We start from the raw sequence: 71,815 nt of genomic DNA on the forward strand, positions 1-71,815 counted from the left end.
GGACCGCGAATTATTCAGCACTTCCTCGGCATGACGCTCAAAGAGATGTACAAATTGTTCTTCGGACCACAAATAAGGTGTCCGGACACCACCGAGGATGCGGGTCTGAGCTGCAATCGCCCAGATACCCAAGTAAGTAAGCCCGTGGCCGAACACGCTGTCTTTTTTATTTGTCATAACATCATTCTGAAAAGTCGCTCTTTGACTAGGACTGGGTAACAAAGGCGAAGATGATCAAGTGTTCGGCCCCCCTTCCCGAAGGTTCAGCAAATCTAGTACTAGCCAGAATGCTCGAGCCGGCGCCTTATCAGACGCCCTCAGGGGAAGATAAAGGGGAGAATAAAGAGGCTGAAAGCGGGCCTCGCTCATTATTCATCCAAACCGGGGGAATTAGCGCCTCCGCGAAGGAGGATAACCAGGAAGAAGAATCTGAAATTCCCTTTCCTTCACCTCTGAAGACCCGGAAACAAAGGTTTCCAAACGGGGGAAGAAATCTTCGCCAGAGGGTCCTGCCTTGGAGGGTACTCTGGCCGCACAGTGTCCGCAAGGGGATCAGCCCTCTACCGAGCTGTAAGTAAACAAAAAGTACTTAATAGTAAAAATATCCTACATTACTTCTGAAGATAATAACCGAAGCATATATCTTGCAGTTCGGATCGTAGCCCTTCTCGACAGAGTTCGTCTTCGGGGGATCTTCTTCCAGAGATGACGGAGAGCAAAACACCTCCCCCTGCCACCCCGCCTCATGAGGTGGGCGACCCTGAAGTGTCGTCGCGGAGGGTTTCTCCTGGTCCGCCAAGGCCAGAGGGTAATACTTTGGCCACCCGAAGTCCTCAGTATTTGACTCCTAAAGAGAGCAACAAAAAGAATCTGGAACCGTATAGTGTGCGGTTGAACGCACTGAAGGATCTTCTGGAGCAAGCGGCCATCTCAGAAGCGCATCGTACGCTAATGGGTACGGTGATTGAAAGGATTTCATCCGCCGAAGGCGGGTTGCATGAAGCTTATAAGAGTCTGCTGAAAGGCTTTGAGGTACGTGAAATAGTGTATGTTTTTGACAGTACCGCACATGTTAGGTGTGCCATATGCAGATAGTAGCCCCTGAGACTCTGGTTGCCGTCTAGAACGGCGGCAAACAGAGGATCATAGTCCCAGGTAATAATCAGGCTGCCTTCATGTGCAGGTGGCTGAAGGTCCGGTGGCTAGCCGGACTGATGAGTTTGCCGAGCTGAAGTGACAATTTGATGCGGCAGATGCCGACATCGTGCTTGTCAACAACTGGCTCGACGAGGCACAGGGTATGTGATTTCTCCGGTAATCAACACATAGTAAGAGGAGCATGATGCCAGTACCTTTAATATGTTGTGACTGCAGATGGAGCTGCCGTTGTGGAGACCCTTCGGGCGGAACTTGCCCGAGCCAAGGAACAAGCCAGGAATAGTGATGCGGCCGCTCTGAAGGCGGTCGAAGAGCTGAGGGCCGAGCAGGCTGCGCATTGCCAAAGCAAGGAAAGAATAGACAAGATGGCCGTTGAGTTGAAAGATGCCGCCAACCGTTACCAGCTTCTTGAAAAAGAAAGCCGAGTGAAGGTGACGGACCTGGAGAAGGCCATGGTAGCAGCCAAGGAAGCCCGCTCCAAAATCAGAGCGGCGAAGGAGGAGCTGCGCCAAGCTGGGGATATCGTGGCTGGGAAGCCCTTTTTGTTGCGGACCAAGTTCGGAGATCCGAAGTATGCCCCTCTTGATCAACTATGGAGTTCTGCAGACGCATACGTGGATTTGGCAGCAAGTGCCACTGATGCGGCCGAGTACTTCAAGGATCAAAAAGATCATGAAGTGGAAAAGCTGTTCTGGTCACAGTTCCATGCTCCAGAGCATCCGCTGTTGTTGAATGAGCGAATGGCCGAGTGGGCCGAGCTCCATAGGTTGTCCGGACTTGCCATGAGGTCTGTTGTGGATCATCTGTGGCCGGAAGGGCCAAGTCCGAATAGTTACTTTAGTTTAGTGCAACAATTCCTTGGTGCTGTGCCGCACATCGACGCTATGAAGAGGTCGGCATGCATAGAGGGTGCGCGAATGGCACTTGCCCGTGTCAAGACATACTGGGCATAGATGGAGGCCACCACTATTGCAACACAGGGTTCGGCCATAGGCCGAGTAGCTGTCGAGCACTACTTTGAAGAAGTCCTTGAAGGCGCTCGTAGAAGCTCAGTGCTTGAAGAATATTATGTTCTAGTGACATGTATTCCCATTGTAAAAACAATGTTTTATTGAATTATGAAGGCTATGTTTATACTTGTTCCTGAAAGTATTATGATGCCTCCTGTGCATCCGTTTATGTATATATGAATATAACCTAAAAGTTTGCAGTCGTCAGCTTCAGCCCCCACGCATATAATGCGGGGGTGTTCGCAAAAAACGCGTATTCACACTTGATCCAACGTCTTGGTCTATAAAGGAGGTGGTAGCGCAGCGAACGAGGCAATCGGACTATATTGCTTTAACACTTTCACTTAGCCATAGGAGTTTGACGGTGGGACTACTATATAGCCCCTGGTACTTTCGCGCTCGTCCGAATACGGGGCGCGTACGTACATGACCGGGAAATGACCCTTCGTTAATGTGGAGGAATCCCGAAGATTCCGCTAAGTCTTTGAGTGGTTGACCAGTCTCGCGCTTTATCATGGCAGTCAGTTTTCGGCTTTCTCTACTAAGGTGCTCATCCGGATGAACCAGGGCACAATCACAGTAGTTCTCCCAGTGCCGCCTTAGCCGATAGAGCGGAACGTAAGGTAGCAAAACACGGGAGCCAGGAAAACCCAACATTTGACCAAAGACATGATTCGGAGCTGATGCATATAAGGCCAAACTCGCGACGTCGAACACTCCCTAAGGTATTCGGTCTTTATAGCATATGCCGGGCTGAACAATGCCCTTAATAATAAACCCCGAGTGTCCAGGTACGTGCAATATCCCAACGTGGCCACATGCCAATAACGTCAGCATCCTTCTCGGTTGTATTGAGTATCCGGAGGATGTGAATCAACAAGAGACAGTAAAAAAGGTTTACGCAGGGTCTTAATCTGAAAAGAAACCTTTGAGCAGGTCCCTGCTGCACGTCTGCGCATGTATCTCCGTTGTGCCGTGTCCTGGACGGGTGTAGCACGATTGTCATATGTAAAAGAGAAGAACTTAGGTGAAAGTTGACGTGCCAGAAAATTGGTTATTATCAATAAGCCATTAAAATTCAAGATAAGTCAAGTTGAGCCGAACTAGCCCTGATTACATGCGGGAAGCCCCTGGTACCGTCTATGGGTGTTGAACCATCGAACAAATCTCATGTATATGTAGTGATGCGCCGGACTCGTCTAACCATGTCTGTGGTCTTGACGACCTGTCATTTATTCTGGTTGGTGAGGCCGTCTAGTGCTCGGCTGTTAAAGCCGCCGCACGTTCTTCCGCGCGTAGAGAACGCTCAATATTTCCACTAACTGTGATGGTGCCGCGTGGACCGGGCATCTTAAGCTTGAGAGAAGCGTAATGCGGTACTGCATTAAAACGAGCGAAAGCCGCTCTTCCGAGTAGTGCTTGATAGCCACTTCCGAATGGAGCGATGTAGAAAGTTAACTTTTCACTTCGAAAGTTGTCGGAAGAACCGAATGCAACCTCTAGTAATAGAGAGCCCGTGCAGCGGGCCTCTGGGCCTGGTATTACTCCCTTGAAGATAGTATTGCTGTGGCTGATTTTTGTCGGGTCCATCCCCATTTTGCGGACTGTGTCCGGATATATCAGATTTAGACCACTGCCGCTGTATCCATTTATTATTGGGTCTAACACCAAGGCAGCCAATCCTTCATGCCGGATGCTTGTCGGGTGATCCCTGTGATCGACAGTGATCGGGCAGGCCAACCAGGGGGTGAACTTGAGGGTGACGGGCTCTACGGCGCGTATGTCTCGGAGTGAATGTTTGCTTCTCCTCTTCGTCACATGGATCATGTTTACTGTTTTAACCTCTAGTGGGAATTTTTTCTGTTCTCCAGTGCTTTGCTGGCGAGGTTCATCCTTATCTCGCTTGGTGTCTCCCCTCCCCCTTGTGTTCGGCATTTAGCTTACCGGCCTGCTTGAAGACCCAGCATTCTCTGTGGGTGTGATTTGCAGGTTTATCGGGGGTGCCATGAATCTAACATAGTTTGTCTAGAATCTTATTTAGGCTAGACGGTCCATCTCTGCTGCCTTTGAAAGGCTTTTTCCGCTGACCTGGTCGAGAGCCCCTGAATCTGGCGTTTACCGTCGTATTATCTGGGTTGTCTTCTTTATTGGGACGCTTGCTTTTACTGCGTTGTGGTTTTCCATTGCCATCCCTGACTTCGGATGTGCTTGGGTCGCTGGTGCTACTGCGGGCTAACCAGCTATCTTCGCCCGTGCAAAAGCGGGTCATGAGGCTTGTCAGGGCTGCCATTGTTCTCGGTTTTTCTTGGTCGAGGTGTCTGGTGAGCCATTCGTCTTGGACGCTGTGTTTGAAAGCTGCTAAGGCTTCGGTGTCCGAACAGTCGACGATTTGGTTCTTCTTAGTGAGAAACCTATTCCAAAGCTTTCGGGCTGACTCTCCGGGCTATTGAATTATATGACTTAAATCGTCTGCATCCGGAGGTCGGACATAGGTCCCTTGAAAATTAGCCCGAAAAGCATCCTCGATCTCCTCCCAACTTCCAATTGAGTTTTCGAGGAGGCTTTTCAGCCAGTGCCGAGCTGGTCCTTTAAGCTTGAGGGGTAAGTACTTGATGGCATGGAGATTGTCTCCACGAGCCATATGGATATGGAGGATAAAGTCCTCAATCCAAACCCCAGGGTATGTGGTCCCGTCGTACGCCTCTATGTTCACTAGTTTGAATCCTTCTGGGAATTCGTGGTCCAGCACCTCATCGGTGAAACATAGGGGGTGTGCGGCACCCCTGTATCTGGATGTATCATGGCGTTCAGACGGTTGTAGTATTCGGTTTTGATTTTGTGCCGCAGCGCGCTTCCTAGATCCATAGATGGATCTGGTCATACTGGATTTTTGGCGCAAGTCCTCACGTAGATCATGTGTTGACTTATGTGCGACTTTGTTAGCCGCTCTATCGCGGTCACAAGGTGGTTTATCCGGCCGATTGGCCATTTTATTTTTCAGCTGTTCGGGCTCTAAGCCCTCATCGTCGAATTCGGGTAATAGCTTGCGCTTTGGATAGCTTTTTGTGTGGTAACTTCTACCATACTTTTCTTCGTTGTCGAGCACTTTGTTGCACCTTCTGTTGAGCATATTTTGTGCGGCCTTAAGCCTTTGCTTCTTCTTCTTCAGACTCCTCGTTGTGGCAATAAGCCTGCTGTGGAGGTTCTCTTGTTCCAAGTGCCTTTCCGGGATGATGTGTGCATCTTCGTCTGGACTGTTTTCCTCCCCAGAGGGGGTTTGATGAGGTTTATCCTCGGCGTCGTCGTGTTCGGACGTCAGATCCGTACTATGTTCTCCATTTGCAGCTTCATCGTGCTCGGCCGTCGGGGCAATGTGGTCGTCGTTTCCTCTGGAGTCGACTGGAGTGTTATTTTCTCTTACGCTGTTATTGCTATTTTTGCCGAGGCGGGATTTGGAGCGGTGCCTACGCCGACGCTTTGTATGCTTCTTGGAGGGGTCATCCTCCGTTGTCTCCTCCCATTCCTCGCCATCGTTTTTTTGGGTGTATCCACCATGTATATGTCATGTGATGAAGTGGCTGTCCAGTGCCCTGTGGGCACTAGTTCCTGTTCCTCTCCTGGATCGTCGACCATGCCGTTGATGTTTGCGGAGTCGAAATCGAGCATGTTGGTTAAATCGTCGACAGAGGCTACTAAGTGGGTGGTGGGTGGGCAGCGAATTTCTTCGTCGTCCATATCCCATTCTAGCCGGACATAGTTCGGCCGAGGATCTCCTGACAGGGAGAGAGACCTTAATGAATTTAGCACGTCACCGAAAGGTGAGTGCTGAAAGATATCCACGGAGGTGAACTCCATGATCGGCGCCCAATCTGATTTGATAGCCACGGACGCAGGCGGCTCGGAGCCCGTGGCCGGAGATGAATCCAGTGGTTCGGCAACACGGCTCTCGTAAGGGGTGAAGTCAGTATCCGGCTCCATCGCCACTGAGAGTGCGGCCTCCATGGCGGGGTCTATCCCCCCGTCCTCGGATGGCGTGATTTGCTCCGGATTGAGGGCCGGAGTAGTTGCAGGTGTGATCTCCCGAACACTATCCGATGGCAAAGTTACGTCATGCTCGTCGTGATTGTGCGGTGCACCTGACGTGGGCTCGATGTTGGGGAACGTAGTAATTTCAAAAAAAAATCCTACGCACACGCAAGATCATGGTGATGCATAGCAACGAGAGGGGAGAGTGTGATCTACGTACCCTTGTAGATCAACAACGGAAGCGTTAACTTGGTTGATGTAGTCGTACGTCTCCACGGCCCGACCGATCAAGCACCGAAACCACGGCACCTCCGAGTTCTAGCACACGTTCAGCTTGATGACGATCCCCTGACTCCGATCCAGCAAAGTGTCGGGGAAGAGTTCCGTCAGCACGACGGCGTGGTGACGATCTTGATGTACTACCGTCGCAGGGCTTCGCGTAAGCACCGCTACAATATTATCGAGGACTATGGTGGAAGGGGGCGCCGCACACGGCTAAGAATATGATCACGTGGATCAACTTGTGTGTCTAGGGGTGCCCCCTGCCCCCGTATATAAAGGAGCAAGGGGAGGAGGCCGGCCGGCCCTATAGGCGCGCCAAGGAGGAGTCCTCCTCCTAGTAGGAGTAGGACTCCTACTAGGAGGGGGAAGGAAGTGGGGAGGGAGAGGGAAAGGGGGGCGCCGCCCCCCCCCCCTCTCCTAGTCCAACTCGGACCAGGGGGAGGAGGCGCGCGGCCCACCTTTGGCTGCCCCTCTCTCTCTCCACTAAGGCCCATATGGCCCATTACTTCTCCCGGGGGGTTCCGGTAACCCTCCGGCTCTCCGGTTTTCTCCGAAATCACCCGGAACACTTCCGGTGTCCGAATATAGCCGTCCAATATATCAATCTTTATGTCTCGACCATTTCGAGACTCCTCGTCATGTCCGTGATCACATCCGGGACTCCGAACTAACTTCGGTACATCAAAACTCATAAACTCATAATATAACTGTCATCGAAACCTTAAGCGTGCGGACCCTACGGGTTCGAGAACAATGTAGACATGACCGAGACACGTCTCTGGTCAATAACCAATAGCGGAACCTGGATGCTCATATTGGCTCCTACATACTCTACGAAGATCTTTATCGGTCAGACCGCATAACAACATACGTCATTCCCTTTGTCATCGGTATGTTACTTGCCCGAGATTCGATCGTCGGTATCTCAATACCTAGTTCAATCTCGTTACCGGCAAGTCTCTTTACTCGTTCTGTAATACATCATCCCGCAACTAACTCATTGGTTGCAATGCTTGCAAGGCTTAAGTGATGTGCATTACCGAGAGGGCCCAGAGATACCTCTCCGACAATCGGAGTGACAAATCCTAATCTCGAAATACGCCAACCCAACATGTACCTTTGGAGACACCTGTAGAGCTCCTTTATAATCACCCAGTTACATTGTGATGTTTGGTAGCACACAAAGTGTTCCTCTGGCAAACGAGAGTTGCATAATCTCATAGTCATAGGAACATGTATAAGTCATGAAGAAAGCAATAGCAACATACTAAACGATCGGGTGCTAAGCTAATGGAATGGGTCATGTCAATCAGATCATTCAACTAATGATGTGATCCCGTTAATCAAATAACAACTCTTTGTCCATGGTTAGGAAACATAACCATCTTTGATTAACGAGCTAGTCAAGTAGAGGCATACTAGTGACACTCTGTTTGTCTATGTATTCACACATGTATTATGTTTCCGGTTAATACAATTCTAGCATGAATAATAAACTTTTATCATGATATAAGGAAATAAATGATAACTTTATTATTGCCTCTAGGGCATATTTCCTTCAGTCTCCCACTTGCACTAGAGTCAATAATCTAGATTACACAGCAATGATTCTAACACCCATGGAGCCTTGGTGTTGATCATGTTTTGCTCGTGGAAGAGGCTTAGTCAACGGGTCTGCAACATTCAGATCCGTATGTATCTTGCAAATCTCTATGTCTCCCACCTGGACTAGATCCCGGATGGAATTGAAGCGTCTCTTGATGTGCTTGGTTCTCATGTGAAATCTGGATTCCTTCGCTAAGGAAATTGCACCAGTATTGTCACAAAAGATTTTCATTGGACCCGATGCACTAGGTATGACACCTAGATCGGATATGAACTCCTTCATCCAGACTCCTTCATTTGCTGCTTCCGAAGCAGCTATGTATTCCGCTTCACACATAGATCCCGCCACGACGCTTTGTTTAGAACTGCACCACCTGACAGCTCCACCGTTTAATGTAAACACGTATCCGGTTTGCGATTTAGAATCGTCCGGATCAGTGTCAAAGCTTGCATCAACATAACCGTTTACGATGAGCTCTTTGTCACCTCCATATACGAGAAACATATCCTTAGTCCTTTTCAGATACTTCAGGATGTTCTTGACCGCTGTCCAGTGATCCACTCCTGGATTACTTTGGTACCTCCCTGCTAGACTTATAGCAAGGCACACATCAGGTCTGGTACATAGCATTGCATACATGATAGAGCCTATGGCTGAAGCATAGGGAACATCTTTCATTTTCTCTCTATCTTCTGCAGTGGTCGGGCATTGAGTCTGACTCAACTTCACACCTTGTAACACAGGCAAGAACCCTTTCTTTGCTTGATCCATTTTGAACTTCTTCAAAATCTTGTCAAGGTATGTGCTTTGTGAAAGTCCAATTAAACGTCTTGATCTATCTCTATAGATCTTTATGCCTAATATGTAAGCAGCTTCACCGAGGTCTTTCATTGAAAAACTCTTATTCAAGTATCCCTTTATGCTATCCAGAAATTCTATATCATTTCCGATCAATAATATGTCATCCACATATAATATCAGAAATGCTACAGAGCTCCCACTCACTTTCTTGTAAATACAGGCTTCTCCAAAAGTCTGTGTAAAACCAAATGCTTTGATCACACTATCAAAGCATTTATTCCAACTCCGAGAGGCTTGCACCAGTCCATAAATGGATCGCTGGAGCTTGCACACTTTGTTAGCTCCCTTTGGATCGACAAAACCTTCCGGTTGTATCATATACAACTCTTCTTCCAGAAATCCATTCAGGAATGCAGTTTTGACATCCATCTGCCAAATTTCATAATCATAAAATGTGGCAATTGCTAACATGATTCGGACAGACTTAAGCATCGCTACGGGTGAGAAGGTCTCATCGTAGTCAACCCCTTGAACTTGCCGAAACCCTTTTGCGACAAGTCGAGCTTTGTAGACAGTAATATTACCGTCGGCGTCAGTCTTCTTCTTGAAGATCCATTTATTCTCAATTGCTTGCCGATCATTGGGCAAGTCAACCAAAGTCCACACTTTGTTCTCATACATGGATCCCATCTCAGATTTCATGGCTTCAAGCCATTTTGCGGAATCTGGGCTCACCATCGCTTCTTCATAGTTTGTAGGTTCATCATGATCTAGTAGCATGACTTTCAGAACTGGATTACCGTACCACTCTGGCGCGGATCTCACTCTGGTTGATCTACGAGGTTCAGTAGTATCTTGTTCTAAAGTTTCATGATCATTATCATTAGCTTCCTCACTAATTGGTGTAGGTGTCACAGAAACAGTTTTCTGTGATGCACTACATTCCAATAAGGGAGCAGGTACAGTTACCTCGTCAAGTTCTACTTTCCTCCCACTCACTTCTTTCGAGAGAAACTCCTTCTCTAGAAAGTTTCCGAACTTAGCAACAAAAGTCTTGCCTTCGGATCTGTGATAGAAGGTGTATCCAATAGTCTCCTTTGGATATCCTATGAAGACACATTTCTACGATTTGGGTTCGAGCTTATCAGGTTGAAGCTTTTTCACATAAGCATCGCAGCCCCAAACTTTCAGAAACGACAACTTTGGTTTCTTGCCAAACCATAGTTCATAAGGCGTCGTCTCAACGGATTTTGATGGTGCCCTATTTAACGTGAATGCGGCCGTCTCCAAAGCATAACCCCAAAACGATAGCGGTAAATCAGTAAGAGACATCATAGATCGCACCATATCTAGTAAAGTACGATTACAACGTTCGGACACACCATTACGCTGTGGTGTTCCGGGTGGCGTGAGTTGCGAAACTATTCCACATTGTTTCAAATGTACACCAAACTCGTAACTCAAATATTCTCCTCCACGATCAGATCGTAGAAACTTTATTTTCTTGTTACGATGATTTTCAACTTCACTCTGAAATTCTTTGAACTTTTCAAACGTTTCAGACTTATGTTTCATTAAGTAGATATACCCATATCTGCTTAAGTCATCTGTGAAGGTGAGAAAATAACGATATCCACCACGAGCCTCAATATTCATCGGACCACATACATCTGTATGTATGATTTCCAACAAATCTGTTGCTCTCTCCATAGTACCGGAGAACGGCGTTTTAGTCATCTTTCCCATGAGGCACGGTTCGCAAGTACCAAGTGATTCATAATCAAGTGGTTCCAAAAGTCCATCAATATGGAGTTTCTTCATGCGCTTTATACCGATATGACCTAAACGGCAGTGCCACAAATAAGTTGCACTATCATTATCAACTCTGCATCTTTTGGCTTCAACATTATGAATATGTGTGTTACTACTATCGAGATTCAATAAGAATAGAACACTCTTCAATGGTGCATGACCATAAAAGATATTACTCATATAAATAGAACAACCATTATTCTATGATTTAAATGAATAACCGTCTCGCATCAAACAAGATCCAGATATAATGTTCATGCTTAACGCTGGCACCAAATAACAATTATTTAGGTCTAATATTAATCCCGAAGGTAGATGTAGAGGTAGCGTGCCGACCGTGATCACATCGACTTTGGAACCGTTTCCCACGCGCATCGTCACCTCGTCCTTAGCCAATCTTCGCTTAATTCGTAGTCCCTGTTTCGAGTTGCAAATATTAGCAACAGAACCAGTATCAAATACCCAGGTGCTACTGCGAGCATTAGTAAGGTACACATCAATAACATGTATATCACATATACCTTTGTTCACCTTGCCATCCTTCTTATCCGCCAAATACTTGGGGCAGTTCCGCTTCCAGTGACCAGTCTGCTTGCAGTAGAAGCACTCAGTTTCAGGCTTAGGTCCAGACTTGGGTTTCTTCTCTTGAGCAGCAACTTGCTTGCTGTTCTTCTTGAAGTTCCCCTTCTTCTTCCCTTTGCCCTTTTTCTTGAAACTAGTGGTCTTGTTGACCATCAACACTTGATGCTCCTTTTTGATTTCTACCTCCGCAGCTTTCAGCATTGCGAAGAGCTCGGGAATAGTCTTATTCATCCCTTGCATATTATAGTTCATCACGAAGCTCTTGTAGCTTGGTGGCAGTGATTGGAGAATTCTGTCAATGACGCAATCATCTAGAAGATTAACTCCCATTTGAATCAAGTGATTATTATACCCAGACATTTTGAGTATATGCTCACTGACAGAACTGTTCTCCTCCATCTTGCAGTTATAGAACTTATTGGAGACTTCATATCTCTCAATCCGGGCATTTGCTTGAAATATTAACTTCAACTCCTGGAACATCTCATATGCTCCATGACGTTCAAAACGTCGTTGAAGTCTCGGTTCTAAGCCGTAAAGCATGGCACACTGAACTATCGAGTACTCATCAGCTTTGCTCTGCCAGACGTTCACAACATCTGGTGTTGCTCCAGCAGCAGGCCTAGCACCCAGCGGTGCTTCCAGGACGTAATTCTTCTGTGCATCAATAAGGATAATCCTCAAGTTACGGACCCAGTCCGTGTAATTGCTACCATCATCTTTCAACTTTGCTTTCTCAAGGAACGCATTAAAATTCAACGGAACAACAGCACGGGCCATTTATCTACAATCATACATAAACAAGCAAGATACTATCAGGTACTAAGTTCATGATAAATTTAGGTTCATTTAATCATATTACTTAAAGAACTCCCACTTAGATAGACATCCCTCTAATCCTCTAAGTGATTACGTGATCCAAATCAACTAAACCATGTCCGATCATCATGTGAGATGGAGTAGTTTCATTGGTGAACATCACTATGTTGATCATATCTACTATATGATTCACGCTCGACCTTTCGGTCTCCGTGTTCCGAGGCCATATCTGTATATGCTTGGCTCGTCAAGTATAACCTGAGTATTCCGCGTGTGCAACTGTTTTGCACCCGTTGTATTTGAACGTAGAGCCTATCACACCTGATCATCACGTGGTGTCTCAGCACGAAGAACTTTCGCAACAGTGCATACTCAGGGAGAACACTTCTTGATAATTTAGTGAGAGATCATCTTATAATGCTACCGTCAATCAAAGCAAGATAAGATGCATAAAAGGATAAACATCACATGCAATCAATATAAGTGATATGATATGGCCATCATCATCTTGTGCTTGTGATCTCCATCTCTGAAGCACCGTCGTGATCACCATCGTCACCGGCGCGACACCTTGATCTCCATCGTAGCATCGTTGTCGTCTCGCCAATCTTATGCTTCCACGACTATCGCTACCGCTTAGTGATAAAGTAAAGCATTACAGCGCGATTGCATTGCATACAATAAAGCGACAACCATATGGCTCCTGCCAGTTGCCGATAACTCGGTTACAAAACATGATCATCTCATACAATAAAATTTAGCATCATGTCTTGACCATATCACATCACAACATGCCCTGCAAAAACAAGTTAGACGTCCTCTACTTTGTTGTTGCAAGTTTTACGTGGCTGCTACAGGCTTAAGCAAGAACCAATCTTACCTACGCATCAAAACCACAACGATAGTTTGTCAAGTTGGTGATGTTTTAACCTTCGCAAGGACCGGGCGTAGCCACACTCGGTTCAACTAAAGTTGGAGAAACTGTCACCCGCAAGCCACCTATGTGCAAAGCACGTCGGGAGAACCAGTCTCGCGTAAGCGTACGCGTAATGTCGGTCCGGGCCGCTTCGTCCAACAATACCGCCGAACCAAAGTATGACATGCTGGTAAGCAGTATGACTTATATTGCCCACAACTCACTTGTGTTCTACTCGTGCATATAACATCAACATATAAAACCTAGGCTCGGATGCCACTGTTGGGGAACGTAGTAATTTCAAAAAAAATTCCTACGCACACGCAAGATCATGGTGATGCATAGCAACGAGAGGGGAGAGTGTGATCTACGTACCCTTGTAGATCAACAACGGAAGCGTTAACTTGGTTGATGTAGTCGTACGTCTCCACGGCCCGACCGATCAAGCACCGAAACCACGGCACCTTCGAGTTCTAGCACACGTTCAGCTCGATGACGATCCCCGGACTCCGATCCAGCAAAGTGTCGGGGAAGAGTTCCGTCAGCACGACGGCGTGGTGACGATCTTGATGTACTACCGTCGCAGGGCTTCGCCTAAGCACCGCTACAATATTATCGAGGACTATGGTGGAAGGGGGCACCGCACACGGCTAAGAATATGATCACGTGGATCAACTTGTGTGTCTAGGGGTGCCCCCTGCCCCCGTATATAAAGGAGCAAGGGGAGGAGGCCGGTCGGCCCTATAGGCGCGCCAAGGAGGAGTCCTCCTAGTAGGAGTAGGACTCCTACTAGGAGGGGGAAGGAAGTGGGGAGGGAGAGGGAAAGGGGGGCGCCGCCCCCCCTCTCCTAGTCCAATTCGGACCAAGGGGGAGGAGGCGCGCGGCCCACCTTTGGCTGCCCCTCTCTCTCTCCACTAAGGCCCATATGGCCCATTACTTCTCCCGGGGGGGTCCGGTAACCCTCCGGCTCTCCGGTTTTCTCCAAAATCACCCGGAACACTTCCGGTGTCCGAATATAGCCGTCCAATATATCAATCTTTATGTCTCGACCATTTCGAGACTCCTCATCATGTCCGTGATCACATCCGGGACTCCGAACTAACTTCGGTACATCAAAACTCATAAACTCATAATATAACTGTCATCGAAACCTTAAGCATGCGGACCCTACGGGTTTGAGAACAATGTAGACATGACCGAGACACGTCTCCGGTCAATAACCAATAGCGGAACCTGGATGCTCATATTGGCTCCAACATACTCTACGAAGATCTTTATCGGTCAGACCGCATAACAACATACGTCGTTCCCTTTGTCATCGGTATGTTACTTGCCCGAGATTCGATCATCGGTATCTCAATACCTAGTTCAATCTCGTTACCGGCAAGTCTCTTTACTCGTTCTGTAATACATCGTCCCGCAACTAACTCATTGGTTGCAATGCTTGCAAGGCTTAAGTGATGTGCATTACCGAGAGGGCCCAGAGATACCTCTCCGACAATCGGAGTGACAAATCCTAATCTCGAAATACGCCAACCCAACATGTACCTTTGGAGACACCTGTAGAGCTCCTTTATAATCACCCAGTTACGTTGTGATGTTTGGTAGCACACAAAGTGTTCCTCTGGCAAACGGGAGTTGCATAATCTCATAGTCATAGGAACATGTATAAGTCATGAAGAAAGCAATAGCAACATACTAAACGATCGGGTGCTAAGCTAATGGAATGGGTCATGTCAATCAGATCATTCAACTAATGATGTGATCCCGTTAATCAAATAACAACTCTTTGTCCATGGTTAGGAAACATAACCATCTTTGATTAACGAGCTAGTCAAGTAGAGGCATACTAGTGACACTCTGTTTGTCTATGTATTCACACATGTATTATGCTTCCGGTTAATACAATTCTAGCATGAATAATAAACTTTTATCGTGATATAAGGAAATAAATAATAACTTTATTATTGCCTCTAGGGCATATTTCCTTCACTCGAATCCGTCGAAGATCAAGTCTCCGCGGATGTCGGCAGTGTAGTTTAAGTTTCCGAACCTGACCTGATGGCCAGGGGCGTAGCTCTCGATCTGCTCCAGATGGCCAAGCGAATTGGCCCGCAGTGCGAAGCCGCCGAATACGAAGATCTGTCTGGGGAGGAAAACCTCACCCTGGACCGCATCGTTACCGATGATCGAAGGGGCCATCGAGCCTTACGGTGACGGCACAGTGGAACTCTCAATGAAAGCACCAATGTCGGTGTCAAAATCGGCAGATCTCGGGTAGGGGGTCCCGAACTGTGCGTCTAAGGCGGATGGTAACAGGAGGCAGGGGACACGATGTTTACCCAGGTTCGGGCCCTCTCGATGGAGTTAATACCCTACGTCCTACTTGATTGATCTTGATGATATGAGTATTACAAGAGTTGATCTACCACGAGATCGTAGAGGCTAAACCCTAGAAGCTAGCCTATGTTATGATTGTTGTTGTCCTACGGACTAAACCCTCTGGTTTATATAGACACCGGAGGGGGCTAGGGTTACACAGAGTCGGTTACAAGGGAGGAGATCCACATATCCGTATTGCCAAGCTTGCCTTCCACGCCAAGGAAAATCCCATCCGGACATGGGACGAAGTCTTCAATATTGTATCTTCATAGTCCAATAGTCCGGCCAAAGGATATAGTCTGGCTGTCCGGAGACCCCCTAATCCAGGACTCCCTCAATGAGTTTGGCTACATATTTGAGGATCCCGGAGACTCGATCATCCTTTTACGATGGTGAGCCTATGCCTTGGAAGATGGACAACATACATCATCAACAACTCCATCATCACCACCCCCGAGGAAAGAGATATAAACACATGGGTATGGGCACTCCCCTTGGCAACTGCCAAGCTTGGGGGAGTGCCCCGGTATCGTATCACCATCACACTTTTATCTTTACCATTTTTCTTAGTTCAATCCTTTTGATAATATCTTGATCTAGTAGAATAAAGTGTTAGTATGATCTAGTTTTGAGTTTTGCTTTATGATCCTTCTATGTAATCGAGTCCGTGAGCTATATATATAATAAAGATTAGTGTTGAGTCAAGGGCCTGATTATCTTGCTATGATCTTGAGGGAATATAAAGAAAAGATAAAGAATAAAAAGAAATAAAGAGATCATATGGATCTTATGGAGAGTAATGACTTCACATATAAAGAGTATGATGAAAAAAATTATTGGGAGTTGACAAGTATAGTTTTGGTCATCATTGCAATTAATAGGAAGTAATAAAGAAAGAGAAGTTTTCACATATAAATATACTATCTTGGACATCTTTTATGATTGTGAGCACTCATTAAAATATGACATGCTAAAGAGTTGACGTTGGACAAGGAAGACAACGTAATGGGTTATGTTTTCTTACATCTAAAATAAATTATATTATCATGGATCATCCAACATGTTGAGCTTGCCTTTCTCTCTCATGCTAGCCAAATTCTTTGCACCAAGTAGAGATACTACTTGTGCTTCCAAATATCCTTAAACCCAGTTTTGCCATGAGAGTCCACCATATCTACCTATGGATTGAGTAAGATCCTTCAAGTAAGTTGTCATCATTGCAAGCAATAAAAATTGCTATCTAAATATGTACGATTTATTAGTGTGGAGAAAATAAGCTTTATACGATCTTGTGATGTGGAAGAAATAAAAGCGGCGGACTGCATAATAAAGGTCCATATCACAAGTGGCAATATAAAGTGACGTTCTTTCGCATTAAGATTTTGTGCATCCAACCATAAAAGCACATGGCAACCTCTGTTTCCCTCTGCGAAGGGCCTATCTTTTATTCTTGTCTTTTACTTTATACAAGAGTCATGGTGATCTTCACCTTTCCTTTTTACATTTTATCCTTTAGCAAGCACAATGTATTGCAAAGATCCTGATATATATAGCTAATTGGATGTGAGTTTTCATGAACTATTATTGTTGACATTACCCTTGAGGTAAAAGGTTGGGAGGCAAAACTATAAGCCCCTATCTTTCTTTGTGTCCGACTAAAACTTCATACCCATAAATATTGCGTGAGTATTAGCAATCGTGAAAGACTAAATGATAGTTGAGTATGTGGACTTGCTGAAAAGCTCTTATATTGACTCTTTCTGATGTTATGATAAATTGCAATTGCTTCAATGACTGAGATTATAGTTTGTTAGTTTTCAATGAAGTTTTTGATTCATACTTGAACTTGTGAATGAATTGTTACTTTAGCAAAAGAAATCATATGACAATATATATATGTTGTTGTTATAAGAATGATCATGATGCCCTCGTGTCCGTATTTTATTTTATCGACACCTCTATCTCTAAACATGTGGACATATTTTTCAATATCGGCTTCCGCTTGAGGACAAGCGAGGTCTAAGCTTGGGGGAGTTGATACGTCCATTTTGCATCATGCTTTTATATCGATATTTATTGCATTATGGGTTGTTATTGCACATTATGTCACAATACTTATGCATATTCTCTCTTATTTTACAAGGTTTACATGAAGAGGGAGAATGCCGGTAGCTGGAATTCTGGGCTGGAAAAGGAGCAAATATTAGAGACCTATTTTGCACAGCTCCAAAAGTCCTCAAACTCCACGGGAGTCATTTTCAAAATATATAAAAAATATTAGGCAAAGGAAGCACCAGAGGGGGCAACCCACCATCCACGAGGGTGGGGGTGATAACCCACAAGTATAGGGGATCAATTGCAGCCTCTTTCGATAAGTAAGAGTGCCGAACCCGACGAGGAGCTAAAGGTAGAACAAATATTCCCTCAAGTTTTATCGACCACTGATACAACTCTACGAACGCTTGATGTTCGCTTTACCTAGAACAAGTATAAAACTAGAAGTACTTTGTAGGTGTAACGAGATAGGTTTGCAAGAATATAAAGAGCACATAAATAAAAATTAGGGGCTGCTTTAGGTAAAGAAGCAATAAAGTTAGTATAGCGAGTGTGGAAAAGTGGTGGCAGGAGTTGCGAAATTGTCCCTAAGCAATTGACTAATTTACTAGACCGATAGCAAGTTTTATGTGGGAGAGGCCACTGCTAGCATGTCATCCCTGACTTCGAATTCTATGCACTTATGATTGGAACTATTAGCAAGCATCCGCAACTACTAACATTCATTAAGGTAAAACCCAACCATAGCATTAAGATATATTGGTCCCCCTTCAATCCCGTATGCATCAATTTCTATGCTGGGTTGAAGCTTCTGTCACTCTTGCCCTCCAATACATAGTCCTATCAACATACAACTAACCCTATGGTGTGATCCACGTGCGCGCTCATATGATGGGAACCAAAGGACAACAACATAACCACAAGAAAATTAAATCAATCATAGCAATTCACCAATTACCGATAGGACAACAAAAATCTACTCGGACATCATAGGATGGCAACACATCATTGGATAAAAATATGAAGCATAAAGCACCATGTTAAAGTAGATGGTACAGCGAGTTGCGGGAGAGTGGACCGCTGTAGATGGATGGGGGAAGGTGATGAAGATGTTGGTGAAGATGACGGAGGTGCTGGTGTAAATCGCCGTCACACGATGATGGCCCGGGCGGTGTTTCGGCGCCACCGGGGGAGAGGGGGGAGAGCCCCCCTTCTTCTTCTTCTTCTTCCTTGACCTTCTCCCTAGGTGGGAGAAGGGTTTCCCCTCTGGTCCATGGCCTCCATGGCGGCAGAGGGGCGAGAGCCCCTTCGAGATTGGATCTGTCTCTCTGTCTCTCTCCGTTTCTGCGTTCTGGGATTTTACCCTTTCACTGTTTCTTATATATCCGAAGATCCGTAACTCTGATTGGATTCAAACCTTCGCCCAGATTTTTCTCCGAAAATTAGCTTTCTTGCAGCCAAAGAAGAGAAGCAACCGCCTTACGGGGTGCCCACGAGGGTCAGGGGCGTGCCCAGGGGGCAGGCGCGCCCCCTTGCCTCGTGGCCCCCTCGGGCACCGTCTCGCGTTAATTCTTCTTCCCATATTTCACAAACATTCCAAAAATATTCTCCATCCGTTTTATCCCATTTGGACTCCGTTTGATATGGATTTTCTGCGAAACAAAAACATGCAACAAACAGGAACTGGCACTGGGCACTGGATCAATATGTTAGTCCCAAAAATAGTATAAAAAGTTGCCAAGAGTATATGAAAGTTGTAGAATATTGGCATGGAACAATCAAAAATTATAGATACGGCGGAGACGTATCAGCATCCCCAAGCTTAATTCCTGCTCGTCCTCGAGTAGGTAAATGATTAAAAAAGATAATTTTTGATGTGGAATGCTACCTAGCATAATCTTGATCACATAATCTAATCATGGCATGAATATTAAGACACAAGTGACTCAAAGCAATAGTCTATCATTTGACATTAAGATAATAATACTTCAAGCATACTAATAAAGCAATCTTTTCAAAATAACATGGCCAAAGAAAGTTATCCCTACAAAATCATATAGTATGGCTATGCTCCATCTTCACCACACAAAGTATTCAAATCATGCTCAACCCCGATGACAAGCCAAACAATTGCTTCATACTTTTGATGTTCTCAAACCTTTTCAACTTTCACGCAATACATGAGCGTGAGCCATGGACACAGCACTATGGGTGGAATAGAATATGATGGTGGAGTTTGTGTGGAGAACACAAAAAAGGAGAAAGTCTCACATCGACGCGGCTAATCAACGGGCTATGGAGATGCCCATCAATTGATGTCAATGTGAGAAGTAAGGATTGCCATGCAACGGATGCACTACGAGCTATAAGTGTATGAAAGCTCAAACTGGAAACTAAGTGGGTGTGCATCCAACTTGCTTGCTCATGAAGACCTCGGGCATTTGAGGAAGCCCATCATCGGAATATACAAGCCAAGTTCTATAATGAAAATTCCCACTAGTATATGAAAGTGATAACTCAAGAGACTCTCTATATTAAGATGGTGTTACTCTGAAGCACAAGTGTGGTAAAAGGATAGTAACATTGCCCCTTCTTTCTTTTCTCTCATTTTTTTCTAATTTTTTTGTTTTTTTGGTGGGATTCTTTGGCCTCTTTTATTTTTTTTGGGCTTCTTTGGCCTCTTTTTTTTGTAAAGTCCGGAGACTCATCCCAACTTGTGAGGGAATCATAGCTTCCATCATCCTTTCCTCACATGGGACAATGCTCTAATAATGATGATCATCACACTTTTATTTACTTACAACTCAAATTACAACTCGATACTAGAACAAAGATATGAATCTATATGAATGCCTCCGGTGGTGTACCGGGATGTGCAATGATCTAGCGTAGCAATGACATCAAAAAACGAACAAGCCATGAAAACATCATGCTAGCTGTCTTATGATCATGCCAAGCAATATGACAATAAATGCTCAAGTCATGTATATGATGATGATGGAAGTTGCATGGCAATATATCTCGGAATGGCTATGGAAATGCCATAATAGGTAGGTATGGTGGCTGTTTTGAGGAAGATATAAGGAGGCTTATGTGTGATAGAGCGTATCGTATCACGGGGTTTGGATGCACCGGCGAAGTTTGCACCAACTCTCGAGGTGATAGAGGGCAATGCACGGTACCGAAGAGGCTAGCAATGATGGAAGGGTGAGAGTGCGTATAATCCATGGACTCAACATTAGTCATAAAGAACTCACATACTTATTGTAAAAATCTATTAGTCATCGAAACAAAGTACTACGTGCATGCTCCTAGGGGGATAGATTTGTAGGAAAAGACCATCGCTCGTCCCCGACCGTCACTCATAAGGAAGACAATCAATAAATAAATCATGCTCCGACTTCATCACATAACGGTTCACCATACGTGCATGCTACAGGAATCACAAACTTCAACACAAGTATTTCTACAATCCACAACTACCCACTAGCATGACTCTAATATCACCATCATTATATCGCAAAACTATTGCAAGGAATCAAACATATCATATTCAGTGATCTACAATTTTTATGTAGGATTTTATGACTAACCATGTGAATGACCAACTCCTGTCATCTCTCTAAATAGATATAAGTGAAGCAAGAGAGTTTATTTCTTTCTACAAAAGATATGTGTAGCGACCTGACCCGAATGGATCACGTCTACTGTGCTACGGTGTCATCCCTGGATCAGTAATGCTGACACCACACAGTACATCGAGGTTTTATAGCAGAGTTGCAATCACACACTTATTACATCGATGGCTCAAAAAGAACTTATTACAATAAATATGGCTAAAGGCCATCTAATAAAGATAACAGCGGAAGACTCGGAAGATAAATGGGTCCATCAACTCCAGCGGCATCACTGAGTATAGGGCCACGACCTAAACACCTCAATCGACGTCTGAAAAGTCTGCAACATTAACGTTGCAGCCCGAAAACGGGTCAGCACATGGAATATGCTGGCAAAGTAACACATAGAGAGTAATGGAATGAGACAGCTATACTATATGCACATATGGCTGGTGGAAAGCTCTATGGTTACAGTTTTGCGTAAAGCCAATTTTTCCCTACTGCAAAGGAATAAATTTATTTAACTATCATGGTGGTTGTGAAACATTGAGAATGGTTGACAGCATTCTCAATCCCAATTAAAAATACAATTAAAACCCAACAACATTAATTAGAAGTAACATGTTGAGATTCACAATGATATTCAAGTACTAGATACTCAAGTTGTCCATAACCGGGGACACGGCTAATCATGATTAGTTTGTACACTCTGCAGAGGTTTGCGCACGTTTCCCCACAAGACTCGATCGCCTCCGTTTGGTTTCTCGCACTACATGGTGTTTGAGAAGACGGATGACCGAGACACAGTCTTTTAGAAGCGCTAGCACCTTACATGTGGGGTAGACCGTACCACCTACAAACCCTACATCTGCTAGTCCACCCCGTAAGAGTTCGCACAACTTAGTCAACTATGCCAGAGCCCATAATGGCTTGTGGCTGCACACGGAAGTTTCTAGCATGAAAGATCTTATGATCCCTTTGAGCCTGGGTGGCGGTCCAAAAAACAAACAGGCAAGTCCTGATAGACATCAGGTGCCTCAATCCACCCAGATGTGTGTTTAAGTTGCCACCTTAGATAAACCATTAAAATTATCAACTCACATCTGTCATGGATATCACTCACCCAATCCACGTCTACTAGCATAGCATGGCATAATAATAAGCAAACGTAGAAGTAACTCCCAAAGGTTTCAGGTAATAGGTACTACCTCATCTACTTCCCATCCCACAATTTAATTTGATCCTAATCATGCAATGTGAGAGGATTGATCTAATGCAATAAAACATGGGTTGTAGAAAAGGTATGATCAAAGTGTTACTTGCCTTGCTGATGATCCGCGAGTCCTAAGGTTTCGAAGTAACAAGCGGCGCAATCCGGGTAATCTATCGCAGACAAACAACAAGCATACAATAAGTACTCATCTAATGCACAGGTAAAACTCGAACAAGAGAATGAACCAGAAAGTTCAACTTAAGAACTCCGGTTGCAAAGAAAGAACGAACCGAACAAAGAAACGGAAAACAAACGGCGGAAGAAAACAACTCGGTTCTAGCAAGTTGAAACTAGGTCAATTTTTTTTATCGGGGCAAAAGCTTGTTCAAGTTGATTAGACGGAACGGCGGTTTCGAGACGAAACTCCAGGCGCTTGAATCACCTGATTCCGATAAACGAGCGAAAAGAAAAACTAGAAAGAAGATCGGATCTGAGATCGCGATCGCGGAGTAAATCCGACGAAAAGAAAAAGAAGAACGGTTAAACGAACGGACGTCGTTAACCTAGAAAAAAATCCGGTGATCACGTTCGTTAGGACGAACGGTCCGGCGAACGGTCCAAAGACAACTAAATCGGAGAAGAAAACGAATCCGATCTAGGGTTTCGGAGAAGAAAAACCGAACGAAAAACCGATCTAGAAAACCGGAACGGTTTAGAGAAGAAAAGAATCGGAACGATTAGAAGAAAACGATCCGAGAAAAAGAGACGCGGGGCAACCTCGGCGAGGTCTCCGGTGAGGGGCTCCGGCGGCGTGGGTGTGGGGCGGCGGCGGCGCGGGTGATGCGGCGGCGCGGCGTGGGGTGATGCGGCGGCAAGGTGCGGTGTGGAGGAGAGGGGCTTTGATTTGATGTTTAGAGGGGGGGTGCTTGGGTATTTATATTGGGGAGGGGAGGGGTTTACTTGGGGTAGAGGGCAAGGAATTAGATTAGGAATAGGAATAGAAAAGAGGAAAGGAAAGGATCTAGAAATAGAAAAGGAATATACGGAAGTAGGACAAAAGTCCTACTAGGATTCGGTACAGGAGAGAGGCGGCGGCGGCCGGCTCCCTGGCGCCTGGCGCTAGGCGCGCGGTGGCCTTCGGCCCGGCTGGGCCTTGGCCTGGCCGGCCTGCTCCAGTTTTTTTTTGTTTTTTTTAAATAGTTTCCGCGCGCAGAAAAAAAATAAAAAGAGATCTAAACGAACTCCGAAAAATCTAAAGTAAATTTTCCCCGACTCCTAAAAATGAGCCGAACAAAATGAACTTTTCTCCGGACCTAAAATGCAATTTTCGAAAACGCGCATTTTTTTCCCTATCCAAATAAAATGCAAAATAAAACTCCGACAAACAAAAATTGATCTATTTATTAAATCTTCATTTTCCTAAATTTTGGAAAAGTCATATTATTCCCTCTCTCATATTTTGACACCGGAAAATTTATTGAAGATAAAACAAATAAATCAAACGATCCTCTTTTCAAAATTTGAGAAACTCTCAAATATGAAAATAACGAAATCCCCAACTCTCTCCGGAGGTCCTTGAGTTGCGTGAAATTTCTAGGATCGACCAAAATGTAAGAAAATATGTTATGCATGATGATCTAGTGTATAACATTCCAAATTGAAAATTTGGGATGTTACAATATGGCTGCACTCTAACAAATATAAGTGAAGCAAAAGAGCAATTCTACAAATGGCGGTTTTCTATGTGAAGAGAAACAGGCAATCCAAACTTCAAATGATATAAGCGAAGCACATGAAGCATTATATAAAGCCATACTCAAAAGATTTAAGTGAAGTGAAAAGAGCATTCTATAAATCAATCAAGGACTATCTCATACCAGCATGGTGCATAAAAGAAAAGTGAAAGCTAAATGCAAAAGACGCTCCAAGATTTGCACATATTGCATGAACAAAACGAATCTGAAAACATACTAATACTTGTTGAAGAAAGATGGGATGCCTTCCGGGGCATCCCCAAGCTTAGATGCTTGAGTCTCCTTGAATATTTACTTGGGGTTCCTTGGGAATCCCCAAGCTTGAGCTCTTGCCTCTCCTCCTTCTCCTCACATCGAGACCTCCTCGATCTTCGAACACTTCATCCACACAAAACTCAACAGAAAACTAGGTAAGATCCGTTAGTATAATAAAGCAAATCACTACTCTAAGTACTGTTGAAAACCAATTCATATTTCTTTTGCATTATAGCTACTGTAATATAACTTTTCCACGGCTTAATCCATAGATAGGAATTGATAGTTTCATCAAAACAAACAAACTATGCATCAAAAACAGAATCTGTCTAAAACAGAACAGTCTGTAACAATCTGAACATTCACCATACTTCTGCCCATGCGGAGTTCCGCGTCCAAGTCCAGTAGTAGCGGGTAGCGGTCTGAGACCAAAGAGCCGACCGAACGCCGCAAGGTGACATGTCGGATATAGCTCCTCCCAAGGCTTGGGACATCAATCTCATTCGTCAACAGTGTGTGCCATGTACTATGATTGCTTTCTTCTTATTATTAAATCCCGGTTTATCTGTCACCGAGCTTCCTTCTCTGGTGCAAATACAAATACCATTCCACTGCATTTGCCCAAAAGCAGTAACAATAGCAATAGCAGTAGGAGTAGCATTAGGAGTTAAGACCGTCGGGCCTCATTCTAGCAGTTTTTATATAGGTCGAAAAAAAGCCCTGATTCCCCGCAACAAGAGCCCAGATTACCCGCAACAAGCTGGAAAGGAAGAAAACATGAAGCGAGGAGTTTCACCTTTTTACTCCGCACTTTTCAGGCCTTGTACAAGGCAAGGTACTTAGGGGGTGGGGTTGCTTGGTAAATAAAACCATTTTTTCTTAAGCTTGAGTGCTTATCTTTATAGGATTTAAGCATTTACCGTCTATAAATTAGCACCGATGTTTCAGAAAAACTGAGTTTTTTTAAGCACCTCCCCTAAGCATGAATTGCGTTGTGTGGGCCTTAGAGCGCTTGCTATGTCCCCCAAACTTGTCCAAGCATTGCTTCTTTTCTGCTTGATAAAGTTCGGCCTACGAACCGGGATCGGCTCATGGTAGAATTAATTTTCATATTTTCAACTAAAATCCACCAAGAATTTTATCAGGGAAGACCTCATTTGGAACCCAGTTCCCTTTGGTCTTGTTCGTTTGGCATGAAATTCTGCCTTGCCAACTAGAAGCAGAGATATACGTATAACCTAAAAGAATGTAGAACCAGAGATGCTACTAAATTTATTCGGATTCTGCCATAGTGGTCACAGCAACACCATCAAACTCCAATGAAAAATCGAATCACACTTCTGAACTAGGAACTAGGAAGCATCGGCAGGGGAGGGACAAACACAAAATTTACACGCGTAGAATAGATAAGAGGAATCTTCAGATCTTGGTGGCGAAATCAAGGCCTTCCTTGCCGAGCGCCTCCACGTCGGCCACCGGCGGCTGGGCCCTGGCGACCTTGGCGATGGCCTGATTCTCGTCGGCGGAGCCACCCTCTAGGAACACACCGATGACCTTGCCGTCCTTGACCCAGTAGGTGCCGAACTTGGGCTTAGCCGCCGCTGGGTCGTTGTCCCCGAACAGCACCGTCTCGCCAACGTTGTCGCCGTAGAACTGCCACGCGACGTCGAACGACCTCGAGTAGAAGTAGGGCAGGTAGTCGTACTCCGCCACGGACTCGCCGGACTCCTTGGCCTTGATCGCCTACATATAAATTGAAAAACGCTTGTGTTACATGTCATGTGGACTTTCACTGGAAAACAAACAGTTGAATGAATCCTACCGGGTTTGTGAATGGGGCCTAACGAGGATTGCTCACCTTTACTGCCTGCTCGGCTGATTTCCGAGCATGGTCGACGTGCTCCACTCTCCTCAGCTCGTCGTACAGCTTCATGGGGAAAGTCGCCACATCACCGATGGCATATACACCAGCGACGCTTGTTTCGAAGAATGTGTCAGTCTGGGTGAAAACACAAGATAGAAGATAATGTCAAACCTTAAGGCAGCGGCAAGGACAAGATGCACAAAGTGATGTGTACAGTTGCTAATTAGGTTGAGCCAATCAGTTGGATAATATTTTGTCCAAGTGTCAGTTGGATGCATTCATCAGCACAAGAGTGAAACTAACCTTGAGTCCACCCTTCTCCTCTTCAACTTGGCCTTTGAAGAGGCCTGTCAGCGGCCTGCCACCGACTCCGACGATGACAATGTCCGCATCCAGTACTCTTCCATCCTTCAGCTTCACCACACTAACCTGCCAAGCAAAGAGAGAAAAACAGATTCAAGTCCTTCACTTCAAACACCACTATCAAACTGAAATTGTAGAGTATACTCAGAACTCACATCTCCATTGGCATCAGCATCAAAACCACTGGCCACAGTACCCTTCACGATATTGATTCCTTTGCTAGCGTAGTAACCCTCGTAGAAATGAGCAATGCCGGCAGTGAAGAGACGGGGCACTGCAAAAGATGGCATTCCCCATGTGAGATTGCATCAACGTTATCGTCCATGTGTGTAAGTATCGAGACCTTGGTGTTTCTTTGCTGCTAAATATTCAAAAAAATAAGCTTAACAGACAAGAACAGTCAGACTTACTGCACCACGGCTCTGGGTACACCATAGTGACATCGAAATTGTTGATCTTCAGTGCTGCGCTGAGCTCAAGTCCTATGTAGCCACCTCCAACAACGACGGCCTTCCCATCCTTCTTTGCTTGCATAGCTGCGACCAACTTGTCGGCGTCATCAATTTCCCTTAGATACAATATGTTGTTTGATTCTGCTCCTTGAACGCCAAAGTCAATGAGCTTTATGGTCTGAGCAAGCAGAGAAATACAGATACAATGAGTGCACATATTTATGAAGAGAAGACTGACTCGGCAAAAGTAAGATTAACAAGTTCAGTACCAATAGCGCAAGCTGCAGGTTATTTATTTTGCAATGAGAAATTAACAGTTGGGAACTCACCGAGGAGCCAGTGGCAATGAGCAAGGTCTCATAGGTGAAGGTTGCTCCAGCTGCACTGGTCAATGTCTTGGAGGCAAGATCAGCCTTGACAATTTCGGTGCTCAGGATCAGCTCAATGCCTGCAGACAGACACTTGCTCAGAAGTGCAAAAATCTTACAGAGAACACACTAGATGCTCTTTTCTGGTGCCTAAGCTGTCAGATAATAGTAACATAAACTCGAGACATGCTGTTCTGTTGGTGTTGGTCAATCCGATGCGTTGGTTCACTAAAATGGATGGCCCATATATCTTAGATGTACCGTAAAAGGTCTCTAAAGTAACATAAACTCCAAGAAAACTCCTCAGTTATGTTTTGACTAATCATCACGTAGTTTGCTCTGGTTAATCTTAAAGAATGGGTAACCAACCACTCTCCGCAATGGGGACAGGACATATTCCTCACCTTTTTCCGTGTACCATTCGGGCAAGAGCTTCTCCCCGCCGCCCCCGACGCAGGTGTGGAATCCTGGAAGCCTGGCGGCATCTGCTTGCACGGAAGGAAGACACGTTTAGAGTGGAGCGACAAGCGCTGCGGCGGGTAACAAAAATTCAGTCAGCTGTTGTGTCTGCACTGCAGGCGGGGGGGGGGGGGGGGGGGGGGGGGGGCGGGCGGGCATGTTTCTTACTCTGGGGAAAGAGGTAGCCCTTGCTGAGCGCAGGGCGCTCATACGGAGCCACCTGAAAACGCAAACACAAGAGCAACAACAACATCAGGTTGACCGTTAGACAGGGTCGGTCCCAAATTTCTTTTTGTGTTTTGGGGTAGAAGAAATGGTTGGATTTGGGAAGAGGTCATGCGGCGGGCGGGAAGGTAGAGCGACGTACGGACTCCTTGGAGATGATGGCGAGCTCCCCGGGCTGGACGCCCTGCTTGCCGAACTCCCTCGCGGCGTATCCCTGTCATGTCACACAAAACAGAGACAAGCGTGAGAATCCAACCAAAACATGCATTCCACAGAGACGACAGGAAGCAGAGACTCGGAGGGAGGAGAGTACGGACCGCCGCGACGCCGCCGCCGAGGATGACGTACTTGAAGTGCTTCTCCGACGCCATCTCCCCGACAGATCGATGGATGGAGCGCAGCAGCGAATTGCGAGGAAGAAACGGAAGGGCGGAGGAGAGGGGAGGAGGAGAGGAAGGTGGGAGGAAAACGCGGCCGTTCGCTGGCTTTTTATTCCCTCACCTCCGTTGGCCGCTTACGTTTCCGCTGCTTTTGGCGCGGGCCGTGTCCTGTCCGCGTGGCCGACCCAGGGTTGACCCAATGGGGTCACTATTTCCTCGGTGGCGGCTAACTAGCCTTTCCCCACCGGAATGAAGAACAGGGATGAGAAAGAAAAAAACAGAATGGAATGCAAACCTAAGAGCTGAAGTAAGATTCACTGTCATATGGGCCTCCTACCGAGTCCAGGTTCACGGGTGGCATTATTATACCGATAGAAAAGGAACACACACACCGACGGCTAACCGAAGGACAGATTCCACCTTCCTGTCCGTCCACACTTGGTCAGCCACCATCAATTCAGCCGTCAACCTCGGTCGACCTGGTGCCGGCGAGATTTGATGTTTTGAACTTTTTTGAAAGTTTAGCCGAATCTGATCCCATATTGATTTTTTTAAAAAAATATGATCATTTTTCCTACCGTCATAGTCCTCGGCGGCATGGTATAACATGCTACCGCCACGGTTTGTGACGGTAGAGTTTAACTACGCCGTCGTAACGTGAAAAATACCCTACCGTCAAAGTTTCTGGCGATAGGCTATTATACCCTACCACCAGTGTCCTTGACGGTAGGATCTGCACCCCGCACCCCACGTTATCACCCACTGCCATTCCTCGTCGCACTCATTCAATGGTGCATTCAGTGCCTATCCTTTGTAAGTATTTGTACTTATGTGGCTACGGGCATGCATGCTATGATGATAGACGTACTACAATGTTTCCTCATAGCTGCTCGGTTGGCTTGGGAGTAACGATTAATCGGTGAATCGGGTTATTAACTGGATTAATCGGTGGACCATTAATTGATAGATTAAATAGAAACTTGTCAACATATATCTAGTTTTTTATGTATTATACCATACTCTCATGCTCTCAACTATGTAATATACCAAAATATACTACCTCCGTTTCAGTTTACAAGTCCTACGCGTATACCTAGATTGCCAATTTTATCACCTTAATATAAACTATATAACACAAAAATTATACAGTTTGAAAATAGAACATCTGAAGTTTATATTAATATATTTTTTGTAATATATGACTTGTATTAGGTTGGTCAAATTGATGATCTAGGGACACGCGCACGCCCTGTAAACTGAGAGAGGTAGTACTACTATTTGGTCAAACCCTAGTTATTGAGGAGGGATTACGGGGCAAAATTTTAGGGTTTCTTTGCCCACAAGTTAATGGGTAATCGGCCTAACAAGTTAACACGATGAATATGTGCTATTTGACTCGGCCAGCTTGTGAATACGATTAACTGACCTGAATTCTTGAACAATGGAAATGAGAAAGAGTAGATTGAGAAATGGGTAGTAGTTCATCTGTGTGATGGAATCTGGCGCATGATTAGATAAATGGGTAGTAGTACATCTGTGCGATGGAATCTGGCGCATGATTAGATTAGTGGCTGGTGATGTCTGAGTAGAGACATCAGGCAGTGCAGGACAGGCAGTCTACTCTGTTTTCCGCGGCGCAGTGCATACGCGGACCCTACCGCCAATACTTTCGTAAAAGGGCCGGTGACCAATGCATCGGCAAGCAACAATCCTCACGTTAAGCAATATATAAATACAATAAATGGAATTTATTACTATCAAATATTTTCCATTGACCATTCTCATCAAGTTACAAGCTTAACCCGTGAAAAAATTGGGAACATCTGTTAGCTTTCCCCTACTAACGTTGGGAGATAATTCTGTCGACAGAGAAAAATGTTATGGTTTGCTTTTGATCCATGCTTCTCGTTCAAAGGCTCACTGTTGCTTTCGTACCGCAGACATTACCCAAGACACAAGTTGCATTGGTCCTGCTCCCTCTGCTGAAGAAGGCCAAACTCCAAGCACCACAGCAGAAAACAACACCTCTCCTGATGTAGCAACAGGTCAGCAAATCATCATAAGGCCCGTGATGTAGCAACCCTGCACAAGGTATGTGACATGAGAACGATGGCAATGAATGATGGAGCCAAACATTGATGAAAAGAAATCCACCAAAAGGAAGAGGAAACTAATTATGACAAATCAAACGCACCCTCCCTGCATCTATGGCATGGTATACTATTGATTGCAAAAACAATTGAAAATAGGGGACAAAATCTAGCCCATCAAAACAGATTGAATTACTAATCACTTTCAATCATGCAGCCGAGCCTCAGAAACTGTGCATCTTGTTCCTCAAGACAGTGACATGCTTTTAGTTTGAACCAAAACCACGTCACTTATTTTGGAGTGAAATAGCATAAAACTACCACTTTTCGCGTTAGGGTACCGAAAAACTACCAAAAATTTGTTTGAGACTGATACCTACCAGAATCGGTGTCGGCTGTTTCAAAAATCCCAAATCGCCGAGTGCTTATCAATTGAACGTGATTATGACAGTTGGGGCCTGCACGTAAGATAACCGTTTCTTTGACTGTTTGTTTGACAGTTAACCTACCTGTGGAGCCTATGTGTGAGTTTCTCTTCCTCACTCAAATAAAAATAAAATTCTTCAATCCCTCAATTTTTTTTAGAATTTAGAAATATGCCCTCATTTTTACAGAATAACCCCTATTTTTTTAAAGCAATCAGGTCCCTGCAAATATTTTCTAAAAAAAGCAATCAGGTCCCTACAAATATTTTAAGTAAGCAATTGGGTCCTTGTAATTTATTTGAAAAAGCAATCGGAGATCATGAGGATCCAGCCGGTCTGGACTTCACCTGCCTCGCCTATGGCCGCCGCCGCCACTGCTCCTCCCTGCCGCTAGCTGCTCCTCCTCCTCCCTGCCGCTAGCTGCTGCGCTCCTTGCCGCTACTACCTACTGCTCCTTGCCGCCACCGCCGTCGTTGCTCCTTGCCAGTGATGTCCCGCGTCCAGCACCGTTCAGCCTCCCCGTTGTCCCGTGTCCCTCGCTGGTGGGAGCTCCGCCGCTGTGCGTGTGCCATCTCTCCTCCCCATCTTCTCATTTCCCTTTCTCTAAGCTCTCTTGTCCCGCAGGAACACCGAGCCGCCATGGCGCCCCAAGCTCCAGATCAAGCAGTGCATGCCCACCTCTCCTACTGCAGCGTGCCGCTGCGCGCGGCCGCGTTGCCCTGCTTGCATGCTCGTTGCATCGCCGGAGTGGGTGGCTTTCTCCCATTTTTTACAGGCAGTGCTCAAGACAGATCAGGGGAGAAGAGGGAGAGAAGAAAGAGAGGTAGGAGACAACTGACATGTGGGCCACACATGTAAGTTAACAGTCAAACAAACAGTCAAATAAGCACTCAGTGATTTGGGTTTTATGAAACAGCCGACGCCGATTCTGGTAGGTATCAGTAACAAACAAATTTTTGGTAGTTTTTTGGAACCCTAACACGAAAAGTGGTAGTTTTATGCTATTCACTCCTTATTTTGGGACGGAGGGAGTATTAGATAAACAGACTGTTAATACAGGAACATATTTTCAAACATGGACAAGTTTGCCCCCAGATGTACAACAAGGCAACTTGAAAATTAAGTCCAGAACAGACCAAAATCGTGAAGTGAGTGGTGATGTTAAAGGAAAAAAAGGCGAGAGAACCACTGACCAATTGATTAAACAGGAGCTTATGTCTTGGGAACTGTAACATTCAAGATCTTCACATCCTGATATGGCTTGTCATTCTTGTCCGTCTTGACCTTCTCAATTTGCTTTAAACACAAAATGAAATGTTAAGAAGACAATAAAGGAAATGAAAAGACAACGTTCAGGCACTAAAAGGGAATATGCAAAAGTTTGATACCTGAACAACATCCATCCCTTTCACAACTCTACCAAACACTGTATGTTTGTTATCTAGCCATGGAGTAGCCACAGTGGTGATAAAGAATTGAGAACCATTAGTATTTGGTCCCGCGTTAGCCATTGAAAGTGTAAATGGCCTGTCATGTCTCAAGCTGCAATATGACCAATAAAGTTGACACTGTAAGCCTAAGGGATAGATCATCCATAAAAGGTCTCTTCAACAACAAGGCAGTGCATACGTCAAAACTGTATTTAGTCGACCATAAATATATTGTTTTTTTAACACCATAAATAGTTTTTCCCTGAGTAATAAATTTACCATATAATCGACTAATGTACATTGAGAAGGAAAAAAAAAAGACTCATTTGTGCAAACAAGAAAAATGTGTCATATAGCTAAAATACCTTTTGTGGAATTCATCTTCAAACTCCCTGCCCCAGATTGATTGCCCACCAGTACCATCCCCCAAAGGATCCCCAGTCTGGACCATGAATCCTTTAATTACGCGATGAAATATGAGATTATCATAATAACCATTTCGGCAGTGAGTAGTGAAATTTTCCACAGTTTTTGGACACTCTTCTGGATATAGTCTCAAGTGAATATCACCCATTGAAGTATGAAACACCTGAAATAGATAAAGAATTTAACAGATTCAGGCAATGCAAAATGACAGATAGATACTGATTTCACATACAATCCGGATATTAATGGCATTCACCAAAGGAGTAACAGCCACATCTAAATGTTGAGAAAACATACCAAATTGTCAGGTAGTGATGTCGTAGCAGTCTTCCCTAATTCTGATACAGACAAAAGTTCTTCTGGTGGGGGTTTTTCATTGAAAACATCCCTACCCTTAGTGGCATCTTCAGGCTCTTCAGGTTCTCTACGACTGTACAGTAATAAGGACGAAAAAGGATGTTAAACTTCCAAGAAATAACATATATGAACAAAGTTCAGAAGAGCCTTCCAGGAAGTTTAAAACCAGCCAATTAAATATTCTCCTGAAATGCTTGAACTGGCATACCTAAAGGTATATATTCGGTGTTTCTTGAAGGCACAACATAACAGAGTAGGGTCTGACAAAGGCTCCTTCGTGTCATTGACATTAGCAGCTATTGAAGGGATTTTCCTAACCTTCTTGTTGCCTTTGTCGCCTTGGTATAGAGCAATTCTCAGAAACCTCTCATTGTTCTCTACCTTCCCCAGGATACGGGGAACCTTATTTGTGTGCAAATTTACAACCTGCATATATATGATGTTTAGAAGTCTTACAGAAAGATGTTTCACTTAGTAGCTGGTGTAAGATGCCAGACAGAAGTACACATTGTCATTATTCATATATGAGATCAGCGACTAGGAGCAGAACATGATTTAGTATGTGTGATAAAAGGTCAATGGCTCACCATGAGCAAATATATGTATAAATGTTTTGTCAGATTCTTTAACATCAATGATAAATTTCCTTGAGAATTGTAACCAGAATGTAAAAGTAACTACACAACAAAAATGGACTGGTAATATCGAAGTACATAAGACCTCTCCCAATGCATTGGTGCTAAAGTGAGGTGCTAAGTGCATTAAAATGCTTAGCAACTAATGTCCCCAATGCATCGGTGCTTAGGTTTTGTAGCTAAGCCTCCTCTATTTAATTGTTTAGTAATAAAACTCCTTCATGTACTGGTTGATAGTCTTTTTGTCTAGATCCACGTGCTTAGCATTGGTTCTTATTGGGGTCACCATAATGGTCTCTCTCCTCTTTAAATGCTTTGCCGCATCATATTTTTGCCTATGTGGCACCCTTAGCACCTGTACACCGTGGAGCGCTGGGAAGGGCCTAAAGAACCAAATGTAAGGGCATGTACAATGGTGCTATCTTAGGAGTGACACATAGGATAAATGATGAGGTGGAGGAGAGAGAACTCATAAGAAAAGGCTCGTCTTCTCTTATTTAAGAGAAGACAATAGATGATCCCTTAGCACAATATGTTGTCCCACCATGTTTTTAGGAATAGCTAGTTATTGAAGATAAGGCTAAGAGACGACCCATTGTAGACATCCTTTTTTGTCATCTCTAAATTACATGCAAGACTTAAGATAAGACTGTCTTATCAACCATTGTACATGCCCTAAAGAAAACAATGGAAAAGGAAGGAACGAAGGCATACCTTTATGCCCAAAAGGGTGGCATAAATAAGGAAGTTGCAGCTCTCATCGAATACAGCATTAGGTTGAGGAACATTTTCTGTCTTTTCTATTTCCTTCTCGACAGCCATTCTTCTCCCAAAATCAATAGCATCAAGATGATACAACGGAACATCACTTTTCTGAAGATCTTGTGCCACCTACAAGCAACAATATTCAGTCCAAAATTACAAACCGAACATATATACTTGTGATGTGCAAGCATTGGACAGAGGAAGTATCTTACCTCAAGGGACTCATCATACACGCGTCTTAACTTACCAGTTTTGAACCAAAATACCCTTATCCTGCGGTCAGGGGACGTGACCACAAATTGAGTGCCATCGTTGCTCACCTGGGAAAGACCAGCTCATTAAGTAGAGCTATTCCAGTCATAATTACAATAATAACAGTGATTGTCGTTTCTAAAAAGTATCAGATTTGATAATGCACTAGACCTATGTAGTTCTTTTTTTCAAAACGATTGACATCATTTTTGGCCCATTATATTATATTAAGGTATCTATGAAGTGATCTAGCCAACTACTGATGTGATAGGGTGGATATATCTTACAAATTCAGGTGTCTCTATCATTGAAGTGGTATGCTGGTAGAAAGAAAGAATGCACAATGTGTGGCAGTCTGTGTTATTGTTTGGGAGTATAAATTTATTCTGCTGCAAAGCATTCGAAGTCCTTGTTGTGCAATTGTATGCCTAACTAAGTAATGAAGAAGCAGTATACGCTAATCACACAAGGATCACATAAAAAGGTACCTCAATGGCAGACACACTAGTCTTGCATTTTGCAAGTTCAAATAGATTTGTATCTGTTTTTAAACGAAAATTCACCCTGCGAAAAGCAGATAGCAATGTCAAGCATTGATAAGTCAATGGGTTAATGCATTTATCAATGTATAATATAAGTATCGTGAAAGTAGACCTCATAGCACTATAGCAGTTGAAGGTATAGATATTAAAATACTAATCCAACCAGAAACACCTAGGCGTGCAGAACAAGATTTAAAGTTGGAAAATTATAAATATGTTATCCCTTCAACTCAAGCATCTTTACTTGACATACAAATATTTAATAAGAACTTACACATTCGCCCATATACTACTGTTACACTGTTCAGTTGCCAGTTTTCAGCAGAAGTTGGTATTTTATCGCTTCAACAGTTCAACTCATGCATCTCTACTTAGCATACCAATACCTAATTAGAACTTGCAGGGTTCAACCATATACTATCTGTTACATTGTTTCAGTTGCCAAGTTTTCACCAAAAGTACTAGAAAGTGGAAGTATGTACTCAGACTCAAGTTTGCAATTGTTCTGCAAAGTGTTCTGGCAAAGAAAAAATCAGAAGAAACATGATGCTGAAAATAACTCCAAGAAGCCAGAACATACGCATCCTCTGGAAACTTAAGGGTAGATGGAGACCAATACTCCAAGAGTCCTTTGGCATCAGCAGATATCACAACATCCTGGGCATGGTTATATTTCATAACTTTTACAGGGCCAGCATGAATCTGCAGTGAGAGAAGCTCAGTAAGTACAAATCCTTTAGTTACTTGAATTCACAAAGAAACATAGAAGGCAACAACAAAAAATACCTCTTTGGAGATGATGGGATCATTTGAACCAGAATGAGTGTCATATATGTGAACATAAGATGTATTCCGGTCACTAACAGCAAGTTTCGGTTTAACATCACCCTGCCGATAAACCCACTCAATCGCCCCAGGGACAAACGGGAGGCGCATCATGAACATCATGTCATAGTTTACAACATCATATATCTTGACAGACCGGTCGTTAGAGATCGTGCAGCAAAGTAAGCCATCAACACTGACCTGCATTACTGGATCACGCTATAATTGCAATTCTTTGTACTATGGCAAGTGAGTGCAATCAATAGTGCTCCCTCCGATCCAAAATAAGTGTCGCCGTCTTGAACTAGTTTTGAACTGGGGTTAGTTCAAAACTGCAACACTTTTTACGGATCGGAGGTAGTGGCAACTAACAAGCTAAATGTACTATGCAGCATCATAATATCTGAACTGAACAAGTGAACATAAGAACGTGTGCACTCACAGCTAAGCCTTCGATAGGACTGAGATGAGACCGAAAATGTTTAGCAAATTCGATTCCACTGGGCTTCTTCTTCCAGAATTTCAGATGTCCTTTGGAGAATAGAAAACATGAAACAGAATCAGCCAACTTTTCCCAGAAGCCGAAGGAAACTGATAGGTGCATGGATCTAAAGTGTCGATTCATCCACTACCAGAAAACACTACTGCGCACAAAACAGGTCACGGTGTGCAAGAAATTACCATCTGCGCTCCCGGTAATGAAGAAGTCAGCGGGGGAAACGGCGACGTGCGTGACGACGTCCCTATGCATATAACTCTTCTCGTACCTGCAGAAGGCAACCGCCGCCACAGTTAGCCACTGCTCCACGAAGCAGACACAAGCGCCTCACAAATCCTATGGCACTAAACGGCGAGGAGGAGGAGACGCACATGGCGGCGGAGGGGAGGGCGTCGAGGAAAGCCTGCTCGAACTGGAGCGGGCGCTTCTGCCGCTGCCGCGCCGGCGCGGGGCCCGGACCGATCAACTCTTCCCCCTCCTCCTCCTGCTGCACCACGGCAGGGGCGGCAGTCGCGGCATTGCCGTGCTCTTGCTCACGCTCTGTGCCTCCGTCGGCCGTCGCGCTCGTTACGGTGGAGTTGGCGGTGGACTCGCTCGTCGTCGCCATGTAGAACTCGAGCCTTCTCTTCACTAGGGTTCCGGGGATTTGGGGGTGTCCGCGCTCGGGGCCTCGAGAAGGTAGGGCGAAATATTACGGGGGTTTACTAGCATAGGTCCAGTACTACAGTTTCGTACGGCCCAAACTGGCCTAATACGAAAACCCCGAGTTTGATTTTCCTTTCTTTCCTTTTTGACATCATTGATTTTCCTTTCTTTTTTCTTTTTGCCGGAAAGAGAATATATCTATCTATCTATCTACTTCTACTACCTATTTACTCTCTCCGTCTCATAATGCACTAACGTTTTTCGACTACATTACGGGACGGAGGGAGTACTTATCTACTTACTCATATAAAAAATCACCACAGAAAGGGACATGGACTATATGCTCCGGAGCTCAAATGCATCCTGATGAACAGTAAAATAAAAAACATTAGTAAACAAATTCAAAGAAATCTAAAAAATTGATGATAAACTTTGACAAATGTTTTGTATGCTTGAAAAAATTTAGCATGAAATGACATTTATGGAAGTTGTGGCAAAAAAACAAAATCGATGCTCCAAAAATGCTAGTTTTGAAAATATTTTGGAGTACTGTTTTTTTCACGACTTCCACAAATGTGATTTCGTGCTGATGCAAGCATACAAAACATTTGTCATACCACAAAAAATAGAATCTTTTGAATTTTTTAACATTTTTTCGATTTTATTGTTCATCGGGGTGCATTTGAGCTCGAGATCATAATAGGACTTTCGCACGGAAGGCAGGCACTTTACATCTTATATATGTCTAATCAAAGGATGTGACGATCAAAATCCTCTTGAGGTTTAGCATCAAGCCATCAATCATGGTTTGATGTACGGTTAAGCCATTAATTCCACAACCCTAATCTCCCATACACCTTCGTCCTTAGAAAAAAATCCCGCAACTCCCCACGCACCCCACCTGCCTCCTCTAGCGTCGGTCCTCCGCGCATCCGCATTCGTCACAAGGTATGTCGTTGTCGGATGAACGATGCCATGAGAGGCGGCAATTCGTATGATGAGCATCGGATGCGAGCGAGCCTCCAATCGGGTAAGAGGGGAGCGATTGTCCCGTGCTCCTTTGGGGAAGATGAGCAGCGCCACGAGCGGCTGCTTCCACTGATGGCGGCTCCCCTCCATAGCATCCATGAGCAGTGGTGGCAGGCACCATGGTGCTGATCTGGCCACTCCTAGACTTGCTTTCGTCGGATCCAGCCCTCTCTCCACCCCTCTTGCCACTGCACTCTCTCTACCCCAGGTGGTTATGTCAGGTTTCACCTCCGCCACCCCCAGTTCCCCCCTCTACTTCCACACCCCCAGGTGGTTAAGAACAAGGTTATCAATCCAGTAGCAGAACCACGCAACACCTTGTTGGTAGCATCTGCACACAAACAACAAATCATTGCAAGCCAACAGGAACAAGGGGTTGTCAATCCCTCGGCGGTTACATGCAAGATTAAATTGTATGGTATTTGGTAGATAGACTGAACAAAAATAGAAAATAAAATAAATAAAGTAAAATCGTAGCGGAGTATTTTTATGATTTTATATATGATAAAAGTAGACCCGAGGCCCATAGTTTTCACTAAAGGCTTCTTTCTTGAAGATAGCATACGATGGGTAAACAAATTACTGTTGGGAAATTGATAGAAAAGCAAATAATCATGACGATATCCAAGGCAATAATCATGTATATAGGCATCTGATACGTCTCCAACGTATCTATAATTTATAAAGTATTCATGCCATGTTTACAATAATTTTATATGGTTTTTGTTGGAAATATACCCTGGAGGCAATAATAAAATAGTTATTAGTATATTTCCTTGTTCATGATAATTGTCTATTGTTCATGGTATAATTATATTGACCGAAAACCGTAATACATGTGTGAATACATAGACCACAACATGTTCCTAGTAAGCCTCTAGTTGACTAGCTCGTTGATCAATAGATGGTTATGGTTTCCTAACCATGGACATTGGATGTCGTTGATAACGGGATCGCATCACTAGGAGAATGGTGTGATGGACAAGACCCAATTCTAAGCATAGCACAAGATCGTGTAGTTTATTTGCTAGAGCTTTTGTAATGTCAAGTATCATTTCCTTAGACCATGAGATTGTGCAACTCCCGGATACCGTAGGAATGCTTTGGGTGTATCAAACGTCACAACGTAACTGTGTGGCTATAAAGGTGCACTACAGGTATCACCGAAAGTGTCTATTGGGTTGGCACGAATCGAGACTGGGATTTGTCACTCCGTATGACGGAGAGGTATCTCTGGGCCCACTCGGTAATGCATCATCATAACAAGCTCAATGTGACTAAGGAGTTAGCCACAGGATCATGTGTTACGGAACGAGTAAAGAGACTTGCCGGTAACGAGATTAAACGAGGTATGGGGATACCGACGATCGAATCTCGGGTAAGTAACATACCCATGGACAAAGGGAATTGTATACGGGATTGATTGAATCCCCGACATCGTGGTTCATCCAATGAGATCATCATGGAACATGTGGGAGCCAACATGTAACACCCCGAGAATCATGCTACAGTAATCACCTTTAAATGATGCCTTGTCATCATTGTTACTGTTGCTAATCTCACTTTGATTCTATTCCAGTCCAAATCTCATTTTCAAATTTATGTCAAAAATTCAATTTTCTCAAACATGAAAACAAAATTGTTCATCATGTGCCAAATATTCCACAACTAATATTGGTGGTGAACCAACATTTTTGCAAAAGGTTTGAGTGGCCTAAACTACTTAAAACAGTGACCTAAGCAATAAATTAAATGCCCTTTTTAATTTATAAAATTGGCAACTATTCCAAAAGCCTCCCAACCTTTTTGTGATAGTGCACTTTAATTCTTTGAAATTTTTTAGCTAATGGCACAATTTTGCAAAGTCATTATTGGCTAAAAAGAAAATGCAAAAGCTGCTAAAAAAGGAAAACTAAAAGAAAAGGACAAGGGAGAGAGAGAGCAACCCCTGGCCCAATGGGGCCAATCGGCCCAGCTGGCCTCCCGAACCAGGTCGGCCCACCTCTCCCTGCTTCCCCCATAACCCCCACTCCCCAACCGTAAACCCTATGCCCACTCCCCCGATTCCCCACTTCCCCTTCCTCACCCGATCCCGTCTGGATCTGGATCGGGGCAGATGCCCTGGCCCCGACGAACGCCGCCGCTGCCCAAAGAACCCTCCCTCGCCGGACGCCTCACCTTCCTCCACTCATTCCCCTCTCTCTACTGGATCTGGGCGATCCATGTCGCCCCTGACCTTGCCTCCCCGACAACCGTCACGACGACCCTCGCCTCTGCCTCGACGGCAACCGGTGCCCCCGTCGCTTGACGCCGTTCGCCGTCGTCTCCTCACCCTCGCGCCGGACTGCCCCGTCCCCGCCTCTCCATCGTCGGCCGACCCCGAGCCTCGCCGCCCCCCGCTTCCCTCCATCGCTGGTGAGGCCCTCGGCCTCCGCCTTCCCCTTTTCCTCCCGTCGTCGCGCACGGTACCGCCCCCGCACGTGCCCCCTATCGCGCTCGTCGCGCCCATGCGCCGTCCTGCCTGTGGTCACCCTCCCGCACACGCCCGGTGGCCGTGCTCGCCGCCTGCGCTGACCGCACCGTTGCTCGCCGTCCGCCCGCGCCCCGCAGCCCCGATCCGGCCAACCGCCCTCGTCTGCGCCCAACGCCACGCCGCGCACTCTGGCGTCCGACGCCCCGTACCCGCGGCCCCCTCGTTGGTCGCCGCCCCAGCCCTCGTGGCTTCGGTCGTCCGCGCCGTGGCCGCCGGCGCGTGTCCTCCTGGGCACCCGAGTGCTCCCCGCCCCTGGTGGCCTCGGGCACGCACGCCCGCACCCGTGCGCCCGCTAAGCCACTAGGGTCTATGACGAACGGGGCCCACGCCCAAAACGGTTTTATAAAAAATATATTAAAAAAATAGTTAAATTAATTAATTAATTAAGTTAATTAATCATGTTTAATTAATCTAATTAACTAGTTAGTTTAATTAAACCCTAATTAGTTTAAACAGTTAATGACGAACGGTACCCACACGCCAGTTGACCAATCGACTTCTCTGTTGACTGCTGATGTCATGCTGACGTCAGCATGAACTGTTCTGGATAATGTTGATTAAATTAATTAAATAAATCGTAAAAATGATTTAAATCTTTTAATCTACTACCACTATAAAAGAAAGAGAGGGCGGAGAACCAGATCATCTTATCCATCGAAACCTGCAATCTGATGGTCTACATCCCTCCAGCATACTAAACGCGTTTTACCCTTTAATTACCCACCATTCCATCTACTACCCTTATAAAAAGAAAAGAAGAGCAGATCCAAACAACCATGTCCATCATTAAATAAGATCTAATGGTCCTTAATCCTTCAGTGTTTAACACCACCAACCACGCATTAATAAGCCACTAACGCTGCACCGCGGTTAAAAAAGAGATGCCAACAACGCACGACCTATCGCCCACTCCTCCTCACGCCCGCACGACCTATCGCCTCCTCCTCCTCCTCCCAACGGAAGTCACAGCACGGAAGGGCAGCCGCGGGAGCCACCGACCGACGGAGCCACCCTTCGCCGTAGGTCGCCGCGGGAGCCGTCGCGCTCTTAGCCGCGGGACGCCGCCCTTCGCCGCAGGTCGCCGCGGGAGCCGCCGCCGGGGACGCCGCCGCGACGCCGCGGGAGCCGCCGACGGAGCCGCCCGCCGCGCCCTTCGAGCCGCAGGTCGCCGTTCCTCTTCTGCTTCCCGGCGGCCAAATGTGAGCGTACAACCAAGTAAGTTTATTTTACATAGTTGTTTCTTGGTACACTGAATCTCAACTATTCCTAATGACGATTCTAATCATCTGATAGCTGAGCAGCTAAGTCAACCGCTTGCCTCATGGCCTGAATCTCAATCGTGAATGCATCAGTGACATGAGCCATCCGGCCAGCTTTGCAGGCCACCACATCCCGAGCATGATCCCGAACCACCACACCCCAGGCTGCATGATATTGGCCTGGAACAAATGCGCCGTCAGTGTTAAATTTTAGCGTACCGGGTTGCGGCGCTCGCCATACTGCTGCCTCTTTGTGCACGCTCTCCTTTTTCGGACACATAACCTCCATACTGCTGCCTCTTTTGTATTGAAGGATGCACAGTTGTACACTGAGAACTCATTTAGCAGCGCTAATAATCATTTGACTAAATGATTCAGTACTCAATTCATCTTTGCTCCATTAGGCCCACGAAGCCGTGCACTGAGGTGCTCAACGAAATCCTTTTTCATGAGCTAGCTTCTTTTCTTTCTTCATCTACAAAATGCAGTACATGGTTGTCTAAATATGTGCAGCTTTGTGTAATGGCAATTTGTAGATGACATAATGAAATTATTTAGATATAGCTGAGAAACGTTAATCTATTTGACAAAACAATGGCATCTACAATAGTTCTGCATAATGAAGTTAAGAACAATGTCTGTGAATTCTGAAGATTTTCAATAGTTCTGATGTATGTTAACTTTATAAAATACATGCCTTAGCCACCTTCTACTCTTAGTCCTAAAAAAATCGTTCTATTGGGTGAAACACTATATATTTCTGTGAGTGCTAATTGTGTATTGGTCAAATGGAATTAGTAAAGTAAAACATGATTGTGGAGTTAACCATGTCACCCTGTTAGTAATCCACACCAGCCCTGTAGGTAACTGGGTCATCACACACAAGCAGAATCTGAATATACGATGAGCAGTGCTTTCTGCAAAACTGCAATTATTCTAACTTTTAGCATATAAAAGATCAAAGAGAACAACACTTGCTAATAGACAGTAGTGCTCCAGAGTGTCCCACTGTATGTAAGAATTTTTACCCCTCCACTAAAAGATCTATTGGTAATAAATATTTCCTATTGAGACAAATCGTCTGCTGTTCTTTTGTTGAATGGATACAAGGCACCCTGCAGCCTCTCTACTTGCAAAATAAATGCTCTTCTTGGTACACTCATGACAGTAGACCTTTTAGCTCAAGTTATAGAAGTATAATTTTTAGGGTGCTTCCTATTTGGATATGACGTGCTTTAGTTGGATTGGCTAAAAAGATTGAACATCCCTGTAAATGTATTTGGTTCAATTTTTTTCTTCAGTTGGAGTTGCAAAAAAGATCGAACATTCCCATAAATATGTTAGATCTCCTTTGCATTCGCACAAAAAATGTACCTCATCAATGAAATCTCAACTATATATGTTTCAACCATGTTATGTCAAGTTCTCATTGTTTTGATGGTTTCTAGGAGCATGTGGCAGAGGAGCGGAGGCATGGGACGCAACATGGGGCAGAGGAGCAATGGCGTGATGGTTGCGCAGAGGGAATGTCCGTGAGGACGAAACGGTACATATTTTTAGGGGCTAATTGCGGGGATTAATTAAGCATGCACTTAACTTGGTTGATGGTTGATGGCTTGATGCTCAATATTGGGAGGATTTCAACTTTCTCATTGTTGCGGTCTATGGCGAGAGCAAAGTACAAATGCGATTATTTAAATATATGGGCTAGCTAGAAAGCATACCAAAAATATGCTTTTTGAAAGTACCCTTTCCTCTGAACATGTATGTATCCCAGTGCTCCACATTCCATTGAATTCTGGACAAATATGCTACTTCCTATCACTACCTTTTCCTCTATTACTTTATTATATCTTGCTAATTTTGCCTTTTTTTTAGAAACGTAGTATGCTAATTTTACCCTTTATATCTATTACTGAATTTGTAGATGATTAGATTTTCAGAAAAAAATATCCACATCTTGGCGAATCGGCACTGACAAGAAGAAATAGAGTACTGCAATTCAAGTTCATGAAGTTTATGCAGAAATATGTTTTACTTCTAGAGCCTACTAGACTTGGAGCTAATTGCATTTGATTGCTGAAGTACCAGTCAATCTCTTGAGACTGGGTGATGTAATTATTGCAAATCTCTGGGTTGTATGGTGTTGGGGAACGTAGTAATTTCAAAAAAATTCTTACGCACACGCAAGATCATGGTGATGCATAGCAACGAGAGGGGAGAGTGTTGTCTACGTACCCTCGTAGACCGAAGCGGAAGCGTTGACGCAATGTAGAGGAAGTAGTCGTACGTCTTCCCGGTCCAACCGATCCAAGCACCGTTACTCCGGCACCTCCGAGTTCTTGGCACACGTTCAGCTCGATGACGCTCCCCGGGCTCCGATCCAGCAAAGCTTCGGGGAGGAGTTCCATCAGCATGACGGCGTGGTGACGATCTTGATGTTCAACCGTCGCAGGGCTTCGCCTAAGCACCGCTACAATATGACCGAGGTGGAATATGGTGGAGGGGGCACCGCACACGGCTAAGGAACGATCACGAAGATCAACTTGTGTGTTCTAGGGTGCCCCCTGCCCCCGTATATAAAGGAGCCAAGGGGAGGGGGCGGCCGGCCAAGGAGGGCGCGCCAAGGGGGAGTCCTACTCCCGGTGGGTAGGACTCCCTTCTTTCCTAGTTGGAGAAGGAGAAGTGGGAAAGAGGAGGAAGAGGGAAAGGAAAGGGGGCGCCGCCCCCCTCTCCTTGTCCTATTCGGACTAGGGAGGGGAGGGGCGCGCGGCCACCTCTTGCCTCCTTTCCTTTTCTCCCTTAGGGCCCATGTAGGCCCAATAACCCCCCCGGGGGGGGGGGGGTTCCGGTAACCCCCGATACTCCAGTAAAATCCCGATTTCACCCGGAACGATTCCGATATCCAAATATAGGCTTCCAATATATCGATCTTTATGTCTCGACCATTTCGAGACTCCTCGTCATGTCCATGGTCACATCCGGGACTCTGAACAACCTTCGGTACATCAAAATACATAAACTCATAATGAAACTGTCATCGTAACGTTAAGCGTGCGGACCCTACGGTTCGAGAACAATGTAGACATGATCGAGACACGTCTCTGGTCAATAACCAATAGCGGAACCTGGATGCTCATATTGGTTCCTACATATTCTACGAAGATCTTTATCGGTCAGACCGCATAACAACATACGTTGTTCCCTTTGTCATCGGTATGTTACTTGCCCGAGATTCGATCGTCGGTATCTCAATACCTAGTTCAATCTCGTTACCGGCAAGTCTCTTTACTCGTTCCGTAATACATCATCTCACAACTAACTCATTAGTTGCAATGCTTGCAAGGCTTATGTGATGTGCATTACCGAGAGGGCCCAGAGATACCTCTCCGACAATCGGAGTGACAAATCCTAATCTCGAAATACGCCAACCCAACATGTACCTTTGGAGACACCTGTAGAGCACCTTTATAATCACCCAGTTACGTTGTGACGTTTGGTAGCACACAAAGTGTTCCTCCGGCAAACGGGAGTTGCATAATCTCATAGTCATAGGAACATGTATAAGTCATGAAGAAAGCAATAGCAACATACTAAACGATCGGGTGCTAAGCTAATGGAATGGCTCATGTCAATCAGATCATTCACCTAATGATGTGATCCCGTTAATCAAATAACAACTCTTTGTCCATGGTTAGGAAACATAACCATCTTTGATTAACGAGCTAGTCAAGTAGAGGCATACTAGTGACACTCTGTTTGTCTATGTATTCACACATGTATTATGCTTCCGGTTAATACAATTCTAGCATGAATAATAAACTTTTATCGTGATATAAGGAAATAAATAATAACTTTATTATTGCCTCTAGGGCATATTTCCTTCATATGGTACATGAGAAATAACGGTATGTTCAGAGGGGATTTTAACACCTTCCAAATCTATTAACATTTTTTAACACTCTGTCATGTTGAGCGGGCAGACTCACTTGCCTTTTAGACTTGGTTAGCACTCCAAATGCGGCATTTAACCTCTTGCTGCTGTACCATTATCATCAAATTATATTCAAAACATTGACTCTCTTTGTTAGATCTTTCATACCAGAACACCTTTTCACTTTACATCTGGAAAACTAACATAGAATGGGTACAAAATGGTTTGATGGAGAATGATATGCCAGGATAAGAAATCAGTATCATTTTTATCTAAAAGTGTTGCTTCTTGCAGGTATGAAGCAGTAACTCTACTAGAGAACATCATGGATATGGAGGTGGAGCACCCATGCTTTTCATAGATATAGATACTGATATTGCCAGGTTCCGGTGAAGGGTAATCATTGTCATATGTGTATTCTGGAAGTTGAAACGATTAAATACATAGTAAGGGCTTCTAAGTCATGGTTACTATGACTTACCACATGGATGGACTTTCCTGTCTCACATCTTCTGTCTGAATTGCTCGCACTCATCTTGAGTTCTTGACTAAGATATATGTCTGTGCAGCCCCTGAGGATTTGGATGAACAGTATGTCAATGTCAACCTAGATGATGGTGACTTCTTCTACGCCGAGCATCGTCATCAAGGTATTTCTTTCCACAAACAGAAATTAAAATGTGTAGTGATGGATGAAAATAGAACCTAAATTAAAATGTTATAGCTTGGAATACACTTGTATGCACCAATAAATTCTACTGGCTACCTCCATAAGTGAAGCACAAACCTTGGTTGATATGATAGTAGACTGTTGGCTGACAGAAACCAATACCCGGATTTGTTGGAACTAGAAACTCCAACTTGTAATGTACTTTCACCATCAACTGCTAAGCCATTAACTTTTTAGTCTTTATGCCTGAGCATTAGGTTTGCGGAAATTATATCGTTAGGTATAATTTTTGCTTACAAACATGCTCTGAACTGGGATGTGTCCATCTGCTTTGAGCTCCAAGATCCATAGAGCAGACAGGTCAGAAGAAATAAGATTGACCTTCTTCCGGAGAAAAGAAAATGAACTGTGCTAAGTTGCGATGATGTTGATGGGAGAAATTATCTATCTACTACCACTATAAAAGCACGAAGTGCGGAGATCCAAAACAGCATCTTACGCGTCTATTGATCTCTATATGGTCCAGACCGCTCACTAAAATGTGTTTGATTAAAACACCTGTTTAGCAACCGCAATCGTGGAAGCGGTAATCAAAACAGGAACCACCACACGCCGCACCCGCACACATCCATTCCCATCCCCGCGGTAACCTTCACGACTAAATCCACCACTCACACCTCCCCCACCCGCGTCGTCTCCTCCTTCCTGCTCCCTCCCCCTCCCCCTTCCCCCGCCCTCTTCGAATGGAGCCCCAATGTAGGGCCTCCACCAAACCCTAATCATTCGGGGGCGGTGGCTCGCCCGCCCGCCCGCCACCCGACCTCAATCGGATTGATTGCTCCCAGCGACCGCCCGGTGGTTGCGCCCTCGCCCGCGCGGAGGCGCCAGTGGTCAGGACCGGCGGAGGCTGCGTGTGCCGTGAGGCGAAAGGAGCAGGAGCAGGAGGAGGACGAGGGGGCGTTGATTCTGTGCGGAACAGGGACGATGTGGAGGCTGGAGGAGATGGGGAGGTGACGGTGAATGGGAGCAGCGGGACGCTGCGGGGGCGAGCTTTCTACATGGATGCCAGCCGCTATACCGATGGGAGCGAGGGGCGCCGCCGCCACACCAACGGGAGCGAGGGCCGCCGCCGCCGCTCCTCCTCTGATGGACATGCTGCACGGACGCGAGCGCGGGCTGCTGCAGCAGCTCGCCGGACCATCTCTGACGCATGCGAGGCCCACGCACTAACGTGAGGTTCTTCTTTACCTTAACACTACTTTGATTAGATTTTTCTTTACCTTCACATCAAACCGTTGGTTGGGTGTAGGAAGCTGCTAATGGGACCTAAGCATTGGTTGCTCATTGCAATCTGGGTTAACTGAAACACCAATTTTTCCCACCTGTTCAATTAGAGGAACCTGCACTTGCGACAACAAAATTAATAATGACAAAAATGATGAACATCAGTCAAAGTTCATAGGCAGAATCCTCATGGTAGATTTGGGTAAAAACTCACAAATACAAAAGAGTAACAAAAAAACAAGACTATACTTGTGCTCCTAATTTCGCTGTTGGGGGATTGGAGTAATTTTTAAATGCTACTACTAAGAAGGGAGAATAGTATCTTGATTATTAAGATTCTTTCTTCGTATTGTGCTTGGAGTAGGTTGATTATAAATTTTGCAATCCTGCTCAGTAGGTGCAAGATGTATGATAATTTTTTCAATGGAAACTACAGTGAGCTATCTATATCTTCTGGTTATAAGCGTTCTGGCATCATCTACGATTTTGCTTGTGCACATGTCAGAGATTGGTCATGCTCCTTCACTGTTGATTTGTATTCCTCATAAAGTTCTCCACTGATGGTGTTAGATTTTTTGATTAAAATGATATTATGGTTGTCATATATTTGGTACTAAGAAGGGACTATGATGATTTTTTAGTTTTACAAGCTCTTAATATGGTTATCAAAATATATTCTATTACTGAAATGACCTTTTAAATGATGTTAGGAATCTGCACTTTCCCATATATATACCACGAGGTACTCCTGAAGTTGCAAGAAAAATACTACAGAAAAGCTTGTGAACTTTTGGAGGATGTTTTGAAGACTAACAATTGAAGATTTACTACATTTAAGCACCCTGGTTAAACCCATGTATGCCTTTTAGTTTTTCGGGCAAAACCTAAGTATGCCTTAACAAGGAGATTTGTAAATTTGTATATTCTTTCTTGTGTACAAGGTATTGGACCGATGTATGCTTCTATTCTTGTATTTACTTCTTGCTTGGACACTTGAACTAATGTATGGGTGATGTTTACTGACCAACTTTTAATCTCCTTTGCATGTATTTCTAAGTTTGGATAATTTGTTGTTTTTGTTTTTAATTTCTAAAAATCCACTTAATTTGCAATGTTGCACAAAAATTATATTTTGAGTAACTAATATTAGTAATCAAAATTACTTGTTCAAACCAGTTATGGTGAGAGAGAATAAGTATCATTTTGAGGGGCAATTTTATTTAACAACAGTTTCATGTCCATGCTAACAAAAAAAGATCTTGCAACTCCAGCAACATAGACCTAAATATAGTTCACTAGATTTATCTTTTCTAAATGTTGAATTGACCTCACCATCTCAGTGTAATAGTAGATTTACAATATTTTTCATATTATATAATTGTTGATTGTGTGAGATGGAATTCCACTTGGCAGTGTTGGAGAAGGATGCGTTGCTAGAAAAGAAGGGAGAGGGCGGGGCGACCAAACAAGATAGGAGGAGAACTAGGCAAGATAGTCAACTTCGATGCGGTGCTTGAGCAGAGCCCATGGAATTCTTATTAGATCTAGATGGGTCTCTTTAATAAGTTGTGGTTATCTGTAATGGTGACCTGAATGTCATGCACAAACATATATGATTTATTATTATTTTGACTGGATATGGTGTACCAACTCACATGCATGCAAACTAATTCTATTAGTCAAGATGTGATCTACTTATTCAATTTTGAATTTTAACAAAACGTGTGTTACACGTTCACGCTTGCTAGTTTTAATATAAAATAAACCGTAGCTCGGATGGAAAAACTTTGTACATGAAAGTTGTTCAGAACGACGAGACGAATCCGGATACGCAGCCCGTTCATCCGCCACGCATCCCTAGCATAGCGAACACGCAACTTTCCCCCTTCGGTTCATCTGTCCGAAAACGCGAAACACCGGGAATACTTTCCCGGATGTTTCCCCCCTTCGCTGGTATCACCTCCTACCGCGTTAGGTCACACCCGTCACATCTTATTGCCATGTTATGCTTTGTGGTGCTATGTTTGCTTTATATTTACTGTTTCTTCCCCCTCTTCTCTTCGGTAGACCCCGAGACCGATGCTGCCCTTGTGATCAACTACATCGACTACGACCCCCCTCCTTGCCAGAGCAACCAGGTAAGCAACCCCTCCTTGAGCATTCCGATATCGCCCATTTCTTTCCCTCTCATGCTTGCATTAGAACTGCTACTGCTTTCTGTATGATCCTACTCTGATGCATAGCCTGTTGTCGTTACCTGCTTTCATACCTTACCTACTTATCCTAAACTGCTTAGTATAGGATGGTTAGTGATCCATCAGTGACCCCCACCTTGTCCCAGTTGCCCCGCTTTATGTTCGATGACTCGATCAACGTGATTGACGTCCAGGCCCCGACACCGCACATCACCCCCCTAGTTGTACGACTCTGTAGAGTTACCATCGAGTGCCGAGGGTGGAACCTCTTACATCACTCCTGATGAGATCTCCGTAGTGTAGCTTTACGGTCGAGGTCATCGAGGGTGATTTCCTCCTTAACCACTTCCGTTACGGCTCTGTCGTGCAACCCATCAAACGTGAACCTCGAGGGTGGATCCTCTTACGTTCACCTTGATGGCAACATCGAGTGGAATTCTCCGGGGGTGATTCCTCGGGTTTCCCCCTTGGTGTTAGACACACAGTTACTATGACTTTGCACTAAACCATGTTACCAAAGACGGGTCGACCCTGAGTGGTACCCGCGTGAGCTTAATTGCGGGTGATGTGGAGTCGGGTTGACCTGGAAGGTGCCCGCGAGATACTTACGAGGCGTGGTCGGGCATTCTTAGCCCTTGCTGCAAGTACTCGAGACGGGGCGACGGGGTCACATCGATCGTGAGTCTCTGCTCGTTACCGCGCGTTCCTAATCCACTACGATTTGGATATCTGATCCGAGGGGCCTCTGGCCTGATAGCACTAACCATCACATGGGCATAGTATGGGCCTTCTGCGTTGTATACATCAGCTGAAGCTTAATAGACGTCAGCGACTGAGCGGCACGCGCCGGGTTGGACTGGAAAGCACCTACCTTGTTGAAGGATGTAGCTAGGTCTGCTCACCGGCCGCGTTCGCAACGTGCAGGAGTTCCCGGGGAGATGGCCCATGACCCCTGGGGGCATAGGTTTAGTCCGGCGTGCTGGCCTCTCTATTAAGCCTAGGTTGGGTTGCGGCGTATTGTTTGGCCGAGGCCGGGCATGACCTAGGAAAGTGTGTCCGACCGGAGTTAATCGAGCGTGGTGGGTAAGTTGGTGCACCCCTGCAGGGAAGAAAACATCTATCGATAGCCTGTCCTACGACAACGGACACTTGGAGTTGTATCCCGATCGATACAACTAGAACTGGATACTTGTGATGAGAACTGGATGGTGATGAGTTTTGGAATGTGTTGACTCTTGGATAGTATGGCTCTGGGATTGCTTTCTTGCAGGGAGTCGAGAAAGGATCTCTGGCCGAGGTTGATAACATTACTGCTACTTTACTTTATGCTACTCTACACCCTCCTGTTGCTGCAAGATGGTGGTTTCCAGAAGATGCTAGTCTTCGATAGGCTAGGCTTTCCCCTTCCCTTCTGGCATTCTGCAGTTTAGTCCACAGATACATCCCATCTCCTTTGATACAGATGCATACTTGGTTTAGATTTGATGTAAGTCTTGCGAGTACTTTGGATGAGTACTCACGGTTGCTTTGCTACCTCTTTTTCCCCTATACCCGGTTGTTGCGACCAGATGACAGATCCCAGGAGCCAGACGACGCTACTAAAGACTACTACTACCCGGAGGATGCCTACTACTACGTGAAGACCGTAGACGACTAGGAGTAGTTAGGAGGCTCCCAGGCAGGAGGCCTTGCCTTTTCGATCGTTGTTGCTTTTGTGCTAGCCTTCTTAAGGCACACATGTCTAACTTATGTCTGTACTCAGATATTGTTGCTTCCGCTGACTCTTGTGTATTCGAGCCCTCGAGGCCCCTGGCTTGTAATATAAAGCTTGTATTATTTTAATTTGTGTCTAGAGTTGTGTTGTGATATCTTCCCGTGAGTCCTTGATCTTGATCGTACACATTTGCGTGTATGATTAGTGTACAATTGAATCGAGGGCGTCACAAGTTGGTATCAGAGCCGACTGCCTGTAGGAATCCCCTTCCAAACTCCTTGGCCGAAGTTGAGTCTAGTCAGTGAAAACTGTTTTACTAACATGGCTGTGTGGCTTACGGCCCCACGTCGCCATTGGGAGATATTATGATCTTTTACTCCTCGCCTATACTCTGGGACTCTGATCTCTCTTCCTTTCGGGTTAAATTTTTACTAACTTGACATTAGGTTCTCATAACCACTTCATCCCGGAGAGCCCCTTCACCACAGATGACCGACTGTTTCATCAGAAGACTCTGAAGGTACTCCTCGATGAGTCCCGAGATCCTGTGCCCACTTCTTTGCAGCTCCCTACCACCGATATATCCTTATGGGTAACTATATACACTTGTCATTCATACAATCATTCCTTGTTGCTCTTGTTATTACAAGATGCCCTGAACTGCTCTCCTTTGTTCCGAGAATCCTTTGAGCTTAGTGCCTTGCAGTTCCTTGTCATCTGAATACCCCTACGGATAACCTTGTGCACCTATCGAGTATCCGCTCATCCTCAGTTGACTCATGTACTTCACAAAAGTCTTCGTAATACCATTCGTTCTTGTGAAAATCCTCAATAGCCTATTGTTCTTGAATTTCTTGCTTGCTTGCATTTATGGTTAAAACCATAAGTCTAGTAATCTTATTGTCAGCCTTTGTCATTATCATTTTGAGTCCGTTGATACAATATTTTGCAAATTGCTCACAATCCTCAATCAGATCCTCGAATTCATCCTTCCGGCTCAGACGTCATTTTAACATGAGCTAGATCTCGACCAATCAAATCGCCATCGATTGTACCCATATGGCTATTCTACCTATCCATCCCTACTCAAAGCATTGCTTCTGATCCCTTGTCTTGGAATTCATAATTCCTTTGCAATTGAGCCTTGAGTTAGTCAGTTGTTTCTATAATCTGATCTCCTTGCATTCTCTCTTCCTCTGGTTGAATACTGTTGCTCACACCAAATCCCTTGTGGACCACCAGACCCCCTTTTTTGGATTTTATCCGACAACGTCCTTCATATTCAATAAACTTGTGAGCCTTTCCTCGGATACGTAATGCTTTTGGTAAATTGTATCCTCCGCTTTCTCAAGCATGCTCTACTACCGAGCATGTGTTATTTATTTTCGAAATTTATGATATATGTTCCTAAGATGCCCCGATGGGTTGAACCTATGTCTTCCCTAATCCGTGTGAACTCAAAAGTTATGCGGGTTATACTCTACTGGCCTTTCGTCAGATATAATTTTCAATACTACAACTTCATCAAGAGCGAGAAGTAAAATGAAAGGTTATGCATTGTAGAAGTGGGAGTCGACCCTGAACCTTTGTGTTCATGCCCATGGACACGGTGTGGAACTTATCATGAAAGCTTCTTGCAAGGATATTTAATCATTTGAATAATTCTTCCGGTATCATAAATTGGATCCCTTGCAGTTATGGTCCCGGCCATATTTCCTCCTTGATCCCATTTATTGGGTAAGTTGAAATTACTTATCCTCTGCAAATCATTTCCCCCGTCCAACCTCTACTCCGATTTACCTTCAGGCATTACACATAGTATTTGATACTGAGAAGCTTTATACCCCATCACATCATTCCTAGCCTGATCGGCTATATTTTTATCATGTCCACTTTTAACTGTGCTACCTAGTCCTTATGCCCGGAGCAACTTTCGACGATGAGCTAAGCTTACGTCGATCTTCCTCATCTTATCATTTCACCTCGAACAACAAGCTTGACTTTGAGCTTGTGTCGAATCCGTGGTTCTCATAGCCTTTCACTTCATCCTTCCTTTTCAGCTCGGTGACATCTTCATGAAATCTCTCGACAAATGTGTCGTGATCATCATCAACATTCTGAACTTTTCCAGGATATCAATCGAATTCATGGTGAGAAATACAATCCTTCCCCTCGATGATTTATGTTATCATCGACAACATTCTTATCTCCCCCCAACAAAAACTTGATCATATTGATTTTGGGAATACATCCTTTTTGACATGTCGATGGATTGCTACTGAGCTCGTCGGCCACACCCTCATCTTTTCCCTGCTAAAATTGTATGACTTATTTTCTAAGTTGTTTCCGATGGATCCTTGGTGTATCCAAAGTCCGACCTTGCTTGAAGACCATGTCAATGCTACCTCGAAGCTTGTCTGTGGTACTCCGATTTTCAACGAGAACATTTGAAGCCCAATGCTAAATGTTTCCTGCTCAATTACCCAAACACCACTATATGGGTAACATCATGAAATTCCTCTCCCCTTACCTAAGTGGTTTTCTACCTTCTATCCGGTCTTGGATATCATACTCTGCTTGTTCTTGGGAAGGATATACCCCTGAAATATGTGTTTAAACACATTTTCCTTTCCATTGTTCTGTTTAATCTTATAATCACATTTTCCTTTCCATTGTTCTGTTTAACCTTCTTGAGGTTTATATGATCTAAGCAGTAATACGTCACTACTTTTATAAACACCTCGATGTACTACTTGGTCAGAATACCCCTGTTACTATCGATGGTGGCATTCCGGTAGCCACCGATGGACGAGAACTTTGCCTATTGGTCCGCCTCGTTTAACGAGCAGGAAAATGGTTCTCTTCGTCCCTCGCCCTTGGTACCAGCGTTGTTGCCAACATAACTAACATGCTATACTCTGACCTGCCTTGCTATCATGATCGTGCAAATTGATTAGTGCCTTCCTGCTGTTAACCCACATGGTGGGCCCATAACCCACAGTTCCACCGGGTCGAAACCTGACTCTCCTATATATCCTTTATTCCGAAGTATCATTTGCTATTGGCTTTGTGTGTTGTCACGAGCCACCATCCGAGAGATGATCTCTTCCCGATGCTCGGAACCCCCCCTTCTCGCACTCTGTTCAGGTATCGATAGTTTTCCCATTCGCTTGAAACTTCTTATTGTACCTTCATACTTTGCTCTCGATATTTTATTAAGTTTCAACTCGAGAGATACTTCTGCCTCAATTCCCTGAATTGTTCACCAGATAATTAGCACTATAAGGCTCAGTTCTCCCGAAGTTATTCTTTACTTCCCCACTTAAATCTCGGGACGAGATTTCTTGTAGTGGAGGAGATTTGTAACACCCCGAGAATCATGCTACAGTAATCACCTTTAAATGATGCCTTGTCATCATTGTTACTGTTGCTAATCTCACTTTGATTCTATTCCAGTCCAAATCTCATTTTCAAATTTATGTCAAAAATTCAAATTTCTCAAACATGAAAACAAAATTGTTCATCATGTGCCAAATATTCCACAACTAATATTGGTGGTGAACCAACATTTTTGCAAAGGGTTTGAGTGGCCTAAACTACTTAAAACAGTGACCTAAGCAATAAATTAAATGCCCTTTTTAATTTATAAAATTGGCAACTATTCCAAAAGCCTCCCAACCTTTTTGTGGCAGTGCACTTTAATTCTTTGAAATTGTATTAGCCAGTGGCACAATTTTGCAAAGTCATTATTGGCTAAAAAGAAAATGCAAAAGCTGCTAAAAAGAGAGGAAAACTAAAAGAAAAGGACAAGGGAGAGAGAGAGCAACCCCCTGGCCCAATGGGGCCACTCGGCCCAGCTGGCCTCCCGAACCAGGCCGGCCCACCTCTCCCTGCTTCCCCCATAACCCCCACTACCCAATCGTAAACCCTATGCCCACTCCCCCGATTCCCCACTTCCCCTCCCTCACTCGATCCTGTCTGGATCTGGATCGGGGCAGATGCCCCGGCCCCGACGAACGCCGCTACCGCCCAAAGAACCCTCCCTCGCCGGACGCCTCACCTTCCTCCACTCCTTCCCCTCTCTCTACTGGATCCGGGCGATCCACGTCGCCCCTGACCTTGCCTCCCCGACAACCGCCACGACGACCCTCGCCTCTGCCCCGACGGCAACCGGTGCCCCCGTTGCTCGACGCCGTTCGCCGTCGTCTCCTCACCCTCGCGCCGGACTGCCCCGTCCCCGCCTCTCCATCGTCGGCCGACCCCGAGCCTCGCCGCCCGCCGCTTCCCTCCATCGCTGGTGAGGCCCTCGTCCTCCGCCTCCCCCTTTTCCTCCCGTCGTCGCGCACGGTACCGCCCCCGCACACGCCCCCTATCGCACTCGTCGCGCCCACGCGCCGTCCTGCCTGTGGTCACTGTCCCGCACGCGCCCGGTGGCCGTGCTCGCCGCCTGCGCTGACCGCGCCGTTGCTCGCCGTCCGCCCGCGCCCCGTAGCCCCGATCCGGCCAACCGCCCTCGTCTGCGCCCAACGCCACGCCGCGCACCCCGGCGTCCGACGCCCCGTACCCGCGGCCCCCTCGTTGGTCGCCGCCCCAGCCCTCGCGGCTTCGGCCGGCCGCGTCATGGCCGCCGACGCGCGTCCTCCTGGGCACCCGAGTGCTCCCCGCCCCTGGTGGCCTCGGGCACGCACGCCCGCACCCGTCGCCCGCTAAGCCACTAGGGTCTATGACGAACGGGGCCCACGCCCAAAATGGTTTTATAAAAAAATATATTAAAAAATAGTTAAATTAATTAATTAATTAATTAATTAATCATGTTTCATTGATCTAATTAACTAGTTAGTTTAATTAAACCCTAATTAGTTTAAACAGTCAACGACGAACGGGACCCACACGCCAGTTGACCAGTCAACTCCTCTGTTGACTGCTGACGTCATGCTGATGTCATGCTGATGCCAGCATGAACTGTTCTAGATAATGTTGATTAAATTAATTAAATAAATCCTAAAAATGATTTAAATATTTTAATTTTAATATAAAATAAACCGTAGCTCGGATGGAAAAACTTTGTACATGAAAGTTGCTCAGAACGACGAGACGAATCCGGATACGCAGCCCGTTCGTCCGCCACGCATCCCTAGCATAGCGAACACGTAACTTTCCCCCTCCGGTTCATCTGTCCGAAAACGCGAAACACCGGGGATACTTTCCCGGATGTTTCCCCCCTTCGCCGGTATCACTTCCTACCGCGTTAGGTCACACCCGTCACATCTTATTGCCATGTTATGCTTTGTGGTGCTATGTTTTCTTTATATTTACTGTTTCTCCCCCCTCTTCCCTCTGGTAGACCCCGAGACCGATGCTGCCCTTGTGATCGACTACGTCGACTACGACCCCCCTCCTTGCCAGAGTAACCAGGCAAGAAACCCCCCCTTGAGCATTTCGATATCGCCCATTTCTTTCCCTCTCATGCTTGCATTAGAACTGCTACTGCTTTCTGTATGATCCTACTCTGATGCATAGCCTGTTGTTGTTACCTGCTTTCATACCTTACCTACTTATCCTAAACTGCTTAGTATAGGATGGTTAGTGATCCATCAGTGACCCCCACCTTGTCCCAGTTGCCCCGCTTTATGTTCGATGACTCGATCAACGTGATCGATGTCCAGGCCCCGACACCGCACATCACCCCCTAGTTGTACGACTCTGTAGAGTTACCATCGAGTGCCGAGGGTGGAACCTCTTACATCACTCCTGATGAGATCTCCGTAGTGTAGCTTTATGGTCGAGGTCATCGAGGGTGATTTCCTCCTTAACCACTTCCGTTACGGCTCTGTCGTGCAACCCATAAAACGTGAACCTCGAGGGTGGATCCTCTTACGTTCACCTTGATGGCAACATTGAGTGGAATTCTCCAGGGGTGATTCCTCGGGTTTCCCCCTTGGTGTTAGACACACAGTTACTATGACTTTGCACTAAACCATGTTACCAAAGACGGGTCGACCCTGAGTGGTACCCGCGTGAGCTTAATTGCGGGTGATGTGGAGTCGGGTTGACCTGGAAGGTGCCCGCGAGATACTTATGAGGCGTGGTCGGGCATTCTTAGCCCTTGCTGCAAGTACTCGAGACGGGACGACGGGGTCACATCGATCGTGAGTCTCTGCTCGTTACCGCGCGTTCCTAATCCACTACGATTTGGATATTTGATCCGAGGGGCCTCTGGCCTGATAGCACTAACCATCACATGGGCATAGTATGGGCCTTCTGCGTCGTATACATCAGCTGAAGCTTAATAGACGTCAGCGACTGAGCGGCACGCGCCGGGTTGGACTGGAAAGCACCTACCTTGTTGAAGGATGTAGCTAGGTCTGCTCACCGGCCGTGTTCGCAACGTGCAGGAGTTCCCGGGGAGATGGCCCATGACCCCTGGGGGCATAGGTTTAGTCCGGCGTGCTGGCCTCTCTATTAAGCCTAGGTTGGGTTGCGGCGTATTGTTTGGCTGAGGCCGGGCATGACCTAGGAAAGTGTGTCCGACCGGAGTTAATCGAGCGTGGTGGGTAAGTTGGTGCACCCCTGCAGGGAAGAAAACATCTATCGATAGCCTGTCCTACGGCAACGGACACTTGGAGTTGTATCCCGATCGATACAACTAGAACTGGATACTTGTGATGAGAACTGGATGGTGATGAGTTTTGGAATGTGTTGACTCTTGGATAGCATGGCTCTGGGATTGCTTTCTTGCAGGGAGTCGAGAAAGGATCTCTGGCCGAGGTTGATAACATTACTGCTACTTTACTTTATGCTACTCTACTCCCTCCTGTTGCTGCAAGATGGTGGTTTCCAGAAGATGCTAGTCTTGGATAGGCTAGGCTTTCCCCTTCCCTTCTGGCATTCTGCAGTTTAGTCCACAGATACAGCCCATCTCCTTTGATACAGATGCATACTTGGTTTAGATTTGATGTAAGTCTTGCGAGTACTTTGGATGAGTACTCATGGTTGCTTTGCTACCTCTTTTCCCCTATACCCGGTTGTTGTGACCAGATGACGGATCCCAGGAGCCAGAAAACGCCACTGAAGACTACTACTACCCGGAGGATGCCTATTACTACGTGAAGACCGCAGACGACTAGGAGTAGTTAGGAGGCTCCTAGGCAGGAGGCCTTGCCTTTTCGATCGTTGTTGCTTTTGTGCTAGCCTTCTTGAGGCACACATGTCTAACTTATGTCTGTACTTAGATATTGTTGCTTCCGCTGACTCTTGTGTATTCGAGCTTATGTATTCGAGCCCTCGAGGCCCCTGGCTTGTAATATAAAGCTTGTATTATTTTAATTTGTGTCTAGAGTTGTGTTGTGATATCTTCCCGTGAGTCCTTGATCTTGATCGTACACATTTGCGTGTATGATTGAATCAAGGGCATCACACAACATGGGTATTCTGACCCCGCTATTGGTTATTGGCTGGAGAGATGTCTCGGTCATGTCTACATGGTTCCCGAACCCGTAGGGTCTACACACTTAAGGTTCGGTGACGCTAGAGTTGTTATGGGAAATTGTATGCGGTTACCGAAGGTTGTTCAGAGTCCTGGATGAGATCCGGACGTAATGAGGAGTTCCGGAATGGTCCGGAGGTGAAGATTTATATATGGGAAGTCCAGTTTCAATCGCCGAAATGGTTTCGGGGGTTATCAGTATTGTACCGGGACCACCGAAAGGTGCCTGGGGGTCCATCGGGTGGGGCCACCTGCCCCGGAGGACTTAATGGCTGAATATGGGAGGGAACCAGCCCCCTAGTGGTCTGGTGCGCCCCCAAGGGCCCAAGGCGCCTAGGGTTGGAAACCCTAGGGGGAGGGGGGCCTCCCACCTGCTTGGGGGGCAAGTTTCCCCTTCCTGCCCCCCTCTAGATGCATCTAGGGGGCCGGCCCCCTCTTCCCTTCTTCCTATAAATAGTAGGAGGGTGGGAGGGCAGCCGTACCCCTTCCCCTGGCGCAGCCCTCCCTCCTCCTACACCTCCTCCTTCGTAGTGCTTGGCGAAGCCCTGCCGGAGAAATGCAAGATCCACCACTACGCCTTCGTGCTGCCGGAGTTCTCCCTCAACTTCTCCTCTCCCCTTGCTGGATTAAGAAGGAGGAGACATCCCCGGGCTGTACGTGTGTTGAACGCAGAGGTGCCATCTTTTCGGCGCTTGGATCGGCTCTCCGCGATTTGAATCGCCGCGAGTACGACTCCATCAACCGTGTTCTTTGCAATGCTTCCGCTCAACGATCTTCAAGGATATGAAGATGCACTCCCTCCCTCTCGTTGCTAGCATCTCCTAGATTGATCTTGGTGACACATAGGAAAAGTTTGAATAATTACTACGTTCCCCAACAATGGCATCATGAGTTAGGTCTATGCGTAGACTCTATGCACGAGTAGAACACAAAGTAGTTGTGGGCGATGATTTGGTCAATTTGCTTACTGTTACTAGTATTATCTTGATTCAGCGGCATTGTGGGATAAAACGACCCGGACCAACCTTACACGTATGCTTACGTGAGACATGTTCCACCGACTGACATGCACTTGATGCATAAGGTGGCTAGCGGGTGTCAGTCTCTCCCACTTTAGTCGGATCGGATTCGATGAAGAGGGTCCTTATGAAGGGTAAATAGCAATTGGCATATCACCGTTGTGGCTTTTGCGTAGGTAAGAAACGTTCTTGCTAGAAACCCATAGCAGCCACATAAAACATGCAACAACAATTAGAGGACGTCTAAATTGTTTTTGCAGGGTATGCTATGTGATGTGATGTGGCCAAAAGGATGCGATGAATGATATATGTGGTGTATGAGATTGATCATGTTCATGTAATAGGAATCACGACTTGCATGTCGATGAGTATGATAACCGGCAGGAGCCATAGGAGTTGTCTTAATTTATTGTATGACCTGCGAGTCAATGTAAACGTCATGTAATTACTTTACTTTATTGCTAACCGTTAGCCATAGTAGTAGAAGTAATAGTTGGCGAGACAACTTCATGAAGACACGATGATGGAGATCATGGTGTCATGCCGGTGACGAAGGTGATCATGCCGCGCCTCGAAGATGGAGATCAAAGGCGCAAGATGATATTGGCCATATCATGTCACTTTATGATTTGCATGTGATGTTTGTCATGTTTACATCTTATTTGCTTAGAACGACGGTAGCATAAATAAGATGATCCCTCACTAAAATTTCAAGAGATTTGTTCCCCCTAATTGTGCACCGTTGCGAAGGTTTGTTGTTTCGAAGCACCACGTGATGATCGGGTGTGATAGATTCTAACGTTCGCATACAACGGGCGTAAGCCAGATTTACACATATGAAACACTTAGGTTGACTTGACGAGCCTAGCATGTATAGACATGGCCTCGAAACACGAGAGACCGAAAGGTCGAACATGAGTCGTATGGTAGATGTGATCAACATTGAGATGTTCACCGTTGATGACTAGTCCGTCTCACGTGATAATCAGACACGACCTAGTCGATTCAGATTATGTATCACTTAGATGACTAGAGGGATGTCTATCTGAGTGGGAGTTCATTAAATAATTTGATTAGATGAACTTAATTATCATGAACTTAGTCCAAAAATATCTTTACAATATGTCTTGTAGATCAAATGGCCCACGCTAATGTTGCCCTCAACTTCAATGCGTTCCTAGAGAAAACCAAGCTGAAAGATGATGATAGCAACTATACGGACTGGGTCCGTAACTTGAGGATCATCCTCATAGCTACCAAGAAAGCATATGTCCTTGAAGCACCGCTAGGTGACGCACCCATTTTCCCAGCAACTCAAGACATTATGAACGCTTGGCAGTCGTGTAGTGATGATTACTCCCTGGTTCAGTGTGGCATGCTTTACAGCTTAGAACCGGGGATCCAAAAGCGTTTTGAGCAACACGGAGCATATGAGATGTTCCAAGAGCTGAAAATGGTTTTCCAAGCTCATGCCCGGGTCGAGAGATATGAAGTCTCCGACGAGTTCTATAGTTGTAAGATGGAGGAAAATGGTTCTGTCAGTGAGCATATACTCAAAATGTCTGGATTGCACAACCGCTTGTCTCAGCTGGGAGTTAATCTTCCAGATGACTCAGTCATTGACAGGATCCTCCACTCGCTCCCACCTAGATACAAGAGCTTTGTGATGAACTACAATATGCAAGTGATGGAGAAGTCCATTTCTAAGTTATATTCAATGCTGAAATCAGCGGATGTGGAGATAAAAAAGGAACATCAAGTGTTGATGGTGAATAAGACCACTAGTTTTAAGAAAGGCAAGGGTAAGAAGAACTTCAAGAAGGACGGCAAGGGAGTTGCCGCGCCCGGTAAGTCAGTTGCCGAGAAGAAGCCAAAGAATGGACCCAAGCCTGAGACTTAGTGCTTTTATTGCAAGGGAAATGGTCACTGGAAACGGAACTGCCCCAAGTACTTAGCAGATAAGCAGGTCGGCAACGCCAAAGGTATATATGATATACATGTTATTAATGTGTACCTTGCCAGCGCTCGTAGTAGCTCCTGGGTATTTGATACATGTACGGTTGCTCATATTTGTAACTCAAAACATGAGCTGCGGAATAAGCGAAGACTAGCGAAGGACGAGGTGACGATGCGCGTCAGGAATGGTTCCAAGGTCGATGTGATCGTCGTCGGCACGCTACCTCTACATCTACCTTCGGGATTAGTTTTAAACCTCAATAATTGTTATTTAGTGCCAACTTTGAGCATGAACATTGTATCTAGATCTTGTTTAAAGCGAGATGGCTACTCATTTAAATCCGAGAATAATGGTTGTTATATATATATGAGAGATATGTTTTATGGTCATGCCCCGCTGGGCAATGGTTTACTTTTATTGAATCTTGAACGTGATGTTACACATATTCATAGTGTGAATGCAAAAATATGCAAGGTTGATAATGATAGTCCCACATACTTGTGGCACTACCGCCTTGGTCACATTGGTGTCAAACGCATGAAGAAACTCCATGCAGATGGACTTTTGGAGTCTCTTGATTATGAATCATTTGACCCGTACGAACCATGCCTCATGGGCAAAATGACCAAGACTCCGTTCTCCGGAACAATGGAGCGAGCAACCAACTTGTTGGAAATCATACATACTGGTGTGTGCGGTCCAATGAGCGTTCAGGCTCGCGGTGGCTATCGTTATGTTCTCACCCTCACTGATGACTTAAGTAGATATGGGTATGTCTACTTAATGAAACACAAGTCTGTGACCTTTGAAAAGTTCAAGGAATTTCAGAGTGAGATAGAGAATCAACGTGACAGGAAAATAAAGTTCTTACGATCATATCGTGGAGGAGAATACTTGAGTCACGAGTTTGGCACACACTTAAGGAAATGTGGAATTGTTTCACAACTCACGCCGCCTGGAACACCTTAGCGTAATGGTGTGTCCGAACATCGTAATCGCACTCTATTGTATATGGTACGATCTATGATATCTCTTACCGATCTACCACTATCATTTTGGGGTTATGCTTTAGAGACTGCCGCATTCACTTTAAATAGGGCTCCGTCGAAATCCGTCGAGACGACACCGTATGAATTATGGTTTGGGAAGAAACCTAAGCTGTCGTTTCTAAAAGTTTGGGGATGCGATTCTTATGTCAAGAAACTTCAACCTGAAAAGTTTGAACCCAAATCGGAAAAATGCGTCTTCATAGGATACCCTAAGGAAACTATTGGGTATACCTTCTACCTCAGATCTGAAGGCAAGATCTTTGGTGCCAAGAATGGATCCTTTCTAGAGAAAGACTTTCTCTCGAAAGAAGTAAGTGGGAGGAAAGTAGAACTTGATGAGGTACTCCCTCTTGAACCGGAGAGTAGCGCAGCTCAGGAAGATGTTTCTGTGGTGCCTGCACCGACTAGAGAGGAAGTTAATGATGATGATCATGAAACTTTGGATCAAGTTGCTACTGAACTTCGTAGGTCCACAAGGACACGTTCCGCACCAGAGTGGTGCGGCAACCCTATCCTGGAAATCATGTTGTTAGATAACGATGAACCTTCTATTGGAGATATGCCCTAGAGGCAATCATGTATGATGATATTTCTTATGTGTTTATGAATAAAGATAGTCTTTGGACATTATCAATGATGTGTATCAGCAAGTACGTGACTTGTTTATGGGACTATGCATTGTATGATGACTGGCCTAAAAGGTCCCTAGTCGAAAGGGCTGTGTGGACGCGCAGCCGACTAGACTAGCATATGACACGGTCGATGGCTTGGTCTCACTAGCCATGGAGCATTGGATGCTAACCGGATAATATGGACTCGGAAGGATCTAGTCGGATTCGACGTAGTCAGATCCGAGTTGAGATAAAGGTTCGAGTCTGACAGACCCAACTATGAGATGCATCGATATGTCATCTGTGAGTCTCTAGTACAACATACGTTCTATGTCCTAAGACCTGACCTGGCACATGTACTCGGGATGGTGACATACTTGCTTTGGGCCAACCAAACGCTACTCTGTGACTGGGTAGTTACAAAGGTAGGTTTCGGGCTTGTCTAGACCCATGCTGCGAGACATGGTCGAGCAAGATGGGATTTGCCCCTCCGACCAGGAGAGATATACTCTGGGCCCCTTGTGTGATCCGACCAGGATAAGCATGGCCATGCGGCAAGTATTATGAGATAATCTGGTTTATGGTCGGCATCACTGGAATGAGAAAGAGGTTGGGCTAGCACAAGGATGACAGACTCGCCTTGAGCCCGACAACATATATCGTGTGGCAAAAGGGATGGAAGTATGATGTACATGTTCGCCTAACCAGCTTCATAGTCTGCTTGGTGTTCGGCATGCCTTGCTAGGGGCCGCTACCAACCATGCAGTACGGAGGTGATCCGGACTGCGACCAAGCCGGCTTGAACCTAAGGGGTCACGCACTTAAGGGAAGGAACCTATGAGGTCAGATCCGAGGACACTGGTCAGATGTGATCTGAGCTGTATTCGATGGTGGCCGAGTAGACTTATGGGCTTTAGGGTCTGTGCAAGGCCCAAGTGTTGAGCCCACGACGGACGCCTATATAAAGTCGAGGTGCCGCACACTCATGTGGTTGATCGCTTCGGCGCTGTCACTAGGGTTTGCATGTGTTGCGAAAAGACACCTCCACTCGCCGCCGGTTGTGTGATCGGACCTAGCAGTCCGCCGCACGACGTTCCTCCTGCACGCGTGGATACCGTTAGAGGCGGTGCACTTGCGCCGCTCCGGCGAACCTGTACGTGGGAACCGATGACCAGCTATTCGAGGGAGATCATACGAGGAGACGATCCACGCGGACGCGCTGCCCCAACTCTTCTTCCGCTGCACGACACTGCGCGTCTAGTGGTAACGAACTGTGATCTATCTCCTGTAGCATGTTCTTGGTTGTTCTGCACATAGGAAATTTTAATTTGCAGTCGACGCACCCTGCCGTAGAACCCAATAGTAGTATCAGAGCCTCTGCTATAGGATTCGGATTCAGATCGTATGCATATTAGATATGTGGAGGCGATAGATGAGATCTGTTGTCGTTGATGAGATTGGTTGTGTGCATGGTTGATGAGATCAACTGCACATGGGGATCGATGTGGCTATGTTTTCTATTGATCGGAGTCGATGAGGTCATTGTCGGTGTCAAAACCGACGGATCTCGGGTAGGGGGTCCCGAACTGTGCGTCTAGGCCGGATGGTAACAGGAGGCAGGGGACACAATGCTTTACCCAGGTTCAGGCCCTCTTGATGGAGGTAAAACCCTACGTCCTGCTTGATTAATATTGATGGTATGGGTAGTACAAGAGTAGATCTACCACGAGATCAGAGAGGCTAAACCCTAGAAGCTAGCCTATGGTATGATTGTATGTTGTCCTATGGACTAAAACCCTCCAGTTTATATAGACACCGGAGAGGGTTAGGGTTACACAAGGTCGGTTACAAAGGAGGAGATATCCATATCCGTATTGCCTAGATTGCCTTCCACGCCAAGTAGAGTCCTATCTGGACACGAGATGAAGTCCTCAATCTTGTATCTTCATAGTCTAGTAGTCCGGCCGAAGGATATAGTCCGGCTGTCCGGAGACCCCCTAATCTAGGACTCCCTCAGTAGCCCCCGAACCAGGCTTCAATGACGACGAGTCCGGCGCGCAGTATTGTCTTCGGCATTGCAAGGCGGGTTCCTCTCCAAATTCCGTGTACCCGTTGAAATAGTGTCCGGCCTCTTGTGAATGTTGCGCTCCTTGGCTTCCACGCCCGATAACGACCACTTTCCACGTGTCGAGCGAATGTGAAGAGCCAGGGTGTTTTTACATTTACCCCCCCTAGCTGTGTGAATGAGCTGCCTATTAAAAAGACGAGGATTCAGATCCAAATCATACCATACTCCCTTGGTGAGCCTTCATCAGAGCGCATCCGACAGAGATCCATTCCATCATGGCCGGTCGACGCAGCTCCTCCTCTCGCTCCCCTAGCCCCAAGCCTGGAGATTGGGAGAGATGTTCCGTCCCGCACAACAAATTAGTGATGCTTCAAACCAAGGGATTTCTTCCCGCAGCGTACATGGTCCCGGTTCGAGCCGGGCTCACCACCTATAATGGCGGAGAGCAAGCGGAGAGCATTCCCAATCCCTCCAGGGGAGAGCGGGTATGCCTTGTCCCTCATTTAGAAAGAGGGCTCGGATTTCCAATTCATCCGTTTCTCCGGGGGCTCCTGGAGTTCTACGGCCTCCAGTTGCACAACCTTACGCCTGCCTCCATATTGCATATCGCAGGATTCGTAGCCCTTTGCGAGCTGTTTTTGGGTTGTGAGGCTCATTTCGCGCTGTGGAAGAAGCTGTTCTGCCTTGTGCCCCGTTCTCAGAAGGGGTCAATATATCAAGTGGGCGGAGCCAAAGTGTGGCGTATTAACGGGACCGGATATCTGTCCGGAACCCCAAAGAAGATGTCCGAAGACTGGCCTTTAGAATGGTTTTATATAGAAGGCACCCCCTCCCGGATCCTATTCGAATCGGCCTCCCTGAGTTCGACAACGCTCCTTTGAAGAAGTGCCGGAGCTGGCGTCCATGGAGCTCCCTGGAGGAAGATGACAGGGACGTTCTTTACCTGATGAGCCGGATAAGTTTGTTAGCTCGATCCGGATTGACCATGATTGAAGTCATGGCCACATGTATTATGCGGGGGGTGCAGCCGCTTCAGTATAGAGGCCACCCATGTGGGATTTCAACGGGGAGGATGACGCCACCCGCTACGGCCGTAAAGGGCCGGGATCGGTTGCTAATCTAATAAAGATCTTATCCACTTTGTACAAGGGGGAAGAGGAGGAATTCCTCCGTGTCAACCCGCAGGGCGGATTTTCTATGTACAATCCTCCGAGCTGGGTAAGCGGAGACTTTTTCTCGACCATCCGTTTCATATTCCCATAGTTAAGTATTCAGCCTAGCGATTTCAATGCAGGAGCTGCACCAGGCTGTAAAGGAGATAAAAAACCCCCCTCCACAGCCCGAGGACCCGGAACGGTCCCTTGACCCGGCCTCCCAGGAGGATCCGGACATATCTGTGGAGCTGATCGATGGGGTATTTTACCAATTAAGCAATGACAACGCCTTGGTGGCCATTACGGCCGATTACCCTGGGCTACTTCCAGCCTCACAGGTAACTGAGACTGAAGTCCCAGTACTTTGAAAAGGGATCCGTCCCTGCGTGTTTTTGATTACCGTATAACAACCATGTTTTGCAGGGGAGGTCCTCGAGGCGGAAGGCCGAGCCTGCGGCGACTAGCCAACAAGGGGCCGCGAGGCCAGGCAGGCTGAAAAGACACGCAGTCCGGATTGAGATACCGGCGCAACGGTACGGCGCGCCGTCTTGATTCCAAGACATTATTCTCAGAGGCATACTAACGCCCATGCCTTCTTTTTAGGAAAAAGAGTGCTCGCCGGACTATACCCGGAGAGGCTACTAATCGCGCCTCCACCAGCCAGGCTCCAAGGCCGGATTTGGAGGCGGGAACGAATATGAGGCGTGTGCCGGGCGCTCCTCCGACAGAGGATGCGGATAAACTGTCCGCCACCAATTCCGAGGTGGAAAGTGCCATGAACCACAGGCGTCGCCGGACTGTTCTTCGTGACGCTTGTTTCTCCCAAGAGGCATTGGATGCCTTCAACTCGGGAGATGCGTACCTCCGTGCCGCTCAAAATGGTCTAGCCAGAGCCACGGAGCAGTATGTAAAAGACATACGGGTGAGAAAATTTGGTGGTTATATATATTAGTAGCCCCTGAGACTTGAAACAGTTAGAATAACTGATTTAAGGATAATTTATAATGCAGGTTCTTACAGAAAAGAATACCCAACTGTCCCAGGAGCTGGAAGAGTGCAAAGCCCAACTTCAGGCCGCACTGGCCGCAGCAGGGGAGCCCAAAGAGACCCCCTCTGGTAATATATCCTTCGAATGATAAGTATCATACAGAGTGCGGCGTATATGCACATCTGACGATAAAATTGCATATGACGCTGGAGTAAATCCGGATAAGCAACAGCTCCTATGCCAGCTGAAGGCCGGTGAGAGCGTGCTTACGAGGGTGAGGCAGGAGAAGAATGATCTCCTACATGCCAACACCAAGCTGGGCGTGGAACTAAAAGATGTTCGTGCCCAACTGTCAGACTCTGTTAAGGAGAATCGGCGGCTTCGACGCGACATATTTAGTGAGTGCTTGAGCGAACTTTGAAAAAGAGTTCGACGAGGAAGTTGGCTGACAGAGTTATGTCTGTAGGTATACTAACAGGTCGTCATGCAGAGGAAATGCCCGGTTCTACGGGTGACCTTCTTCACGAGCTCTCACAACTGCACGAACGAGTTCAGCAGGTGATGCAAGGCGTCGCCCATGCCTTGTGGCCATCCGTCTCCATGCCCGAAGGCCTTGGAGAGCTTGCAGAGAAGCTGAAGGGAGCGGCGGCGCTTCCGATTATGGAAGATATCGGCCTACCGTCAGGGCGCCAGGGAAGCCTGGGTAATGGTGAAGACGTGGTACACGAAGGCTGACCCGAACCACATGGCCGAGGTCGGACCTGTGGGGCCCGATGGAAAGGAGATCCCTGTGAGCTTAGTGTACGGCCAAGTAGAATTGGCCGCAAAGTATTCCCAACAGGACTGTAGACTAGGCAGCCTATTGGATGGTATTGAAGAGGAATTCAACCAGTCAAATTGACTATGTAATTTAAAGTCACATGTATAATGCCTTCTAGCCAGATTGTAGATCGTTTGTCGTGGCGGACCTTTTTGCTTCAACCTCGGGACCCGACGGTCCGGAGTGTATCCGAATACCCTCTCGGTTATGTAAGAACCGGGGCATGCGTGGAGACCAGGCGTAGGGGTCATTAGTGCTTTAACAGACAAGTGCCCAACTAGTTATGTTATATTACATGGTTAGTGAGAAACATCTTCCAGGGAGAATAGTTCCGTTAGGGGTTCCTTTCCCTGGGAGGCATGCCCTAAAGTGCATGTCCGAACTGCGAGAAGAGACGCAGAAAAACATCTGGGGGCGCATAAATAAATAAGTGAAAAATCATCTTTAGTTCACCGACCGAATATTCCCTTAAGAACGCTAGCTTTCGGCTTCACCCAGTCCGAGGTACACATCTGGCTGACCCGGCAGTAACAATCGCAGAGGTGCTCCCCTTATGCCCTAGCCAAATTAACGGGAACGTAGGGCATAAATACAAGAGCCAGGCAACCCAGCTTGGCCAAAACTTAAGTCATATCGATGCATATAATGGTAAATAAAGGGTACATGTGGAAGGATAACACATGTGTTGGGCATAAAGCCCGTATGAATAAGCTTCTGTTAAAGAAGCCCCCAGGTATGATGAGCGCGGATAGCGCGTCAGTTGCGTGCAAACAGGGCACGAATGGGCCCCTAAAGGTTGTGAGAGAAAAGAAAAGGAGAAGGAGAAAAATATAAGACAAATAGTGTATAAAAAATGGACAGAGGAAGGAGACGAACACAGAGTCCGACGTTAGGCGTAGAATCTTCGAAGTCGGGCTGCGTTCCATGGGTTCTGCTCGAGTCGATTATCCGATGCATCCCGCAGACGGTACGCTCCACCAGTCAGGACTTGGTCAATGATGAAGGGACCTTCCCATTTGGGCTTGAGTTTGTCCTTTTTCTTATCCGGCAGACGTAGAACTAACTCGCCAATATTGTAAGTTTTGGCCCGTACTTCTCTGCTTTGGTATCTTCGAGCCTGCTGTTGATAGAATGCGGAACGGGCTTTTGCCACGTCATGCTCCTCCTCCAAGGCGTCCAAACTGTCCTGCCGATCGATCTCGGCTTCTCTTTCTTCGTACATGCGCACTCGAGGTGAGTCATGAATAATGTCGTAGGGCAGAACCGCCTCTGCGCCGTATACCATAAAGAATGGTGTGTATCCGGTAGTGCGATTTGGCGTGGTCCGCAGCCCCCAGAGTACGGAGTCGAGCTCCTCTACCCAATGCGTGTTAGATTCCTTGAGGGACCGCACTAATCTGGGTTTGATGCCGCTCATGATAAGACCATTTGCTCGCTCGACCTGACCGTTAGTTTGTGGGTGATAGACTGAAGCATAATCAAGCTTGATGCCCATGTTTTTGCACCAGAGTTTTACCTCGTCAGCCGTAAAGTTCGTGCCGTTATTAGTGATGATGCTGTGGGGGACGCCGTAATGGTGTATGACCCCGGATACGAAGTCTATCACCGGTCCGGATTAGGCCGTCTTAACAGGCTTGGCTTCTATCCATTTGGTGAACTTATCCACCATGACCGGTAAGTATTTTTGCTTGTGGGTTCCTCCTTTAAGGGGTCCAATCATGTCAAGCCCCCAGACCGCGAAGGGCCAGGTGATGGGGATGGTATGGAGGGCGGTGGGTGGCATATGGCTTTGGTTAGCAAAAAGATGGCAACCAACGCATCGTTGGACTAAGTCCTGAGCGTCTGCCCAGGCTGTCGGCCAATAGAAGCCTGTACGGAAGGCCTTGCTTACAAGGGCCCGGGCTGCCGCGTGGTGACCGCCGAGTCCGGCATGAATTTCAGCCAGAAGATTCCGCCCTTCCTCTTCGGAGATGCACCTTTGAAGGACTCCGGTGGTGCTTTTCTTATAAAGCTCTCCCTCATGCACTTTATAGGCTTTAGATCGCCGCACTATGCAGCGTGCCTCGTTTTGGTCCGCGGGAAGTTCCTGCTTAGTTAGGTAGGCTAGGAATGGTTCTGTCCACGGGGCGATGACTGCCATTATTACGTGGGTTGAAGATGTTATTTCATTGGCAGAGCCTCCAATTATGTCAGAATATTCGGTGTCGGGCAGTGCGGTTGGGTCCGGGCTGTTATTTCCGGGTTCCCCTTCCCATACTATGGATGGTTTGAACAACCTCTCCAAGAAGATGTTTGGGGGGACGGCATCGCATTTTGTGCGATGCATGCCAGGACGTCTGCTGCCTGGTTGTTTTCCCGGGCTATATGGTGAAATTCAAGCCCCTCGAACCGAGCTGACATTTTTAGGAAGACATTGAGATAAGCTGCCATTTTCGGATCCTTGGCATCAAAGTCTCCATTTATTTGGGATATCGCGAGGTTCGAATCCCAGCGCACCTCTAGGCGTTGAATGCCCATGGATACTGCCATCCGGAGACCATGTAGAAGGGCCTCATATTCGGCTGCGTTGTTGGAGTCCGTATACATTATCTGGAGTACGTATTGAACTGTATCTCCTGTTGGGGACGTCAAAACGACGCCAGCCCCCAGACCAGCCAACATTTTGGAGCCGTCGAAGTGCATGATCCAGTTTGAATATGTGCCGTACTCTTTAGGGAGTTCGGCTTCCGTCCACTCAGCGACGAAGTCGGCCAAA

General features: G+C 45.9%; 3 protein-coding genes across 10 annotated transcripts; 1 reads left to right on the forward strand and 2 right to left on the reverse strand.

The window, feature by feature from the left end:
• Positions 1-25,537: 25,537 nt before the first annotated feature.
• Positions 25,538-28,529, reverse strand: LOC125524802 (monodehydroascorbate reductase 4, cytosolic). The gene is made up of 10 exons (XM_048689828.2): positions 28,337-28,529; positions 28,162-28,233; positions 27,963-28,014; positions 27,740-27,820; positions 27,297-27,415; positions 26,926-27,145; positions 26,671-26,789; positions 26,456-26,581; positions 26,147-26,287; positions 25,538-26,031 (listed from the first exon to the last, which is right to left on the reverse strand). The coding sequence occupies exons 1-10, from the start codon at positions 28,388-28,390 to the stop codon at positions 25,708-25,710; spliced, it is 1,308 nt and encodes a 435-aa protein (XP_048545785.1). The 5' UTR covers positions 28,391-28,529; the 3' UTR covers positions 25,538-25,707.
• Positions 28,530-30,128: 1,599 nt separating this feature from the next.
• CYP71 (cyclophilin71) lies at positions 30,129-37,330 on the reverse strand. The gene is made up of 14 exons (XM_048689830.2): positions 37,017-37,330; positions 36,828-36,913; positions 36,589-36,677; positions 36,108-36,347; positions 35,902-36,023; positions 35,268-35,343; positions 34,740-34,847; positions 34,477-34,653; positions 33,336-33,553; positions 33,068-33,200; positions 32,710-32,933; positions 32,303-32,456; positions 32,108-32,210; positions 30,129-30,481 (listed from the first exon to the last, which is right to left on the reverse strand). The coding sequence occupies exons 1-13, from the start codon at positions 37,250-37,252 to the stop codon at positions 32,127-32,129; spliced, it is 1,947 nt and encodes a 648-aa protein (XP_048545787.1). The 5' UTR covers positions 37,253-37,330; the 3' UTR covers positions 30,129-30,481; positions 32,108-32,126.
• A 4,388-nt stretch (positions 37,331-41,718) lies between these two features.
• On the forward strand, positions 41,719-49,673 carry LOC125518871 (uncharacterized). Of its 8 annotated transcripts, none has more exons than XR_015610316.1 (5): positions 41,719-42,051; positions 43,560-43,657; positions 46,340-46,441; positions 46,615-46,695; positions 49,413-49,668. XR_015610316.1 is itself a non-coding variant. In XM_087534618.1 (5 exons), exons 1-4 carry the CDS (start codon positions 41,734-41,736, stop codon positions 46,654-46,656), a joined length of 501 nt encoding a protein of 166 aa, XP_087390744.1. In that variant the 5' UTR covers positions 41,719-41,733; the 3' UTR covers positions 46,657-46,695; positions 49,413-49,673. The 8 variants fall into 8 exon arrangements, 2 of the variants coding, with proteins under 2 accessions (XP_087390744.1, XP_048539705.2); XR_015610314.1 differs by having other exon boundaries at positions 46,340-46,491; positions 49,413-49,659; XR_015610313.1 differs by lacking the exon at positions 49,413-49,668 and adding an exon at positions 48,710-49,048 and having other exon boundaries at positions 46,340-46,491.
• Positions 49,674-71,815: the final 22,142 nt, after the last annotated feature.

The sequence above is a fragment of the Triticum urartu genome, chromosome 7A (genome assembly GCF_056163025.1).
Source record: "Triticum urartu cultivar PI428250 chromosome 7A, HENAU_Tu73, whole genome shotgun sequence".
Taxonomy (NCBI): Eukaryota; Viridiplantae; Streptophyta; class Magnoliopsida; order Poales; family Poaceae; genus Triticum; species Triticum urartu.

Coding starts and splice junctions, on each gene's coding strand:
- LOC125524802 (XM_048689828.2), bottom strand. CDS start 28,390: ATGGCGTCGGAGAAGCACTTCAAGTACGTCATCCTCGGCGGCGGCGTC. Junction 27,416..27,739: donor CGAATGGTACACGGAAAAAG/GTGAGGAATATG, acceptor GTCTGTCTGCAG/GCATTGAGCTGATCCTGAGC. Junction 27,146..27,296: donor TCATTGCCACTGGCTCCTCG/GTGAGTTCCCAA, acceptor CTGCTTGCTCAG/ACCATAAAGCTCATTGACTT.
- LOC125518871 (XM_087534618.1), top strand. CDS start 41,734: ATGCCAACAACGCACGACCTATCGCCCACTCCTCCTCACGCCCGCACG. Junction 43,658..46,339: donor ATGTCCGTGAGGACGAAACG/GTACATATTTTT, acceptor TGCTTCTTGCAG/GTATGAAGCAGTAACTCTAC. Junction 46,383..46,614: donor AGAACATCATGGATATGGAG/GTGGAGCACCCA, acceptor ATGTCTGTGCAG/CCCCTGAGGATTTGGATGAA.
- CYP71 (XM_048689830.2), bottom strand. CDS start 37,252: ATGGCGACGACGAGCGAGTCCACCGCCAACTCCACCGTAACGAGCGCG. Junction 34,654..34,739: donor TGTATGATGAGTCCCTTGAG/GTAAGATACTTC, acceptor TGTTGCTTGTAG/GTGGCACAAGATCTTCAGAA. Junction 32,457..32,709: donor GAAGATGAATTCCACAAAAG/GTATTTTAGCTA, acceptor GTCATATTGCAG/CTTGAGACATGACAGGCCAT.